General features: G+C 39.1%; 1 long non-coding RNA gene across 1 annotated transcript; it reads left to right on the top strand.

Annotated features, from left to right (window-relative positions):
• The first annotated feature begins 9,489 nt into the window (after window positions 1–9,489).
• On the top strand, window positions 9,490–39,478 carry LOC308435102. The gene is made up of 4 exons (XR_013975496.1): window positions 9,490–9,614; window positions 18,030–18,203; window positions 37,937–37,978; window positions 39,282–39,478. It is a non-coding gene; the product is annotated as an uncharacterized lncRNA (long non-coding RNA).
• Window positions 39,479–72,089: the final 32,611 nt, after the last annotated feature.

Raw genomic sequence — 72,089 nt, forward strand, 5'->3', positions numbered from 1 at the left:
TTAATCTGAGACTCAGGAGATGAATTGGAGTCATTCAAATTTGGAGATGGGAAGGTGGGACAAGGTGGGGGACAGATTCCTTTCCAAGGAAATAGCTTATGAAAAAAAATCCCAGATCTCATAAGGAAGGTACAGAAGGGATTGAAAAATACTGTAAAGCCACCGGCAAACATGTATTGAGTGAGTGAATTTGGGAATCTGAGTCTATCTACAGTTTTTGAATTGTGAAACAAACTTTCCAAATCAGCTTGGGATTCTTTTAAGCATGTAAACACAAGCAACTGCCTTTCACTTCTACTTGACAGATCCAGCTAATGCACAATAATGCCAGTTGGTGATCCAGTGCCACTGTCATTACTCACTGCCTGTGGACACATGCACCCTACGTTGCTCTCTGCGTTAAAAAATTATATATATATATATATATATATATATATATATATATATATATATATATATATTTTCAACATGCTTTGTGCTAGGCAATGAATTTGATTGTTCTAAAGTCATGATATCCAATTATGAAATGTGACAAACCCCTAATCATATGTGACCAGTGAACATACAGCCTAAGGCAAGTCCAGATTAATATGCTTTAAGTATAAAATGTATGATAGATTTTGCAAACAAAGTATGAAAAGCAAAATGCCACATTAATAAATTTATATAGATTACATATTGAAATAATTATGTTTCAATATATGGTTAAATGTGTTAATATAATTAATTAACTTATTTATTTACTTTAAAATTATATATATACATTAAATATAATTGGAAAGCACTGGTGTAGGCTATTCAAAACAACTCTCTTTCTTTCCTTCCTTTCTTCCTTCCTTCCTTCTTTCTTTCTTATTTTCTTCCTTCCTTCCTTCCTTCCTTCCTTCCTTCCTTCCTTTCTTTCTTTCTTTCTTTCTTTCTTTCTTTCTTTCTTTCTTTCTCAGCTTCCCCTAAAGGCAAGGATGCCATGACACTCTGTTCTATTTAACAATATCTGAGTAGATACCTGCTGGGGGATTTCTAGAAGTTTTTGTAAACTTTTATTTCATCAGATGGAAGGATGAGAGCTATACCCAAGCTGTGCAAATACACAGCTTTAACTGAACCCAGAACATTTCTTTCTCTGTTCTAACTACGTCTAGAAGCTTCTTCTCTGTACAACCCAATCTTCCAACTAACTGATTCAAACTGGCTTCTCTCAGCTTCTGACTGAATTGCTTTGCTCCAAACTGAACTGAACTGAGCTCTGCTGCATTGCTTAAATTCAGCGGACAAGAATGGAACCGAAATGCATGAACTTCATGAACTAAACTCCATTACACTCATTGAACTGCCCGCCTCCCCCACAAGTAGCCTTGCTTTCCTGTCTGTCCTAGAGTTGGGCGCATCCTATCTCTAACTCATTCTGTCACATCTTTCTCTGACTCATCACTTTGCCCCTCAGTTAGACGTCACTTTCAAACATGGCTGCTTCCTTCTACAAACTAACTTTACCTTCATTGTTAGGGATTAAGGGTATGTTCTAAGGGTATGTCTGCATTCCAGCCAAATTATATAGACTTAGAAGGTATTTAGATATGATCCCTTTTCAGAGCACCCATGTTGCTAGATTAAATTTCTCTGTAAGCTTTATTTTCAAAAATTATTTTAAAAACCCTGTTAAGAAGAGTTTATTTGATACTATCCCATTGAAGCTTCCATTTTCTACATTGAATTATGGACATGATGGCTTTATCTTATATAGTCCTTTGTTGCTTCTTTGTCTCTCATTTAATATTTAAAAGTAAACTCTACATCACTTTTCACCTTCTGTTCCCTCCCTCCAGTCCTTCCCCTGTGTCCCTTACTTGCCCTCTTTGTTGTTTTTATGTATATGAGTACACTGTGGCTATCTTTCAGACACACCATATTCCATTATAGATAGTTTCAAGCCACCATGCAATTGCTGGGATTTGAACTCAGGACCTCTGGAAGAGCAGTCAGAGCTCTTAACCACTGAGCCATCTCTCCAGCCCCCTTACTTGCTCTCAAATTTATGGCCTTTCCAATTGTTGTTATCCACATAGAAACAGGTATATATATATTTCTAAGTATATAAACACTATCTGCTCAGTCCACATGTTACTGATTGTACATGGTTTCAGGGTTTACTACTTGTACTGTATAGCTAATAGTTTAAAAATCATTTGTTTGTGGCTCAATATTCATAAGGAAAAAAAGCTCGGCAATATCCTAGAAACAATTTTCTTTAAAAATATTGATTCATTGCTACAACAACACAAATGGCATCTCTTTATTTAAAGTAATGTTGTATCTACATTCTGCTCCTTGTAGTCAGATGACTTATAATCTAATACCCTTATATCCAGAGTTGTCCCAAGGATGAATTGTGGAGAGCTGTCACTCCTGCCCTGAGCATTCCAGCTCTGCCATAGTGGTCTACATCATTAAGGTAAATTAAAAAAATTAGTTTATTTTAAATGTAAATGTCATTAGGTCAAATTCATTGATGCTGTTGATATAGTTTTTCACTGCGCTGGTATTTTTATCTTTTTTTTATGTTCAGTTGTTTAAAAAGGGGGCTGGTCATTGCGATTTGACTGTTTCTCCTTTCCAGTTGTGTTTGGTGTTTCAGTGCTGAGAGTGAAACCCAGGGTGGTGCTGAACTAAGACCAAGATGCTGCCACTGGTCTAGCCATGCTACATAATGCAGTTAGCCACTGAATTTGCAGCCCTCCTGCCTCAGTTTCTTGAGTGTGAGGACTGCAGACATGCACTACAGAACTGCTATAGCAGTTTTGTGTATTCATAAAAGTCTACTAGGTACATAAAAGTTTGGGAATTACCAAAGTGCACGATGGAATCTTCCATTGAACTTCATAAACTTCAGTCACCGTAATAGCTCCAAACTTCAATCTCTTTATCCTCTATCTAGTAAAAGGCCATAGTGGGACTCTGCTTTACCATGCTTGGCTGAAAATGTGCCCTTAAGGAACTTCACAGTTCCTCTACTCTAGGGTCACAGCCATGCACTCTCAGTTGGTCACTGCCTTAAAGTATTGCTTGGTTTATTTTATCCAGTTTTGTAGTTTGTATATGGCTGGAACTCGAGGCTAATGCTTAATGTTTTCATCATCCTAGGAACTAAAGGCTTAGAGGACTATTTTGTAACAAAAAAAAAAAAAAAAAAGCCTCATGTTCTGTGTTTGGCTCTAAATTTTCTTAGACTAAACTAAAGTGAACTGACCCCCTACTACATGTTTGATTCTGTCTCTCTCACCTTGCTGTAGTCACTGTGGCCTGTTTGCAGTGAATTTTGTTTCCTCTGACTGTAATTCCTTTTCTCAGATCCATCTCTGACAGCCTCACTCACCCCATCCATGCTTCAGCCCAGAGGTTCCTTCGCAAAGAGACCTGCCCACATCGCTCCCCACAATTCCTGCATCCATTTCACACTCCTGACTCTTTATCATGCTCTATGTGTGGTCATACTTCTTAGTACTCACTGAACTTATGTTCTATATTGTAAATGTTATTTTGATCCTCAACACACCCATCCATGTGGGCAGAAATCTCCTCATCTTGTTAGTTTGTTTGTTTATGGTACCTATAATATTTTACACACAATACCTGCTGAGTAAACAACAAAAACAAAAACAACAACAAAACCCCAAATACTTGATGGAGATTTGTGTTAAGTTGATATATGTTTGGGCAGTGGAGATGTAGGCAGGGAAATGGCAAGTAAAACAGAAGAGTTGGAGATTCCAGAAGGAAGAAATCAAGATGGCACTGGAGAAAGCAGACATAGATCCTGGTGGCTGTAATTGGCGATAGGTAGATATGAATGTTCTTAAGGGTTCTACAGGTCTTTTTATCTATATAGAAGGGCAGCTTGTGTCTTTGTCCATCAGATTTAATCTTATTATGTAGAGGGTTTGTGGATTGAGAATTTAATATATAAACCTAACGTCAAAAGTTATCAGGCTTTGGAGTAATATTTGTGCTGGGTGGTAGTGGAAGGGAACTTGCCAGGACGGTCATATCGACGCAGGACAGAAACAGCAGGATGACTGAAGTGAACCAACTGCCTGGAAAAGAAATAGTGTGGAGAGTAAGGCCTGTGGACCGTGTGTGTGGTAGAGTCTGTGTGCTTGGCTTTACACTAAAGCAACATCCGTGGAGTGAGACTTTAGGGGCCAATAAAAGATAAGCCATCATTTTTAATATTTACAGCAACAACGTGATATTTAAAATGTAAGAGAAACATAGACATCACCTTCATTAGTCACTTTCAAAATGTGTGTTTTACAACTAAATGTTTCTCTTATGCTGACAGCCATTTGTTTCTTAAAGTACAAAGGTATGGGGTTCATCATTTACGAAGCTGGGAAACATTGGCTTCCAAAACACATAATTAATGTGTTTTCTGATATGTTACTATTTTTAGTGTACGTTGTGTGTGTTTATATTTAATTTTCTATGAAATCTTGCTGTGACTCCTACTGCCATCTTCTAAGGGAGCTCTTTCATTAGAACAATGTGGTAAATTCTAGATTAGTTTGTTCAGTGTTCAAGAAGTTTCCTGTCTTGTGCAAGAGTTAAATACTTTTAGTCACAAAATTATATCTTACATCTAGGTGTCTGTCTCTTTTATTGTAAGTATTTCATTGGATTCAGATTTTTATGTTGGTCTCTGTTGTTTTCTTTAGTATTTTCCCTCTCTGTCTTAATGAACCTTTTTTTTTTAAATTTCTGTTACATCAACAAATAATTCTACCCCAAATAAGAGTATGTAGGTTCTTACTGAGGATCTTGGGCCTTCTTTCCTGATTAAGGTACTTGAACCCAACCGTATGACTGTTGAGACACTTACAAGTTATTTTCTTGGATTACTTCTAGGGTCTTTGTTCTGCTCTAAACAGAGGAGTTTAGAGTGGATTCAGGCTTAGCTGTTGAAGAGAATACAAGGAAGGATAGATAATAAGAGAGACATAGAAAGTCATTCAGTACTAGCAAAATTTGTTGTACCTCTATTTCAAAGACAAATGTTTGGGAATGAAAATAAAACACTGTGGACAGATTTTACTGGAACAGAATGCGTTCTTGTAAAGAAATGCAAGCCACTGAAAGCTCAGAAAGCCTGCTCATTAAAATACATTTTAAAAAGCTCAAAAGTACTAGAAGCATTTGGCTTGTAACATCTGATGATTATTCTTTATGATATATGTAATGAGTCTTGACTCTGCCTTAAGTGTTTACAAGACTGCGCAAGGCTTTAGGCCGTTGTTCTTCTATCTGGAGCATGAAGAGACTGACTGAATAATCTCCAAATCTCAGGACTAGGTGGGAGTAATTGTAACTGTAGTCTGGACTATATGGTTGCAGTTCCTGTGTACGTTGTTGCCATTTCTCAATTTGTCCTTTGTATCTCAAAACAAACAAAGAAAACACAGTCCTGTCTTCTTATCTGTGTTGGATATGTTCTAAGACAAGTAGTAGATGTCCCAACCATGGCTAGTAATGAATTATACACACACACACACACACACACACACACACACACACACACACACACATACACACACACACAGAGAGAGAGAGAGAGAGAGAGAGAGAGAGAGAGAGAGAGAGAGAGAGAGAGAGAGAGAAAGAGATTTCCTATATATTCATACCCTTGATAAAATTTAATTTATAAGTTAAGCACAGTAAGACATTTAAAAATACAGTGACTTACAGAGGAAGGAAAAATACCAAAAGGCAATCACAACAATAGTGTGACTGTGTGGCTATTCTTTGATAACTGAGAGCACTAAGTGACTAAGAGGCAGACAGCATTATTTGTGTTCTGGGAACGATGGCTAGGATGGTGTAGGATCCCATTATATTAATCAGAACGGCAAGGACTTTAACACTTATGAACTGCTCACTTCTGGCAGTTTCCACTTCTTTCCATCCTACAGAGGCCAGCGACCATAACTGCAGAAAGCAAAACAGTCAATAACTGGACCATACTGTATTTAAGAACATGGGTATAAAAGCATTTACATATCATTTTATTAGATAAAAGTGGGCTGTGATTGGCCAGGTCCAAGCCTAGTCCATCATTATTTTGTACCTTCCTTGTACATATACACCTCATGTTATCTCACATGTGAAAGTAATTGCTTTTACAGGCATGGTGACTCCTCCACAGTGCCCATAGCCAATGGTAGTGTAATCAGAAAAGCTTCTCTAGCATTGACAATGGAGATCCTGTACATGTTGTTCCTAGTCTTTGTGTTCCTTAGTCAAGAGTTCACATCCCAATCATATGGCAGAAAACAATTCAAATCTTGCAGAAAGCTTTAATGCTCATGTTACAATCACTTCATTCACATACCAGGCCTTTTGTGGCTATGCCAGATAGGCATATCCTTGCTTTTCTCTTCAAGGAACAAAACCAGAGCAGCCGTGACTCAGCCACCAGGATTGTTACTGTTTTCTTAAGAAACCCAGAGATAGGTAGACGTGTAGTGAGTCAGTACTGAGCAGATCCTGGATCTTTTCATATTGCCTTCCTTTCCCTCAGTGCATTAGTTTTTGTCTTCCAACGTAATGTCTCAAAGGCCGAGATGACTACCACCCCTTCAAGCTGGATGTCCTTGAACAAGTATCCAAAACAGAAAGGAAGCAGGGGGGGGGGGCAATAAAACAACCTCCTCTTATAGCTCCTTTTCTTTTATCATCAAATAGAATCTTTATCAGAAACCTCCTAGCAGAATTTCCCTTCTTGCTCTGTAGAACTAGGTCACCTACCTCTGCTTAGATCAATCAAAAGGAAGTGAAGTTTCTGTCATGGTCTTAGACCAAATGTTGACAAACTGTGGATAGTGGAAAAACCCAGCTGGGGCCTGTTTTGGAAATAAAGTTTTATTGGGACACAGGCATACATGTTCATGTTTATATCACTTATGACTGTTTCTGTACAAGAACAGGAAAGTTGGTCAGTTGTGACAGAAACCATCTGCCTTGCAAAGTGTAACATATTTACTACCTGGCTCTGCACAGAAAGTTTTTCCTTCTCTGATTTAGACTGTCGCTCATCCTGTGACACTACAAAACCAAGAACCTTTAAACAAAAAGAAATAAGAATAACTTCAGATGACAACCAGAATCGAGATTCCTTTGGTACTTATATGATAACTTGTTAAGTTAATGAAAATGTCTACAATTGGCCAAGAACGTTTCCTACACCCTCAGTTTAGAGCCTTCCCCTTGTCTTTACACCAGACTACCCAAATCTTGGCAATATCTTTCCTCTATGTATTATTTTCTTTCTCAATACTTCTTTTGGACTATAAGAATTTAGGAATTCTTCAGACTCCAAGGCTCTGGAGGGAATATAACATAGGATTTAATAATTGAGTAAAACTGAATGTGTGTGTGCACATGTGTGTGTTCATGTGTGTGTGAATGTTCATGTGTGGATGGGTGCACGTCGGTGTTTATGCACAAAGAGGACAAGTCAACCAAGGCATTACTCTTCAGACAGCATCTACCTTGTTTTTGAGACAGTGTATGTCTGTCATGGTATTACTGACCTGGAACTTGCCAGGTGGATTAGACTGACTAATCAGCAAGTCCAGGAATCCTCCTGTCTCTGTGTCCTCAGCACTCACATTACAAATGTGCAACACTGTGCCTTGCTCTATCACGTGTGGTCTGGGAAGGCTGACCTAAGGTTCTTATGGTTGAGCAGCAAATACTTTATTGACTGATCCCTCTCCCAAACCCCATACTTACTTGGGACAAGGTCTCATGTACCCTATTCTAGCCTCAAATTTCACATTCACTCGGGACTGACATTCACTTCCTGATCCTCCCTGCTCTACCTTCACATTCTTAGGATTACAAATGTGTGCTACAGTAACTGGTTGAACATCATTAAAAAATATTCCGTAACGTGTGCTAAGGATGCTCCTGGCTTTACATTGTTCATGCATCTGGCTTCCTTCTCCCACAGGCCTGGCTAGTCTAAGAAAGATGCAGGAGGAATTTTCTTGTAAACTGCTTGTGTATTTGCCTCATGGCAAGTTAAGGGGCATAAGAGAGTAGACAAGGTTTTAGATATGGATTTGTTGTTATTATTATTTTATCACCATACAATCTCCTACTTCTTCGTCCTCTAAAATGCTACAGATTTTCATCTAGGTGCCAGCATAGAGGGCTTTAAAAATAGAGGAACAAGGGTCCGGGTTATAAAGGGGGCCATCTCTTTTTGTTGAACAGCTATTAGAAGCTAGTTCCAACTTTTCAGATCTAAGGTTATGGGGCTGTTTAGCTACCAGTTTGAGAAAAATTCAGCTTCAGTGAAATTTTGGAATACAGAAACGTAGGAGTTAGGGCCTTCTGTGACCCATTTTGTAGCTGACAAATCCAAAGAAGAAATAATTCATCTGAGTTGATCGAATTGTACCTCTTTCCTTGGAACAAAACCGTAGCACAAGGAGCAGGGAAAGAAGAGCTTCAAGGGTCTAATTATAAACTGACCTGTGCAAGCCCCTAAACCCTTCCACTTGCTGGCTGTAGCAGCTGTTGCTCGTCTCTGCTGGGTCTCTACCCAGTTGGCTCTGGGGCACCTTCCCCTGCAGCTGCCACCCCTCTACTCTTACAGAGGAGAGGAAGGGTTTCTTTCTCACTGCTGCTTGCAGCTTTGTTTCCGGATCCCAGTGTTATCCTGCCCCCTGGTCTACAGGCACGTCTGCCAGAGATTCTGGAACCTTTCCTACCAGCTGCATGCAAGTAAATTTGACTGACACACTCATATGTCTTCCTAAAACGTTTGCTTCCTCGCTGCTAATAATAGGCTTCCCAGGATGGACTCTAGACACCGTGACCTTCTTCTGCTTTAGGTGGGGTGGGAGAGTGACAATTGTGGTCTCCCAAGTTTTCCACCTCAATATTTCCCTCAAGGAAAGCAGCAGTCTCACCAGCAGCTCAGTCTCCTGGGAACCTGTCATTCTATACTTCGTTTTCAAAGTGAGTGAGTATTTTGAATTGTTTCTTTTGTACTTCCAGGATCTTCTCCATCACTGGGTCTCAACACACACACACACACACACACCTACATACATTTGTATGTATATATAATATTGATATATTAAGGATATTAAGAATACTAAGCTTTGATTTTTATAACACTAAAGCAATAGTTTTATGCATTTCTACCCATTCTCTTCCTATTCAGAGTACCTCAGCCTTAACATATGTTGGCTGGCTTGGAAAAATGGAGTAAGTACTAAGACTTGTGGGTCAAGGGGAAGCCAAATCTCATAATCCTGATATTGTCATTTATTCATTTTCTGGGATCTTAGCAAAGGTGTGCTATACTTAAGATGACCTGTTTGTGATAATGGAGACCACAGAGATGCAAGCCAATACTTGAAATAATATAAATGCTACAGATGCTTCACACAGTGTGCTTCTGATGGCAGCAAGGGGGCATAATCTAGATAAAGCTGGAAGACTTTGACCTAGAATCTGAAAAATATTCCCCATAGAGATGGATGACCTCTGAAGTTCTGCGTGAAGTATTTTATTCACTTAATCAACAACAACAACAAAAAACCATGGTAAGCATCCGTGTGGCAGAAACGCTTCTAGGTTCTTACGAAATGTGAAGACATGAGAATGGGGAAATCGTTAATGTCGATGGTTTCAGTTCTGCAAGAAGGAAAGCAGAGGGATGGTGCTGATGCTTACACAACATGAATGTTTGATACATACTGCTGAAGTCCAGATTCAGATACTAAACACATGTTGGCTGTCTCGGAACAATGCTGCCGATTGTTCAGACACTGTAAACGTGATTCAGATACTATATTTCATTATGGTGCTGCTAAGACAAGATCTTGCCATGTACCCCAGGCTGACTTCAAGGTCGTGATCTTTCCTTAGCCTCTTGTTGGGATTAAAGTTGTATGCTACTATATGGGTTTACCGTACACCCTTTGTGTGCTAGTACATATACATTAGAAACCAACACGATTAACTATCAGTGAAGCCAACTATGGCAGTACTGGATGGAAATCAGTAATCACAGCAGTGAAGAGGGTCAGGAATTCAAGGTCTTCCCTAGTTACACAGTGAGATAGAGTCTAGTATGGGCAAGCAATACCCTGCCTCAAAACAACATGCAGTAACAAAAACAAAGAAATCATTTTTTGAAGCATATGAACTATCATGTAGCACACATCTAATCTAGTGATAGACAACATATACTTTGCTTATATTTTGGAAGATGACAAGTACTACAGAGGAAAATAGAAAGGAATAAGGGAGATTAGGAATAGCAAGTCGGTTAGTATTTGGTTCTTAAGAGGCTTGCCAGAACATGCATAAGGATTGCCCAGAGGCAGAGAGATGATGAGTGTAGCCTTCTGAGGGAAGCATTTTAAAGCAGTGGGAATCACTAGTTTAAAGCCCTAAAGTGAGAACACGTTGGCGTGCTCAGGGGACTATAAGGAAGTGAGTGTGGCTGGAACAGCATGCAAAGCAGAGACGGGAGTTGAGGTCACAGGGGTAAGGGGAAGTCGTTTGTACTTATCACATATGCAGATACATAGTCTTAAGATCATTTTAGGACTTTGACTTTTACTCTGAAGAAAAATGGGAATCATTACAAGATATGAACTAGAGAAAAGGATACCGTGGCATTTCTTAAAAGGATAATTATACGTAGAGGGCATATAATTAAGTAGGAAGAGAAGAGGGGAGGCAGGAAGGCCTTCTGGAAGGGTGTATTGATCTTCCCTGAGAGGTGGAAATAGCTTGTGTTTGAGTAGTGGAGGTAGACATGGTGAGAAATAGTCAGAACATGTACACATACACAAACACATACATACTAAAAGAGCCAACGACATTTCTTTCTAAATGACCAGAGGTAGCTAATAGAAAAGAGGAATCAAGGATGCAGCCAAAGTCTTGTCCTGGGTGTCAGAGATTTTGGCATGCCACCGTGTTGTAAGGCACCTGGTGAACTGCTTTGTGGCTGTGGTGATTGAGAGTTGAGTGTGGAACATTCTGCGTTAGTTTTGTTATCATGATGTGTTTATGTAAGTTGCACAAGTGAGGGCCATGGAAAGCATGAGTCAGTGAGAAAGTATCTCTGCAGTATTGGGTCAGAGTAGGGCGTGTCTTTGAGATGTAGAAGGGAAAAAAGATAGGGGAGTATCAGTGGCTCTGTTGCTGATTCATGCTCTTTGTGACTGTACTTTATCCAGGTGAAGAAAACTAACTGCAGTAACAATAGAGCCAGAACTATTGAGCTCTTCTTGCACCGGAGATGCATGGCACACTAGCCCACGCCTACCTTCGTAGTCAAAGGAGATGTTAAATTGCAGTTAGAGGCTACTGAGTTTCCTAGTTCCTGCCCACAGCTGAGACCCCGGGAGGATTTTGTAGTTCACAAAGACTCCCTAGCCAAAATATCATTATTCATCTTCTAAACAGTTTTGTTGAGCAAGTCGGTGAGGTTACCCTTTGTGTGCTCTGAGGGAAGGAGGTGGTGCTAAGTGTCAAACTGTTCAGATTCTCTGACTTACAAGCCAAGAACTTCCCAATAGCTCCTTGTCACTCAACTCTTTATTTACAACATTTAAAAACTCTAAAAAAATGTTTAATAGTATATCTGAACACTTATATATCTCTTTTTTTGTATTTCACTAATTGTTATTTTGGCAGATTTGATTTATATCATTTACACACACACACACACACACACACACACATACAGAAAATCATACATGTTTTTGATGGCCTATTTGAAAGTAACTTGCAAGCATTCTGTCATATCCAAGCATATTTAACCTATATTTTTTAAGAATTAGGCTATTAGCCTACCAAATAAATCTCACATACAAGACACCTAATAATCATTTTAAAACCTATTATCTCATATGCCATCTATATTTAAAATGTGGGACTGGCACAAAATATCATTTTTAGCTATATTTTTTTTTCTTTGTAGCTACTGATCTAGAATCCTGTGTGATATTTGAGTACAGTATCTTCCATCTCTTTGAATAGAACTATTTTCCATTTTAAAAAAGAATACTGTTTTTGAAAAGCCCAGGTCACTTGTCATAGAGAGTCCTAAATTCTGTTTGTCTGATTGCTTCTTCAGAATTAGATTTAGGTTAAAGTCTTTTCAGTGTTGTGGGCAGTAATAGCACACAGCTGAGTGTCAGGTTATGATCCTGTGCTGGGGGCCTCAACAGTCCATCAAAGGGGAACTTCAAGAGTCTTCATCTTGAGGTCATCTTTTCTCATCTTAGATTAACATATTCTGTGGAGTGTTTCTTGAACCTAGAGCATCAGTATCCAGAGAGGATTTTTAACCTGGGTTTGTTGTACCAAGGATGGGTACCAAATCCCCGCTATCTCTCCTTGTTTCTGGTGTGCTGGGATCGTACACTCCTGGAGCTCTGCATTGGTAGAAGATGCAGGAAGCAAGCAATGGAGTTAGATGCAGGGGCTGTAATGGTTCAGGCAATGCCAGGGTCCAGCAGTGGAAGTCAGGGCATGTCACTGTGAAGCAGCTCTGTGACTCCGGTGACAGTGAGTTTCAATTCTGTAATTTTGGGGTGGAGACAGTTTCCATAACTTAGTTTTCTTTCTTTCTGTTTTCTTTCTTTCTTTTTTTTAAAGTGTTTTTAGGAGAAGAATAAAAGAATTAAACCAGCGCAACCCCTTTAGCACAGTTTTCTCTTCTTTTTGCCCCTACTCCTCCCATTTCCTGATCTTTTTTATTTTTCCCTTCAAAGTCACTAAGTATATGTTTGAATATTTTCTCCGAGTTTCCCACTCTCCAGTCTATCTCTTCTAAGGGACCAGTTCCTATATTTTCTCTTCTAGAAGAATTGTCCTGCTGGCTTTTCTTGGTAGAACAAGGACTTAAGAAAGTTGGAAGCAACTTTTAGTTATGACATACACTATCCCGGCTCAGCTCTTCACATCAGAAAAAATAAAGAACAGTTTTAGGAAAAAAAATGCATTTTTAAAGATGTCACAGTTCTTTCCTCTGGTAACTCAGTTTCCCAGCTGCACTCTGGTTTTTTTTAAAAAGGCATCATTCTGCCAGCCACACCCTTTCTTTTTCTAAAGCTGAAAAATAGAGAGCTCTTGCTTTTTCTTTTTTTTTTTCTTGGTGGTGTCTTACCACATTTTTGGAGGCAGGTTTCGCAGAAGCAGGTTGTGATACTCATTGTTATGTACAAAGTCACACTGCAGGGTTATGGAAATGAGGGGGAGGAACTTCGAGAAGGTGTCTACTTAACGCTCCAGTCATCTAGTTTCTATGGTAACAATGACAAACAACTGGGTGTAGTGGAACACACTGTAAACCAGAACTGGGGAGGCTGAGACAAGATGATTACAAATTTGAGGCCAGCCCAGGATTACATAAGCTCCAGGCTAGCCTGAGCTACATGGTAAGACCGTATTAAAAACAAACAAACAAACAACAACTAGACAAGCAGATTCTCTCTCTCTCTCTCTCTCTCTCTCACACACACACACACACAACACACACACACACACACACAAACACATACACCAATAAATGTGAAAAAATTAAAATTTACAAAGTGAACCTTGGCAATGATCTAAAGTGTGTGTGTGTGTGTGTGTGTGTGTGTGTGTGTGTGTGTAAGTCAGTATATGTACGTATGTGTGGAGGTCAGAAGGTCACATCCAGCTGGTCAGATTTGGTGACAGTCATCTTTGCCTGTTGAACCATCTCCCTGATGCATTCACTTTATTGTTTAAAGAAAGAGTTTTTGTCCCTCAGTGTAACATGTTTACAAAACAGTCTTTAAAAAAAATCCCACAACTTCCAAACAATCTCCTAGCAGTTATTTCTAAATAGTTTATAACTCAAAATAATAATAGCAATGCTATAGAACATGATATAGTTTTACACTGAAAGGTGGACTTTTGTTAGCTGATTAAATTTTCAATCAGATTCTCTGCACAAAACTTAGAGAACGCAGCAGTGCGGAAGGATAGGAGAAGGTCTCCATTGGTACAGCCCGTGGCATTGCTTGCCAGTGAGTTTCAAGGCTTGGGAAGGAAAAGAGCTGAGGGAGATGAGCCCTTTCTCAGAGATGCACTTGTCCCTATGTCTGCCTTGTTTTTCCAAGTAAAAGATATTAACTTAATTCCTATAATCCTACTGAGGCTTAACACAGAGCATGTCATACGGAGCAGATGAGATTTAGAAGAGTAAATGTTTGAGGATACTTTATAAACTTATTTAATGTTAACCAAGAGTTTTATAAGCTTAATTGTTTGTAAACATTATTTTTCTATGTAATAAGGCAATGCAAAGTGAAGCATGTATTTAAACAACAAAACTCATTGAAATCGGTGACACCGGCTTTATAGAGGTCCTTTTGAAGCTAAAATTTCGTGACTCTATGCTGGATGTTAAGGCCTACATCAAATAATTTTTAAAGGTGGTTCCACATTTAAAATAATTAAAGGCTGCCTGTTAGTAAAATCTAATTTTCAGCATTAAATATCATAGCATGCTGTAAATACTCTTATGTAAGTAAAAATAAGCAGTTTACTAATCTGAATGTAATATTAAGAGTAATTAAAATGAATTCTAGCTACATGATATTTTATTTAATAGTGAAAAATAACATTTAGAACAGAAAACTTACTATTTTATTATACTCAAAGATATTTAATGGATTTATGATTTAGATTTTTTACTATAATTTATGAGAACTTACTTATAGTGTTTTGAAGTTCATACAAGAGCTTAGCCTGCTGGTACATGTCTAATTCTGGCCTTCAGGACACTGAGGCAGAAAGACCTTGGGTTTAAGGTTAATGTGGTTACATATTGAGAATCTGCCTCAAGAAAGTTTTCTAGTTTTATTTAAAGGGGCTGGGGATGGTACCCAGTGGTAGAACTATTGCTTAATTTGTACAATGCCTTGGGTTCAGATTCCAGCACCAAAGAAGAAAGAGACAAAATAAACAAAAGAAAACAACAACAAATGTAAGACAACAACAACAAATACCAAAATTTGTCACTGAAGAGTTTCTCATGCCTCGTTTTTAGTCTTTGAAACGTATATTCAGACAAAACTTTACAAACCATGATTGAAGTTTAAGAATAATGAAATTCGCTGCTCCAACACCCGGGTGTCAAGAAAGAGTTGGTGTTGAACAGGACTGGCACAGCTGACAGGAAATAAAGCAGGCTCTGAGGATTTTTAAATCTTTGCCAGAGCCTCTTGTAGACCTGTCGGGTCCACACATCATAGAGGGAAAGTTCAGTGATTTTTGCCTCTGCCTGAGCTGAATACCTACATAGGCAGAGGTGGTGGGTTCCAATTCCTTTACGTCCCCCAGCCCTAACGGTCAAGGTCATCTGTACCCTAGGCTAGCCATCAACTCAATATATAGCAGAAGGTGACCTTGAACTACCCCTGAGCCTCCTGCCTCCATGTCCTAAGAGCTGATAACAGAGCTGTACCACATAGCTCATTTTTTCAAGAGATTTTTTTTTCCTTTTTAGTTTTGTTTTCTGATACAGGATCTTACTCTGTAGCCCAGGAACCTGGAGTGCCCCTCGTTTCTCAGCCTCCCTGGGCTAGAAATTCACTTTACACCTAGTGATTATTCTGTTTTGTTTTGTTTCTTTTCTTTTTTTTCTTTTCTTTTCTTTCTTTTTTTTTTTTTTGCTGTTACTCTGTCTACTAGTGCTTTTCAAATTTCTCCTTAGAGACTTTTGAAATAAAATTCTTCATAGATAGTAAAAGTAATTTCGATATAGTTAATCACAATATAACTATAAGGGAAATATAAAACTACAAATAGTAGAAAATAATTGAAAATGCATAAAAGTTGTCCTCACTGTTCTTTCAAAATATTAAGTTTTAGCTAAGAATGTTGTCATAGCTTTCTAATGTTAGCACTGGGGATGCTGAAGCAAAGGATAGCCCAGGTTTCATAGAGAGAGCATCTCAAAAGAATGAATGTCCTTTTTTTGGGCTGAGTCAAAACAGAAAAGAAAGTCAGGTTATAATAAGAGCCACAAACAGGACTAGTCCATTTTTAATTTTGTCTTTTGTGTAGGCTGTAAAAATCTTAATATATTCTCTGAAATAATTTGGAACATTCCTGGGAAGTAGTTTTGTATACACTTCCAGACTAGTTTTAATTACCATATGGTATGTGCATTTCATTTTTCCCCTGATGCTTTTTATGGTGACGACACTAAAAGTTTTGAGACTCTTTTTTTTTTTTAATTGAACAACTTTATTTTAAAAAACAAAGATAAATGTACAGATTTTAAGCATTTTTGCACAAAAGTATACAAATACATTTTTGTCAGTGCTTGGTTTTTTTTTTAAAGGTTTGATAGTGTGCATTAAGATCTTACTAGTTACAATGAGCATAAAGTACATGTAAAACAAGATGTAACCTGGAAATAGTCAAAGTTTTCTTGGTGTGTAAAGATTAAGCATAATGGTTTTTCATTTCTTTTTTTCTTGAACTTCATATAGTCTGTGAGTTGTTTCTGGGGTGTTCAGAACTTTCTGGGGTCAGTATCCAATTATCAGTAACTGCATGCTATGTCTGTTCTTTTGTGACTGGGTTATCTCACTCAGGATGATATTCTTTAGATACATCCATTTTCTTAAGAATTTCATAAAGTCATTGTTTCTGATAGCTGAGTAATACTCCATTGTGTAAATATACCACAATTTTTGTATCCATTCATCTAATGAAGGACATCTGGGTTCTTTCCTGCTTCTGGCTATTATAAATAGGGCTGCTATGAACATTGTGGTACATATGTGTCTTTGTTGTATGTTGGAGCTTCTCTGGGGTATATGACCAGAAGTAGAATTAACTGGGTCTTCAGGTAGTACTATGTCCAATTTTCTGAGGAACCACCAGACTGATTTCCAGAGTGATTGTACCAGTTTACAACCCCACCAACAGTCTAGAAGTGTTCCTCTTTCTCCACATCCTCGCCAGCATCTGTTGTCATCTGAATTTTTGATCTTGGCCAATCTGACTGGTGTGAGGTGAAATCTCAGGGTTTTTTTGATCTGCATTTCCTTGATGGCTAATGATGTCGAGCGCTTCCTTAGATGCTTCTCAGTCATTCGATATTCCCCAATTCAGAACCTTTTGTTTAGCTCTGTACCCCATTTTTAAAATAGGGTTGTTTGATTCTCTGGTGTCTAGCTTCTTGAGTTCTTTGTATACCTTGGATATTAGGCTTCTATCTGATGTGGGGTTGGTAACCATTGGTATTAATGTTGCTAGTACCATTCACCTTTGGTTGGTCAATGACATTGGTAAACATGAATAGCAGGCTGCAGTATCATTGTACTGTTGCCAAGAAATATACAATGATAATGGGGTTGACCAGAACTCTCAATGATTCATGGAGACTTAAGGGAATAAACTTGCCTTTTCCCAGTTTTCATGCTCCATCAGGCAGAGCTTGTGTAAAATTGTTAGTGGCCACCACTTTCTGATTAGCCTTTGGTTTTTACTGCCCTTGAGATGGATATTTTCCCTTTTAGCTTTTACACTCTGAGTAAATAATGATCCCCTAGAATTCCTGTTTTACTGGTTCTTTACATCACTCAAGATCATAGACACTTGCCAAATATATAAAGAAGTATGTATCAAGTCTATGAAAAGACAAGGTACATCCAACAGAGAATGGTTACCTAACTCTCTCTCGTGAAAAAAGTAAGCTTCTCCTGTAGAAGTCTAAATGCAGGGCAACCTCTATCCAAACATCAAAGTCCCAACTGATGATTTTGTTTTTATTATTAGCATTCCTAAAGTTTCTGGATGATTTTTTATTTCCTGTAGACCAGAACATTTATTATTTAATAGCCTGTTGGGTAGCTTACTATCCTTTGTTTGGTGGTATATATTTCTATAATAAAATTTAACAGTATGAAGAATTCCTAATAATCACATCATGTATGCATTCTCCTAAGTGAATACAATGGAGGACAAATAATTGAAGACCAAAAGAAGCAAAAATATTCATATTAATGTCAAAAATTTGGAAGAACACTGAGATGTAAGGAAACCTTGGGATGGGCACAGCAGCTGGAGGCTCTTCCGTGAAACATCTGGAGCTGGTGACTCAGATGCTGTCACATCCACAGGTGATGTTTTGCTTTCTGTATGTTTTAGCAATTTAAAAATATTTCATCTCTTATGTATATTAACTTTCTTATTACTGCAGCTGGAATTTCTATACATGGCAAAATCATGTTTACTAAGTGCTCTTGAGATTAATATAGCACCACATTAGTTATCTGGCAGAGATATCTCAATTGTCTTTCTAAAAATCCCCAGAAAGTCTCTTATCAGCCTTGCTTGGGAGCCTTAGAAATGTTATGAGTTAAAAACTCATAAAAACTGCGTATTTCTACATGATTTTGAATTTTTGAGTCCTATTTGTGAATGTGACCTTACTTTTTTGTATATTATTAATTTGATGATTTTATTCAAGTGGGTCCTAATCCACTAAGATTGATGTCTTTGTAAAAATAAGATATTTGGGTGCAGAAACAGAACAGTACACGGAGAAGAATGTCATGTTAACGTGGAGACAGAGAGAGCATGATGCACCTACAAACAAAGGAATGCAGACTAAGGCCAGCAAACTACCAGGAGCTGGGTCAGAGGCCTGTAAGATCATCCCTCACATTCCTCAGGAGTCATTTTCTTCTCAAACATCTCTCCCCAGGAACTGGAAACAATACATTTCTGTCATGTATACAGTCCAGTGTATGATACTTTGTTATAGTAACCCAGAAAACTAATTTTTAAAAAAGCAGTTTAGTTATGGCTTGTGGGTGGAGTATATAGTTCCCTGGGAACCATGTAGGTGGTGAAAGTTGCTTCTGAGAAATCAGTCCTGGTGGTGTTTGATTCCCTTAGAATTTAGCTTCAACTCTGGATTCTGGTTTCTAGGATTTAAAACTCAGTGGGGATCAGTAAACTTGAAAGTTTGGTCATGAAGTATTTGTTGCTGTTTTTGGATGAATTCATTTAGTTAGGGATTAAGTAGAAGACAAAATCTTCTTAATGAATGAAGATGAGTTAAGTAGATGATAAAGTCTGGTATCATCTGCCACCTCTACCTTTTCTCAACGTATTCATCACTCCAAGTTATCACCATTAGAATTCATCAACACATAGTTTGCATCAGAATGAAGACTCTCACCCTGCTTGTTTTTCTGATCTGGCCATATGGTTCCTATACTTCTAGATATGGGGCCTCAGACAAACTACAACTCAGATTATGACTAGTCTAGTCTCCCTCCCTCCCCGCCCCCTCTCTCTTTCTCTCTCTGTGTCACTTTCTCTCTGTGTGTGTGTGTCTCTCTCTGTGTGTCTTTCTCTTTCTCCCTCCTTCTCTCTGTTTCTGTCCCTCCCTCCCTCCCTCCCTCCCTTCCTCCTTCCTTCCCTCCCCCCTCTGTGTGTGTATAATATCCCACTCTCAGTTCATTTACCAGTCCATGTCTGTTTTCATGTGACAGGAGCAGAAATTAATGCGATAAGAACCACAAGCCTGAATTATTTATTATCTGAACATTTACAAAAAAAAAAAAAAAAAAAAAAAAAAGAAACTGTTGACCCTTAATCACGGTAGCCGTGGTTGTGGGAGGAATTTTGTTTTGTGAACACATTTGTTCTGTGGATAGACTTTTTATACTTTAGAGTAAAACACAGCTCCTACGTTGCTGATGAGTCCATACTTGTGAAAAGGTCCACGTGATTTAAAATGCTTAATCAAGCTGATTTTTAAAAATTTATAGTTGGTTGTAATTAGCAGCTATTTACCTCATATGATTTTTTTTTTCTATTGGGAATTGTGAGTTACAAAACTGATAAGTGGAAGGGTTGGCCAAAACTATTATATGTTCTGAGTTTTTGACCCTGTGTTTTCTGAAATCAGGAAGTTATCTGTGTTCATCATCGGTGGCTTGTTTTGCTTACAGAAAGTCACACAGGGTTAAGGAGATCAAGCTCAGTATGTTCTTGCTGGTTAATTGATTAGGTGATTGATTCAAAAGAACATAAATATTAGAGCTGCTTCTATTTGTGAAAAATAATTCAAGATAATAGGATATGAGACAGGGACCTACCTCCTGTATGCTTACTGTAAAGTGGAGATTGTAAAAATAACAACTGGATGGGATTATGAAAAATAAATAGAATAGCTTATTTAAATGTGTTGAGTATATTGTTTATAGTTAGATATAATACAGTTAATTTCTGTTAATAATATTATTTCTTTAGCTTCATAACTTAATTTCTTTGATATATTTTAGATATAAGAAAAACTATTAATTTACCCATGCATTCAGTTAAAGTTTACAGCCAATAGAAGATTTAAATATATAGAGATTTATTCTAAAAATTATGTGAAATCTAAAGAGTCCTAAGGTCTGAAGTTGCCAACTTTTTTTTGAGAATATAATTACGACATGTGTCTCTTCCTTCTCCTTGTTCCAAATTCTCCCCTATACCCCTCCTTGTTCTCTTTCACATTTATGGTACACACACACACACACACACACACACACACACACACACACACACTCCTAAGTATAACCTGCTCAATCCGTATAATGCTGCTTGAATGTAACTAGTCAGTGTGTGCTTCCCAGGAAGACCACTTCTCCCTCTCTAGTGGTCCTTAGTTCCCTGTAGCTCTTGGTTTAGGCTTGAGACATTGTAGGCTTTTTCTTGTTCACTTTGGTGTGTCTATTGGTGTCATCCTTGTTCAGCTCATGCTTGGGTAGCTTTGTTGGGGAGCCTTTATGAATGTAGCTTTTAAGATGCCAACTTTTTAAGAACCAGAAATGCAGTTTCACTTCAAGTGTAGGGACTTGACAATGAAGAGAGCCGATGATCTACTTAATCTTTCATATATTTTTATTTACTCTTTGAGAACTTCACACACACACACACACACACACACACACACACACACACTCACACACAGACACATACACACAGACACAGTATCTATCTGTCTGTCTGTCTGTCTGTCTGTCTATCTATCTATCATATCCTCATCCTGATTCATCCCAGATCCACTCATATTACCTCATCTCCTGTTCCTTTCCATTTTGTTTTTGTAATTCACTGAGGTGAATTTGTGCTGTTCACGTACTCATGGGTGTGGGAGCTGATTAATAGTATAACCAAAGACCTGAGAACAGGGAGAAATGATGATGTAGTTTCCATTATGAGTTAGCGTTTAAAGGCAGAAGACAATGAGTTCCAGATCAATGGCAGGCAGGGACAATGGCTTCTTCTTTACCCTGCTTTATTCTGTTTAGATTTGTACCGGGCCCACCTGCAGTGAAAGAGGCCATATTCTTCAGTCTATCTACTGACTTGAAATGTTGATCTGATACAGAATGACCCTCCCAGGCTCACTCTGAATAATGTTTAATCAAACATTCTGTGGCCCAGTCAGGTTGACATGTAAGATTAAGAATAGCAACTCCATTCCACATTCCATGTCAACCTGACACCCTGTGAATCTCCTTAGAGCATATGTGTTTCCCAGACGGAGTCAGTTGTGTGAACTCCAACTGACACTGTGAAGTTATGCTGTGTATAAGGAAAAACCCTCTACTCCTTTCCCTAGAATAGAAACAACAATTTTGGAGGTGAAATATATAATTTTGTTCTTGATGTCTTCTACCCTTTAAACACTACAACACAAAAAATAACAACACTGAAATACTTGATGTAAAGTTAGTATGTATGACATTACATAAGTGAACAACAAAGAACAGAAAATAATGCTGTTTGTTAAGTATGTAAATACACATGCAAGCATATGCTTACATGTACATATGTATTTCGAATAAACACATATGCAAGCACAGGCCAAGCCAAACAAGGAGGAAATATTCATACAAACTCTTGTCTTTCTATAGCTGGCTCCAAGGTTATAGCTGTTGTTCACACCTACCTGATTAACTAATCAGTATGAATTTCCTTTGCTTTCAGAAAGCACTTGAGTTGGTCTGGTTCTTTACTTAGTGGAGAGACCTAACCCCCCATTCTTGAAAGGTCTAGCTAGCATCAGGTGTGCCCACCTTTTGATATCAAAATATGGCATTGTCAGCCTCATGTACAAAATTTATGTTTGGGAGCCACACAATCAAATGTTTAAAAATGGTAAAACTGTCCCGCGCTACCGTCTCACCAGCAAGAACGCACAGGGAACACCAGGATCCTTCTGCAGCAAAGCGTTTATTGCATCTTGAAGAGGAAGACCACGAGGCCCCGGGAGCTGTCCCTTATATAGTCCCCAAAGCTGCGTGTCCACGTCTAATTGGTCGCTTACTCATGATCTCACTGGCACGCCCCGGGGTGGGCAAGGACTGGTCTCGAACACACTCTTGCACATGCGCACACAGTTTGTTTACAGGGAGGGGCCAGGCTGCCACAACAGAAGTCAGCGCCATCTGGTGATGGCGAATGCTATGGTGGCTTTCCACATAAAACAACAACAGCAACAACAACAACACCCTCATTCTTTTAACTAAGTTTATAATTTTGCACTGGGCGACATTAATAGCTATCCATGGCCCGTGAAGCACATGTTAGATAATATCTTAGTCACTCTTGGTCCTTCATGGTTCTGCCTGGCTGAAGCTGTGTTTTTTGTTTTTATTTTTAATTTGGTCTAACTTATAAAACATCACAATACTATGTGATGCCTTGAAATTATATGGCCGTCCCTTTCTTTATTATGGAGAAACAGCCTAATTTCACCTTGATATCAGGATCATTCACCCCTGATGGGAGCATCTTTCTTTTTTTGCCTATAGATTCACAAGCATGGGGAGTCCAAAGTGGGCAGATGGCAGTCTTCACTTCCAGTCCAGTGGGATCGTTGCTGGGTCTTCTAATGTCAGATTTTTGTCTTATTTCTTTTTGAGTATAAACCTCTAGGAGAGCAAAGCATGTGGCTGTAGGAGCAGGAAGCACCAATGTTGATGATAGTTGACGAGGGTGTGTGGGAGAAAATCTAATGGCGCCACTCCATGGCCACACCTCTCTACCTATAGCGCCAGTGCTGAAGGCTGTATAACTGATAGCACCATGTGTGAGATGCTGACTCAGACCATATACAACCTTCTGGAAAATGCTTTCTTAATCCTGAAAGGCGTGTCAAGGCCTCATCCCTGATATCTCCATACAGCTTTAGGATTGTAGGAAATACACTGTCTAGAACTGTAGTCAGCAGCATCTTTTCCTGTCAAGTGATTAGAGTGAACTCCCCAACGGACCATAAATGCAGATACAGAAAGGAAAAGAGCAGTGCTGTGGGAACTGTGGACATTTGAAACACTTCTGCATGTTACTTACCTGTGCTTTCAATGCTGTTCACACCCGATTTATGGCTGGTGAGTGAGATAACACTCAGTAACTGATGTGTAGATTAGACTACTTGCTTACATGGTGGCCTGTAGTTATAAAGAAGCCTAGCACTATTTCTCAGAAGGAGATCATTACCCTAGAAAGATAAGAGAGCTTTGCTCCAACACCCTGAGCTTGCACTAAGGTTCATCTGCAAAGCCCTATCAAAGGCTTTAAACAGCCGCTCACTCATCAACGCTGAGCACGGTCATTATCTGTTATTGTCACATTGACATGGCTGCAGAGTAGTGTGGTCAGCAGCCTGGACCTATAGCAAAACCTTCTCTTGTTCTCGACTTTATTGAACTAACAAGGTTTTGTATGTTTGTTTGTTTTGGCATATGGGTTGAAAAACACACCAGAGGAGAAATATGTTACCTCCAAATTTAAAATAGACTTAAAAGGTATTGTACCAGGGTGAGTGTTAGGGTTAGAGGAACCAGATACAACCATTCATTCTTAATCTGAAAATGAGTATTCTGGGGGCTAGAGAGGCGATCCAGAGGTTAAGATCCAGGGGACCCGGATTCACTTTCCAGCAATCACATCCATGTGTTTAAAACTGTAACTCCAGCTCCAAGGTATCTGACATCCTTTTTTAGTTTCTGCAGGTACCTGTACACATGTAAGATACACACATAAACATAATTAAAAATGAATTAGATCTTTTAAGAAAAAAATAATTTAATAACAAGCGGGGGGGGAGGTTCTTCATACTGATATATTTCATACTGCCAATGCCCCACAATTTCACTGAAGTAGAAGATTCCAGATTCTTGTGGGACATACAGAAGTCCTAGAAATACATCTAGAGTAGCTATCCCCCTTTATTATGGACAATGGTGATAGCTTGTGGAAGCAAGGAAACAATCAAAATGCTTTTGAGCTGGATGGAGCAGCTCCCAGTTGGCTGGAAGGCTGCAAGTCATCCAAGGTTCATCATGGTCCCTGAGTAAGAAAATAACCTTTTGCAGTAAGTTATCATGTACTGTTAAGAACTGACACACCTCTGAAGTAGGAAAGTAAAGGCATATTGCTAGCCTTGACTAGCATTTCAGGTTGTCATCTGAAAGCAAGCTATGTTCTATGTACAATGATCTACCACACATGTTCCCAGATTTATTGTAAAGGATTATATCATGTAGTTGTGGAGGTTTGCATGATCTAATATCTAAAGTTAGTAAACTGGGTACCCAAGAGAGCCAAGAGTGCTTTAGTGTATTCCTAAGTCCAATGGCAAGAGAAGATATGTCCCCGTTTGGAATCAGTCAGGGGGAATAAATTCTTCCTCATTCTGCCTTTTTGTCTACAAGACTTCAGGAGAGCGGATGACGTCTGATCACATTGGAAAAGGCAACCATCCTTTTTCAACACTACTGATTTAAAGGTTAGTATCTAGAAAGATCCTCTCAGACACCCAGAATAATGTCCAACTGAATATCAAAGTACTCCTTGACCCAGTTAGTTGTTAACATAATTTACCACATCCCTCATTATGTGGCACACACAGAGACACGTAGTGATGAGCATGGCAGTTGCCTTTGCTGTCCTCATATGTTTCAGCAGCGATGATAAAGATGTTTCCTAGAACTATGAGGAAATGTAAAGCAGGGCAAAAGAACACAGCTAGAAGAGCTAGGTTGGGGTAGATGACACTCAGATAGAATGGTCTGAGAATGCCTCTTTAAGAAGTTGACATATAAACAAATGTTTGAGTAAATCAGAGTAGCTTGCCCTGTCAAGATCTGGGGGGAAAGTGTCCTAGCAAAAGACCATCAATTGCAAAAGAATAGAGAAAGTAATTTCCACCCCCAACCCCTGCCCTTGAGATCAGCAGAATTAGACAATATAGTCAATGCTGTTCTTCCGTTGTATTAGACTGTTAGTGCTTGGGTCTGTAGTAGATAGAGGATTGAGCCTCATCAGGGCTTTGATCCAATGAGGAAGAACAGGGTGTGGGGGTTAGGGGTGCATGCCATAACATGAGTGATGCAGACCAGAAGAGAGTGGAGAAGTGGTAGAGAACGTTAGTTGACTAGAGATCTAACCAGACTAATGGAGTTCTGAAGGTTTCTAAGACAACTACATGGCAATAGAAATGGAGTGGGGCCCTGTGCTCAGAGTGCCTAAAACATTAACTTTGCAGCTTCTAAGAGACATTGTACAGACATTGCCATGGGTGGAAGCCAGAGCTTGGGGTAATTGAGGAAACTGTTGGAAATAACGAGCTTAGAAGTCAGGAAACTGGGATGATAACTACAGCACTGTTGAAACTATCCAAAATGCTTGCAAGGGTGGAGCTGAACAGACCATCACATGGGCAAAGAATTCCACGTTGTTCTCACTCATTCTTGAATGTGCTATATCCCTCCCCCTCCCTGAGATTTGTATACAGATGTCATTTTCTGTGTAAGGTCTCCCATGACTCTTCCTGTAAAGATCTGTCTTCCTCTGTGATCCTATGGTACTTTGTAGTCACTTCTATCCTGACACCAAGTGGGAGGAGTCTTAGTACAGAGATTTGCTCCTTTGTGCAGTGATATCCGTACTGGCTAGTTTTATGTCAACTTGATACAAGCTAAAGTCAGCAGAGAAGAAGCCTCAATCGAGAACGTGTCTCTGTGAGATCAGGCTGTGGACAGGCCTATAAGACATTTTCTTAATTATTAATTTATGGGGGAGGGCCAAGCCCATTGTGAATGTTATTATACCTGGGCTGGTGGTCCTCAGTTTCTATGAGAAAGCAGGGTGAGCAAGCTTTGGGAGCAAGCCAGTAGGCAACATCCATCCATGTGAGCAAGCTTTGGGAGCAAGCCAGTAGGCAGCATCTCTCCATGTGAGCAAGCTTTGGGAGAAAGCCAGCATGACCTGTGCATCAGCTCCTGCCTCCAGGTTTCTGTTCTGCATGACATTCTACCTTCACTGCCTTTTATGAACAGTTTTATAAAACTGTGAGTGAAATAAACTCCTACCCAGTTTGCTTTTTGTTATGGGGTTTTATCACAACAATAGTAACTCCAAGTAAGACAGTATCTTTACACCAATACAATAAGCTAGATGAGTAAAGGCTTTCTATTAGAATGTGAGTAAATTAGGGTATGATTATATATCCCCAGCGTATACACAATGAGCTGCTGTCTCAATAGATATTCTGTATATTTATTCACCTATATTTACGAACCTATGTAAGTTCTGTTGTTAATTTTAAAGACCAAAATCCTCAAGGTTCTTTGACAATAAGATTATTCTCCGAGGTCGATAGGAGTCAGAGACTTAGCAGCATAAACAAGCCAGTTAGCATTTGATTACAACAAAACTTGAATCACATTTGAACTTTTCTACCTATAAATGTTTAAACCACACCTGCTGACTAATAATACAGGGCAAACGGAAAGTTGAACCGAAGTGAACATTTACAGTTAAACTTTAGGAGGGAGTTGGAGAGATTTAGATTCAAAGGTCAGGTCAGCTTGCGTTGGAAATATGCTTGGAATTTATCACTACTGCTGAAGTGGAATAGCCTGGAGGTGCACGGGTTGTGTAGCCACAGCAACTTCAGGGAGCAGTTAAATTAGTGCAACTCTTTTTAGCAGGCAGTTTCTTTTTATCAGAGAGGGCTTTTAAACAGTTTTGCGGGGTAATATCCTCACAGATTTCGTTCAAGGAAAACCCACTGCACTTCTTTTACATAGCCTGATTCGGAGCTCTCAGGCAGGGCTATGCCTGAGAACCAGTTGTGGAGCTCTTAGACGAGCAGGCCAGGCTGCATGCCCTGACTCAGTGTGTGTCATACAAAGCTCTGCCAGAGACAAGGATCTGCTTCCAAGGTGGAGGCTCTCTGGAATAGAACAGCCTATGGAAGGACTTCGTCAAAGGGTTTCTGACTGAGCTCTTCAGAGCTTACTAAGCTCTTTGAAAGTACATTAAGGTGCTTCCCTCCTTGGAGGGAAGGGTTCTATTGTGTTGTGATTCACCCATTAGAAAGAGCCGCACTGTTTTCCGTGGCGCTGTACAGGTTAATCATTCGTTTATATGGACAGTCTTGAACTGGATGACTAATCTGGGACGTAATGACAGCCCTGTACTGAGGTGAATGCCGAGGAACAATGTGCTTCTGAGGAAGAGACACAGCAAGACATTTGACACTCTCCGATAAAAGAAGTGTTCAATTTCTAAATAATATGAAGAACTCAGTATAAAACGACAGATTTAAGGCATTGTATCACCCATTTTAATCTTTTATTTTTAACCTCAGGAAGTTTCTCTTCATGTTCTTGTAGACAATTTTTGGGTTCTGTTGACACATAATACACTAAAAACAAGTTTATGAGACTCTGGAGAACCTTTTGTCCATATCTTTAAACAATCTATTGTTTTATCTTAAATACTTTCCAAATTTCCACTTTTCTGTTTAAACACTGGGGATAGTGGTATCTTTTTCTAGTGTGTTCATTTTTATTACTTTTATTTTTTCTTTCTTTCTTTCTTTCTTTCTTTCTTCCTTCCTTCCTTCCTTCCTTTCCTTCTTTCTTCCTTTCTTCCTTTCCTTCTTTCTTCCTTTCTTTTTTCTTTCTTTCTTTCTTTCTTTCTTTCTTTCTTTCCTTAAATGTTCACATCTTCTGGCTTTGCCTCTCAAGTACTGGGACTGTCAGTATGCCCCATGACAGGGTGTTCATTTTCTCTCTTGTGAGTACAGTAGGCAGAAATGTTCCTCTTTTGTGTATGTCATTTAGAGATGAGAACTCCTCCCTTTGGCAGAATGCTACCTTCTCAGGAGACACAGTCTTATCCTCATCAAAGTCCTACTTCCACCTACAATGTCAGATGCTTTATTGTTGATGATTACAATAAGGGTCCCCCAGAGCAACAGGACGAAAGATGCAAAGGCCTCTCATACCAAATAGTCCTTGGTATTTGTGAGTTTCTTCCTTGCTTTCTGTTCATAAAGGATCTTTCTTTGTTTCTTTGTTTGTTTCTTTCTTTCTGGTAAAATAAATCATCATTTATTTTTATTTTATGCATATTGATGTTTTGCCTGCATATATACATATATGTCTATATGAGGGTGTTAGATTCCTTGGAACTGGATTTGCAGACACTTATGAGCTGCCATGTGGTTGCTGGGAATTGAACCCAGGTCCTCTGGAAGAGCAGCCAGTGCTCTTAACCACAGAGAACCATCTCTCCAGTCATAGAGGAGTCTGCAAACTACAATCCTGTTCAGAGAACATCTGATCTTGTTCCTATAAGCTTCCTAACCACTGTCAGCTGCCTTCCTTTCATTTCTTCAAGTACGTACGGGCATTTTTCCTTAAAGCTAGCAAAATCTCTTGCATTTAACACATACTGGTCTCCATGCACAAAACAGTCTTTTAGATTTTTACCTTTACTCCAACTGTCTGTGGTTCCCCAATGCTCCCTGCGTCCACACAGCCAAATATCTTGACACAAAGATCTCTATCATTTTATCATCTGCTTTGTCTTCTGGCATTTGCGACTGTGCGCGGTGAGATATTGTTTCCCCACCCACCCCAAGATGGTCAGTAGCTTATGACCCCCAGGCAGATGGCTGCTGCTAATCTTATCTACAATGGCCAGAAACAGGGTCCAGGCTTTTCCTCACTTGCTTCTGTGCATTTTAAGTTTCAGCTGTTTGGGGAAAGATTTTCTTTGTCACCAAGAAAAGGAGTCCAAGGACCTTTCTTGTCTCTTATTCTGAGAGTTATATAGCCTTTCCTCGTCTTTTGGGCCACCACATGTTATTTATTATCTGTCTCATTTCAAGACTCTACTATATTTCGGGTATATTTTGTCACAGTCAAAAATCTGAGATCTTGGGGCCCAGCCCTATAATTTCCTAGGTCTAACCTTAGGCAAAGTAGTTTGAAGTGTTTTTTTGTTCTTAAGCTGCAAAAATGAGGACAATAATACTGTCCCCAACTACCCTGCAGTAGGGATTAATGATGACAAATCAAACAGTGTTGCTGGAAACCGTCTCAGAAGCCCAATGTCTTGGCACATTCCTGTAATCCCAGCATTTAGGAATCTAAGGTAGGAAGACTGTGAGTTCAAGGCCACCCAGCAAGAACCTATCTCAAAGCAAAGGAGAGCAAAGCAAAGCAAAGCAAAGCAAAGCAAAGCAAAGCAAAGCAAAACAAAAAGCTAGGCTTTTGCATTTCCTGAGGTGTTGGCATGTGAGGAGGAGGGCTTACTGTCTGTCAACTGCATACACTTGAATTAAAGTAATACTAGTTGATATCTTTAATGCACAAGCAACACACATCCCATTATAGTCCTGACTCCTACTGAGTTTATTTTGGTTGCAGAGATGGAAAAGAGTGACTATTAGATATTATTAAACATTCACAGAAGCATTCATAACAGTGTGGTTTCCGTACACTTGCTTTGTATTGTGAGTAGACATTCAGGTTCCTGGTACTCTTAAAAAAACGAGGCTGCTTATTCGGATTGAGGTTGGCAGCCTGGGCTCCTCTCGCTTCTCATGTACCAGCTGTTGGAGGGAAGGTGGAAGGAGATCCATCTCCACTCTGATGATTCAGTCTTCCCTGACTCTCACCTCTTTGCCTGACACAGTTATTTCACAACGAATCATTGAGAACTCATAAACTTCATTCTGTGTTTGCATCCAGGCTCTACAGGGGCCAGAGGAAATCCTACTAGAAGTTTCCGATGGCATCTCAGCCTTTGATCATACCACAGAGACTTTAATTTTAGACGAGTGATTTGATAGCAAGGACTTTAAAGTTTCAGTAAGAGACATGGAACACAGTTGAAAACTATCACCAAGTCTGCTATTTGGGCAGAATATCATCCTTTGAGTCAGGAAGCAGTGAAGAGTTTGAATGCTAAATAAAGAAGTTGCAATTCAAATCACAAAAAATAATAATGTATATTTAAAATGCTGTCAGACATGCTGTGAACTTTATTAGGCACCAGATCCTGAGGAAAATAGTGAAAAATGTAAGCCCTAGATTTAGAGAGGTCCCATATTAATGCCACATAATTTTTTTTCATGCTTACCATATTTAACTTTAAATTTAAAAAATAAAAGCAGAAGAGATGGCTATGTAGGTAAAACTCTTGCTGTTCATAGATGAGGACCTGAACTTGACCCCAGAGTCTACATTTTAAAGAATCTAAACAACAAAGAAACAACTTGGTGTGGTGGTGGGGGCTTGTAATCTTTAGGGACAGGAGGATCCCCAGGGACTTGCTGGCCACACACCTTAGTCCACTCTTTGAGTTTCAGGCCAGTGAGAAAATCCGATTTCAGTTCTAAGGCAAGAAGGATGGCTCCTGAAGAGTAATACTTGGGCCTGACCTTTGGCCTCCACATACATACCTACCTTCCTGTATACATAGAGCTGCTCCAGCATGCACGCATTCTGGCAAAATTGAGTGTGTTTACTTACCTTTCAAGATTCTACTATTGTTCCCAAGTTAAAAGACATTTTTTTTCTCACCAAACAAGCATTCTGGAAGGGCTAGGGGCCAGCAGAAAGACAGTCGGTTCTAAACTAAGGTGAGCTGAAGCAATGATCAAGTCAACGAACGGCAAGACAAGAACATGGCATCAAATACATTCAGGACAGTTGTTGAGCAATATTTTAATGCAGAAACACTGAGCTGCCTTCTTTTGATTCCAGCCTTTCCTGGGCTTTAGGACTCCCTTATACCCCATCCCTGACCCTATAGTGCTCCTCCACATCCAACAGAGGAGCAGGGTATCCTGTCATCCTCATTTCCCTGGGTGCTCCAATGGACGGCCAGTTGAAGGTTGTTAGACTCTAAAACAGGACAGCTGGACTAGTGCGTTGCTTTTACACTGTTATATTTTCAGCATGCGCCTTTACTGCTAATTTGATATCGCCTTCTACACTACATAAATATAATATTTCCAAATTATATTTCTATATCCTAATTATTCCTCTATTACACTTTCTTATCTTTATATCAATATTAGGTTATATATTTGTATTAACTGTGTTCCACTATCATGGAACTAGAAGTCTAAAGCCAGTTAAGTTCCACAGATCCTATTACAAACCATTAGGATGTCCTGCCAAAACTCGAGAGAAGATCTGCAGGGCCTAATGGGAAATCCTGGACACACGTTCAAGTCTCACTTCCCCCGCTCCCTCCTACATGGCTTGGGCATAATGTTTAATTTCTCTGACACAATATAACTCACATTCAGATTTTGCTGTAACAAAGATACACTGACACATATAAGGCCCCATCACCCAAGTGTAGAACTTTCTTTTCACGCTTGACTGGCTGTGTGGCAGAAGGGAAGGCGTTTTTGTGTAGCGGGCATTGCACAGCTGCTTAGTGTGAGGACACTTGCAGTTCGAAGCAGCCCCAGACACACCGGCCCACGGACAACAGTCAGAGTTAGCAGGTGCTTGAGAATAATATGAAATAAAAAAAGCAAAGGTACCTTTCATTGTCCCGCAGAGGTACCGCAAGCACAGCATACAGAGGTTTCTCAGATTTACAGCCTTTTGTGGGAGGCAACTTGGAGAATGAGAAGTCAAAGTTAGGTAGGTAGAAGTTCAGGGCTGGAAGCTGTGTCCTGACACGTGACAGAGTATGCTATATACTCACTTCCCATGTACCTGTAACTTATAAAGACCTTAGAAACCCCCACAGAGGATTTTTATCTTCTACATGTCGGGTAAAAATGAGTTCTGATAACTATTTCCTTTAGATGTTCCTCAAAATGTGAATTTTGACCTTTGTTTTGTCTTTGTGTGGGCAATTCTTTTTAACTCTACATAAAATAAAAGTCGTGTTTGACAGCCCTATTTATTTTCTTCTTCTAATTTTGTAAACACCTGGAAACATGTTACATTGAACACTGTCACAAATGAGGGATCACATCAAGAAATTCTCATCTGTTCACTGGCCCACTGAGAGGAAACAGTTATATTTCCAAGTATTGACTACTGAATTAGCAATACCTCAAACATTTGTCTTTCCAATGCTATTGGACAAAATGAACTTTTTTACTTTGGAAGATTATTTATAGAGAAGGTATTAATACGATTAATATTACTAAATAATTTAAAAATAGGCAATAACTAAGTAAGATACATCATCGTATCTGAGATTGCTTAGCCATAAATTCATCATAATAACATTCAGCATATGAAAAATAATGACTCTCAATAGACAGTGGTTGGTGGCTTCTCTCAATTCATAAGCACGAAAATGGAATTGGTGTGAAATTGCAGTAGGAAGGGCTTAGCTAGATATCGGAGAAAACTTGCTAATTGTGAATTTTGCTGGTCACTTTTTAAAGAGGTACATAGAAATGTCTAAGAATGGGATCTAAATATTTTCCTTGGGGAATGAAAATTATTCTGTCCAGTTTTATGCCAACTTGACATAAGGAAGAGTCATCAGAAAGGACGGACTCAATTGAGACAATGCCTCCATAGAAGGTACACAGCTGCAGACCATATTCTTAATAGGTGATTGATAGGGAGGGCCCAGCCCATTGTGGACAGTGCTATTTATTCCTGCACTCATGGACCTGAGTTCTGTAAGAAACCAGGCTGAGCAAGCCAGGGGAAAGCAAGCCAGTAAGTAGCACCCCTCCATGACCTCTGTGTCAGCTCCTGACTCCAGGTTTCTGCCGTGCTTGAGTTCCTGTCCTGACTCCCTCTGGTGATGAAGAGCAATGTGGAATTGTAAGCAGAATAAATCCTTCCCTCCATAGGCTGCTTTGGGTCCTTATGTTTAATCACAGCAGTTAGTAAGCCTGTCCAGTCTCATTGACATTCACAAGATTAGATTCTGAGGATTTTTCTCTAGATTCATCAGCGAGACAGTTGACACATCTGTCTGCTGATCTATCTTTATTTATCTGTCTGTCTGTCTGTCTACAAACACACATGCGTGTTTGTGCATATACAAATATGTACACAGTATGTATTTGAAAGCTGGATAGATATGACCTCTGATAACAAATAAACCAATGGCTTCCATGGCATACTTGGCAAATCGATTTTGGAAAGTAAGATTTAAGATACCTTGTGAATATGCAAAGTGATAAAGACATCCTTAGGTCATAAAAATAAGATTCTGTCTCTTAGTGATGAGGAGACCGCTAAGACCGGCCCTGTGGAAGACAGCAGACAGCGTGGACTTCTCCATTCTTTCCCCACACCTCTGAATAAAGTGTCTTTTACAACAGCAACAACAACAAAAATTAAATACTGACTTTGAGGCTAAGTGAAGCGTGTGTAAATCAGAAAAAAAAAAGTATCTCTATGAACCCCCTCTTTCTTATATTGAAAAATATCATCTGAAAAATTATAAATTTATAGAAGAGGAAATTAGAATAACAAGTAAAAAGCAATCAATGGGAATTCAGCTCTCTGCCCTTGCATCCAGATGAGCAATAGAAGGCTTAGGGAGGCAGGATGGGGTGTTCAGGGAACCTCTGGTGGTTGTTGGGCTCCCGTTGCTTACAGGCCTTCCGTGCACCCACTGCTAACTTTTCTGTGTGAGAAGCTCATTCCAGCTGTCAACAGCTGGGATTGTTGGTTCCTGAGGCAAGCAGCTGATTTCCTTTCCAGGAATCACCCTCTTTCTCTGGGCATTGTCCTTTGCCAAAGGCTGTCTCCTTGTGTAAGTCGGTGTTTCCTCCCCAAAGACAGCTTGTGTTCAGAGACCAATGGCTGTTAGTACTGAGGAAAACTCAAAGAACCAAACTTCTGGCCTAAATACAGAGTTCCTTAGGGGCTGTGCCAGCTCCAGTGTTCTCTAGGAATCCATGGAGGCTTTTGTTTCCATTGCTTCATGGTTGGATTTTGACATCTGACCAGCTTCGCTTTCTTAGCCCTTCGCAGGCAGGTATTTGTCTGGTTACTTCCCTAAAAGGTTACTGCGAGCAATCGGCATTTGAATTCACTTCTTGGGGACGTGGAATATGGTAGTTAGGCCACCAGTGATCTGCAGAAGACAGTTCTAAGTGGAAGTGGGTTATTCATTGGCCAGCTGTCTGTGACAACCTCGTTATGGGTAGTTGTCCTTAATATATCAACAACCTGTTATTGGTTCAGCTATTAATAGGGAGTTTCCTTGACTTTCAATGGAGTTACATAGAATGAATTCATCTTAAATTAAAATATTATAATTCAAATGAATATCATTTTACTACCTGATGAACATTATGTCCAGGTTAACACAAACCCATCTTTATCTCTGTGCTTGCATGGGTGACTGAGACCTCTAGCCTACTGCTTGATGCTGGCAACACAAGAGTTTATTGGTAGGCTGTTGCTGGCCTGGGATATGATTAAAAATTTAAAACTGTAGTATAGTTTTACTGAGCATCTACTACTTCTGAACCATTGTAAAGTTGTACAGAAATATTATATTGACTATACTAAGTCAGAGGCTATGTGCCCTTTCACTTCTTATTTACCATGAGTTTTCTGGCTCTACACATGACTGTTGGCTATTTATCTGTCCTTCAAATATAATTCGAAAGGCCATAATTAGCACTCACTAAATTAGAACTCAGTGCCTTTTGTTTGTAGATGAGACCATTGCAAAGGGAATATCCAAGTTGAAGATTCTGATACACAGTGCTAGGTGAATTTAAAAAATTATATGCTAGGGATTTAAAATTGAATTCTATCTCATTTGTACCTATTTTTATCTTATTCCCCCAAATAAAATAATACAAACACATAGGAACACACTCACACAAACTGGTTTCAACCTGGCCAAGTCAGCCAAGTTGTAGCTTCAGTTATGGGTGGTATATGGGGGGGGGGTGTCATTCTTTGTTAGAATTCATTAACCCAAACTCAAATTTGTGGGATATAGCCATTGACTTGATTGGGTCACTTTTATCCCTACCAAAAGGAGGATTAAACATCCTTTGTCACATGGAATGATGGCATACACCTGTAATTTCAGCAGTGATGAGACCCAAGCAGATTATTAATTCAAATCCAGCTATAGAGTAGGATCTTGTTATCAAACCAAATCAAACCAAACCAAACCAAACCAATCCAACAATGCTGCTTCTTTGTTTGAGGTGGCAGTACATTCTTAGAGTTTGTATAAATGCAAAATCAATTATTTAGTGATCAGTTATGATATAGTCTGATGAGAACTGAACTGTGTGGGTATTCTGCTCAATACACATCAGAAAAACATGGCTGACACCCTGTTAATCAGAGTGATGGCATTATATTAAGAATCTTTATAAGACAGACAAGCTCTAGAATTACAATATTCAATCTTGTAGCCTGTCGCCTCAATTAAAATGACGATTTAAATCAAAATTCCTTAAGATTGGAAACCTTTTTAAAGTTCAGTCAGATCTAGCACATTTCAGTTGCACAATAACCATGAGTAGTTCATGGTATTCTATTGGAAAGAACAGAGGCAGAACATTTCTGACATCAGAGAAACTCCTTGCGATGATCTGGGTAGGGGAAGGCCCAGTGCAAGTTTAGAGGACTTCTGAGTGAAGTTTTTGAGGGCTCAGTCATTGAGGAGATGCAAGAATATATTCTCCCAAATTCAAAGAAAATTGAACATATTGTGTTGCCTACCCCCAAGGAGAAAACACGTCTTGGTGGGGGTGGGTGGGTGGGGGGCTTCTTTGAGTTCTAGAAGCAGGATATTTCACATTAGGGAATGGTGCTCATTTTCAATGGCAAATTGACACTCGCGTCTCAATGTTTGAAAAGAGCTTTGTCCTGGGAGCTCAGGTCTCTCAGAGGCAAAGGTGTGAATCAACTGTCAACTCAACAGATTGCTATGTAGGACAGCAGAAGCATTGTCTGTTAATGAGGAAAATCTAAATGGGCAGGTCAAGGAGACAGTGCGTATTGTTTATGGCTCTGAGGATAACCAAGATGTCAGAAGTAAGCCCTCTGACTTACAAGATTATTTTAGGAATAAATATAAAACATCCTGAATCTGGAGTGCCTTATTCCTGTCTGGGAAGTGAACATTACATATATAAAGCAAGTTGATCCAAACAGCAAAACCAGTACAGTGACGCTCCACCCTGATCAAGGTGTTTCAACTGTTGTGAGCGTTGGATGCTGTGTGCGCCCGTGTGCCAATTCTGGGGATCTCCTTCATCTAAATTTGCACCTCTTCCTTCTATGAAGCCAAGAGTTTGTAACTGGCCCATGTGGCAGTTAAAAGGTGTAATCTTATTCTGATGAATATAACAGGTCAACCATCTGTGAGATCTACCAAAACATTTATATTAACATGTAGATCTTTATCTTTACTTAACAAGATTGCCTCCCCATTCCTGCCTCTCCACCCCCCCCCATACTTGTCAGTTCCCAGTGAATATGGCATCTTGTCAATTTCCCTGCATACCAATATATACTTAAGATCTCTTGTCAGTAAACTCGACTTCAGGCAGGATAAAAACTAACTAATGTTTAGTCTAACTAATGTTCAACTATATTTAACACATGAAGCAGCATAAATATTAGTATGCCAAGTATGGGATATCACATGATCCATCATATGTATGGGATGATTTTCTTTTTGATTTCTAAAAAGTGTAACCATATCTCCTAAGATTGGTATTATCATTTTGATTCCTTTTTTTTTTTCATCCAGTAAAACATTCCTGATTCTAAGTGTTATTGCTTTCTGGGACTTTGGGGTACCTTATGGTCGTATGGCTTATTGTTATGGTCTACCTATTTAAGAGACTTTGTAGACAATAACCTGCAAGCATAGGTCAGTTTTCCTTTGCAGATTTTGACACCAGCAAGTATGATAAGTGAATTAATAATGAATGAATGCTACTAGGCACTTTTATGCTGAGAGATGGAATTGTTCTGGATATCTAGTCTTCCTTGAAAGAAGGTTCCAAGCACAGAGGCATTTGGCTGTCTCCACCCTGATAATATTGGCCTGATTTGTGTGGGTGCAGCTTCCTGATACAAAGGGCATGGTTGCTGTAATTGTTACCCTGGAGCACTGTGATTCATTTGGGAAAGAAAGAAATGTGATTATAGAAATAGCATTGAATAGCAACTTTTCCTGACAGTCTTGCATGATCCTAGATAGTGAACTGTATTTCTCGGTTTCATCCTCTTTGTAAAATAAAATAGGTAACTGGGAGAAATAGTGTCTAAGACTTCCCACTTATTTCTGAAACTGTATGTTTATGTTATCAGCTGAACAACCAGTCATCTCTTGGTTCTAGAAAATTTTTGTTATGTAGGACACAAGGCAATAAAAGCTAACATTTATTATTACTTGTTTATATTAAATCATTTTAAGCTTTATTTTATCATTGAACTATTTAACTTTTAATTTAAAAAATGTACTTTAGTTTAAAGCTGAATACTGATTGTATTATGTAAAAAATCCGGAGGTTATTTAACATTTGTGTTTTTATCACATACAGGCAGAAAGAGGATAGCTTCCAGAACATTTCCAGGACAACAAGGTTTTTATAAATATAAATTCCTTTGGGTGGGTGGGTGAACAAAAATTTGAGTGTTTAGCTAAAGGTAAATCTATGTCTTTGTTTGACAAATTTAACCTCTCTCTCTCTTTCTCATATGTATCATTTTGAAGTGAACACGGCATCAAAAAATGTCTGCTTTTGCAATTTTCCCTGCATGCAAACACATACTCGAGCGTCACTTACCGGGAAACTCAACTTAAGATGGAATAAAAATGAACTAATGCTTAGTCTTGGGCTTATTTCTCACACATCAAAGACTATGAGGATTTGATTAGATCTAGGAGGAGGGGGGAGAAATGGAGCTGTAAGCATGACTAGAATACAGCCATAGCTCACAATACAGAGGCAAACGGACTTCTAGAACATCCAGACCACTCCCTCTGTTATCAGTACTGCAGAAGAAGACAGGTGATGATGAAGTTAGTAGTTGGTCTTCAGTCTCTCTCGCCTGTTTTCATCCTGCCTAGAATATTTGCTTCATTTATCTCTCAGAGTTAAATAAACTACAGAACAGTGGAAGTATGCTTTATAAATAGCTCCACAGAGGGAGAAGCCAGGCCCTCTAACACTAAAATGATTGTGCTGCTGTTCTAATCTATCTTTGGAGAATCTCTACACACATCCTCAGTTCTCACTGTCTCCAGTGATATGTAGTATGTATACATCTTAGGTCCCTTGGCATCCTAGACACTGTCAATCTTGGATGTAACTTGCTGTTTAAGGTCATGATTACAAGCCACAGGAAACTATTCAGACTCCATTAGAGTCAAATGTAAAGCAACCAACTTAATAAAATACATTTTCTAAGTAGAAATAAACATCGATTCCTCAGTGGTACTCAGCAGCTATGACCTCTGGTTACTGGACAGCTCAGTCAAGGAGCATAAGTACCAGAGCAGGTAGCTTGAATGGACAATATTTTTAAATCTGAAGGCTCCAGAGCTTGGCTCTAATTAGACTCTGCCCTTAGTGGACTATAGGACATACACACATTGGAGAGAGGTTTAGATCACATGTTTTTATGTTATATCCCCTTTTAAAACAACACAGCTTGGGTGATCATAAGAAAGACTGGAGCCATTAACAATCCCCTAATGATTTTTTTTCCCTATAACTTAGTTTTTCTTTTTACTTTCTACATCGATGGCCACTGTTCTCAATAATAATAATAACAATAAGGAGAAGCCAAGTGTTGCCAGTGTGTCAGATACTATGTGCTTTTTATATTACAATTAAATCTCACAATTCTAGCATGTGGATAATGTTTCCTTTCTCATTTTAGGAGGAAACTGAACAGCAAGTGACGTGCCTAAAGTGGCTAGCTGATAAGTACAAGAATGAGGATTTAAAACAATGTTTATTCAATCCAGAGTCAACCAAGCATTAGGGTGGATTGTCTTCAGCATCACAAGCCAAGAGGGCGGAGAGACTTCTCTTTCTCTTTAAGTTTTTCCACTTTGTTCAGACTAGATACTGATGTCAGGCTATTTTTTCTTTAACTTTCATTTTCAGTTTTTAATGAACAGTTTTAATGTCTTAAACAGGTTTAAATGTCTCTGTTTGTTCAAAACTCTAGTATTTGAGTTTTAAAACCAAGTCTTGGTGAGGGGTTTACTTTTGCAATACAGAATTGAGTGATTTATTTAAAAATAGACTGTATGATAAAAACTTAATCCTTAGAACAATTAATTAGCTCATAAGGGCTCTTCTCTCAAGAAGTGCGTGATAAATTTGTGATTCTGTGTTGGCTTCTATGAGTGTGGGTTGCCATAAAAGTGAGGTCTACCCTACTTTCCCTCCCCTCTGCTTCCCTTCCCCTTCCCTTTTGTCCTTCCCCTTTTTCCTCCCTCCCTCCCTTTCTTCCTCCCTCCCTCCCTCCCTCCCTCCCTCCCTCCCTCCCTTCCTCCCTCCCTCCCTCCCTCCCTCCCTCCCTCCCTCCCTGCCTCCCTCCCTTCCTCCCTTCCTCCCTCCAGTCCTTCCGTTCCACTCTGTAGCCTTGCCTGGCCTAATGCATGCTGTGTAAACTAGGCTGACCTTGAACTAGAGATCTGAATGCCTTACCCTGTGAGTGGTAGGATTGAAGTTATGTGCCACCCCTCCACCTCAGCATACACTCATCTTGCTCTTTGTGTTCTGTTTTCTTTCATCTATTCTTTAGACTCTAAAGGCTCCAGAACTGTAGACAATACTTTATTTTTCTCTATAAAGTTCATGACATACTGCTACAGCAAGATAAAGTATATTAAGACTTGGAACTCAATAAAAAAACAACTCTTAAAATTATTATTATATTTTAAAATGGTCTTATGGGACATGGTGGTCCACCACACCTTTAATCCTAGCATTTAGGAAGCAGAGGCAGGCAGATCTCGGTGAGTACAAATGAGGCCAGTCAGATAGACATAGTGAGTTCCAGAACAGACAGATCTACATAGTAAGACATTGTCTCAGAAAAACAAACCAACAAACAACAAAAACCAGGATCTCACTGGGTATCCCAAGCTGATCAGGGACACTGTGTAGACTAGCCTTGAAGTCATAGAGATTAGCCTGCTTCTGCCATTTCAATGCCAAGATTAAAGGCATGTACCATCATTCCTAGTCAGTAAAATCACTTAAATGCTGGACTTGTAAGCAACTGGTCATGGCGAGGCAGTGGGCATGCCCTAAGATCTCTGTGTATGACCACCTTATAGTTACTGCCTGTCCTTCATTTAATAAAAAGCACTTTTTGCTTTTAACCAGGAGTCTCACGTATTTCAGGAGCAAGACTATTTTCAGAGTATAAACAGGGATTCACAATGTGCCTTTTAATAACATACTTCTCTGAATTGCCAAGAGACAGTTCCAACTTAATAATTACCAGTAGACATCTACTGGATGTCTCTTATGTTAAGATAAATTTAAATTGTGTTTTTAAATCCTACCGACAAGATCAAGTTTAGAAATGTTGTATCTTCTAGACAGTAGCACGTGATCAATCTTGTCTCAAATGAATAGTATTCATATCCAGATCAGATTGTTAATGTATCTTCAGTGGAAAATTATTTGGGGAGATAACAAGTTTAATATAACAAACCTGCACCCCTCTATTGTCAGCGATTTGATTCCCCGGACTTCTTGACAGATCCTAGATATGCCATTTAGCTACTCTCAAACTCCCCTTGAACTTTGACCTTCCTGGCTCAGTCTTCTGAGTGCTGAGGACTCAAGGCATGTGCTTCCACACCCAGTTTAGGAAATAGGTATTTTCCTTTAAACAAATTGAGCCAAAAAGATGTCTACTTTCAGGAAAAGGTAACATTTATGATACTATGCTTTAGGAGAAATTAGAACAAAATTAGTTCAAGTGCAGCTAAACTTTATCTTCTGTAATGAAAGCAATGAAGAATTGTATTTATTCCTTAAAAGTATCACCCTTTCCCCTCTTTTATATATTTTTTTTTTATAAATCTACATTCTCTAGTTTGCCTCCTATTGCTTATGACCAAACTTGAGGAGGAAAGAGATTGTTTCTTGTATTTCTCAACTCAGAGTCCGTCACTGAGGGAAGCTAGAAACTCAAGGCAGAAATCTGGAGGCATGAACGAAAACAGAACTCTAGACAAACACGGGTTATTGGCTTGCTCAACTTACTTTCTTATATGACCAAGGACTACCTGCCCTAGGTGATACTGCCTCCAGTAAGCTGAGCTCCCAAATCAATCACAATCAAGATGTGTCCCACACACTTGCCAGTCTGGGGGAGGCACTTCTCCTTTATTGAAGTTCTTTCTCCCAGATGACCCTGGCATGTGTAAAGTTCACAAAATGCTAACCAGGTTTGTGGGAGGGAACCATAGCTTCGGGGAGTTTCCTTAGCCCTCCCAGATCTTTGTCCTTTACAACATTCCATCCTATTCTTTCAAGATGGTTACTGTGCCTTGGGAAAGGATATGATACAGATGTCCCCTGTGTGGTTGAGTCCTCCTCAATTACTTGTCCTTTGCACTTGCATCAATTGTGAGTTTCTGTGTAAACCACCTTCTACTGCACAAGGAAACTTCTCTGATAAGCTCTGAGAGCTATACTAATTTATGGGTAGACATATACTACTGATTCAGAAGGCAATTTGATACTGTGGAGATTTAGCAATATAATAGTAGTAGGTTCATTCCTGGTGCCTATGAGCTTTTCAGCTATGGGTTTTTAGTTAGATTTATAGGGCCAGGTATGTTTGTCTGTCTGTGCAGCAGGCCTTACATCCAAGCAGTTGGCTCATCCCACTTGATCTCTCTTCCATGAACATATTTTGCTATGTGAGTCATTGTTGGAGCTTACAGCTGGGTAAGCTGGTTGATGACTTCTCTGCCCACCAGCAGCCCTCTTACAAAATCCAGTTCTATGAAAGATAGCTAGCAGAGAGAAAGCTTCCTGGTCAGTAGTGACTTGATTTTTCCATATCCTGTGATGAGTATGTTGTATCAGCAATAGGCTTTTACCATCTAGTTCTGGTAGGCAAGCAAGAGCAATGATAGTAGCCCATATGGTTTTAGAGGTTTGTATGACATCACTGATCAAACCACTTCATGGGACATATGCCATACCTGGTACTGAATTTGGAGGCATGGGTTTAAATGCAGGTAGGGACTAGGGGCAAATAAGCAACAGAATAATTCTGGATTTTTTTTTGGAGGGGAGGGATAAAACAAAGTTCACTAGAAGAATGCTGACTTGGGATTAAAATAAAATGATTTAGAGACTTAAGCTCATTCTCTGCTGTTTAGTTAATGTTCATCATAATTCCTTATTTTTTTGGTTTTTATTGATTACATATATAAAATGGGGAAAGTGGTTACTGATAAATGGTGAACATTCTCCATGTCAATCTCATGTGACTTGTGTCTATCTTTTTGGAGCTTGAGAATGGGTTATGTTACTTGATAAAAGAAATCTTCAGATATAGTATGTAATTTGCAGATTTCAATGGGGAGATTGTTATGGATTATTTAACTAGTCCTAATTTTTATTTGTGTAGACTCCCAAAAGAGGGGCCTCTTCCTGATCAAAATCAACCTTCATTGGTAACATGGCTGGATTTCCAGTCACCTATGCATTCCTCTGGATGTGTCTGTAAAGACTGTTCTAACAAGGATTATCTGAAAGGAGAAGATGAATCCCCAGATAGAGGAGGCAACTGAAAGAAAAAAAAAAAAGCAATAAAATAGAAAATGCTGGCATTCATCTTTGCTCTGTTTCCTGGATCACCACAATGGGAACTACATTATTCCTTCCTCTTTTCCTTACCATGATGGACTTGAACCCTCTGAATCCGTTTACAGAAGGAATCTACCCTCCTGAAGTTGGTCTGTCAGATATCTAGTCATAGCAACAAGAAAAGTTAAAATACAAATCAGGCAGGAGATATCTGAACACAATGGGGAACCACCTTAATGATATTGGCTTTAAGGAAAGGAGAGTCCAAGACTCAAGGACTGTAACAGCCTAGGAACCACAATGACCCAGTTGGTCACAGCAAGGAAATGAGAAGCTCAGTCCTAGAACTGCTAGCTACAAAATACCACCATTTCCTTCCATGAGCAACAAACATTCTCCCTTATAACTCTAGCAAAGTAAACAGCCCAGGAACACCATAGCTTTAGCCTGCTGAGATCTCTATTGTGTTTCTGACTCACAGATTGGTAAGAAAATACATATATGTTGGTCACCCATCTAAATTTGTAGTAAGTTGTCATGGAAGCACCATGAAAAGGCCAATATAAAAGTATTACTATATCTGCCATGGAATTGATGGGTGAAAGCACAGGAAATACACACTATAAATGATGGCATCAGGCTAACTGTTGGCAATGTAGTCTCAACATCATCAGGCTCTACTCTGCTTTTGAACTGAAAACTTTGTAAATGGCAGTCTTAGAAAACTAAAAACTACTACTTACTGAGCACGCGTTTGACATACAGTATCATTTGTGTCAACAGAGACAGAAAGCATTATTATGCTATTTTACATATGGACTCTGTCTTAGTCTTAGTGACTTTTCTACTGCCATGAAGAGACAGCATGGCCAAGATAACTTTTAAAAGAAGCACTTAATTTGAGGGCTCACAGATCCAGAGAGTTAGAGACCATGAGCATTATGACAGGGAGCATACAAGGCAGCAGACAGGCAGGCATGGAGTTGGAGCAGTAGCTGAGAGCTTACTCATAAGCCTGAAGCAAAGAGAGAGAAGTGGGAAGGGAGAAGCAGAGGAGACCGAGAGGGAGAAGGAACATTAGGAACATTACAGGCTTTTGAAACCTCAAAACCCATCCCCAGTGACACACTCCCTCTAACAAGGCTACATCTTTGCACTCTTCTCAAATAGTTACACTAACCAGGGACAAAGCATTCAAATATGTGAGCCTCTGGAGGCCATTCTCCTTCAAACCACCATAGACACTTCAAGAAATTTGATACTATTGGATTTTTATAGTATTTATAAAAATTTCTTGAACACACATAGATATACATCACATATGTTTTTCTGTCTCCACTGACACAGATGGTATTGTTTATCAAACATGTGCTCAGTAATGGTGTGCCTATGTGTTTTATTCACATGTATGCACAGATACATGTGAAAGACTCAGGTTGACATCAGGTGTCTTCCTTTTTCACTCTCCTTGTAAACTGAGGCAGCAACTCTTTATAAACTCAGAACTTGTAGTCAGCTTGCTGGGGGATTCCTTGTCTTTTATGTGCTGGGATTATACAAGGGCAGTCTCCCTGCCATTCACACATTATTAAAGGGAGATTTATTAGGTTATGTTACAGGATGTGGCCTGTATAGTCTAACAATGGCCTGTTTCACACCGAAGAAGCCAGGAAGAATTTATCGTTTTAAGAACTTAATCTATCTTTAGGAAAACTAGTCAGCATGGGAAAGTTATGTGTAGCTCCAGTTGCAAAATACTTAAGGGAAGTTCTCATGAATATGTTTTATTTGCTCTTTTATTCTTGAATGCTACAGAAGAAAATTAAAGTAGAAACTATCAGAAAATAAGATACAGGGCTTAAAGTTATTAAATATGAATGGCATTCATGAATTGTACAGTTTACTTTATGATCTTGACTTGAAAAATGCTCCCTGCTGAACTGTAAGCAGTGATGAGACAAGGCCTCAGTGAGCTGCATTCTACTGTGCGTATGTTCTGTGTGATAAAAAAACAAAACAAAACAAAACAAAACAAAACAAAAAAACTAAAGAAACACACTTGATTTAAAATTAAAGCTTAAAGTACAGCATGCTGTCCCGAAATTCTAAGCATAGCTCCCATAAATTAAAAAAAAAAATTCTCTGAAAATTAATTGAAGACGTCTAGCCTCATGCTTGGAGGTATGTTTTTACTCAGCTGCAGCCTTCGGTGCTGCTCTTTTGTGCAGTCAGAACCGTTCTTGTTTTGGGCAAAGAAAATGCTAGCTGTAGCCCCCAAGTAGAAAGGTGGGCCAACAAGGAGTACAGTAGTATTTAATGGTCTTGAGGTTACTTTCTCCAGCTGAAGCATGATGACACTAGGGCACGTGATCTAAATTGTCTAGTATTCTTGTTGAATGACCAGAGTCTCATTCCTTAATTTACTTTCAAAGACAATGCATATTACGGCTTAGGTCTTACATAGCCCGTTGAGGCCCATGTGCCTAAGGTATGGTTTCTGTGGTTCTATAGACAGTCAATAGAACCTTTAGAAGGTGGGCGCTATGGAAGGAATCTGGGGAATTAAGGGTGTATTCTTGAAGGAAATATAGGGTGGTTGGCCCCGTATTCTTCTCTTGTTGCTTCCTGGCTGTCATGTGGGTGACAATTTCCCCTGCCACATGCTTCTCTCTGGCTTACTGCTGCACTGTCGACCCCAAACCTCTGACACCATGACCCAAGGCCAAACATTCATTCCTTGAGTTGTCGTATGTCATTATTTTGTTATAGTGATGGAAATGTAAGTCAGTAGGCTTGTCCAAGTTTGAGGATGCTATGACCTTGGAAGGAAGAAAATGTTTTGGCTGGACAGAGTTAAAGAAAACACTTCTTTCTCCATTATGACCTTAATTTCAGGACTGACCTTTGCCAAAGCTGTGGCAGTAGGCAGATTTTCTTTTCTTCTGGGAATTTGTACTTCCTTTTTTTTTTTTTTTTTTAATCTTTCATTTTCAGGGACATTTCATTTTTGTTGACCATGCTTTTATGTCATTTAATGGTCTGCTTTCTTCCTCAGTGATTGCCTTTTGTAGGGAAGTTGGAAAATACAACTGTTTCAAAGGAAACAATGTCAGATGTAAATATAGAATTTATAGATGAAGAGATCCAGAAGGCATCAACTAATATTTTTCTTTTTTTTATTGGAATGTCCTTTCCTTCTTGGACTGCATGCTAAGTTTCCTGGGTACTAGTTAGCCATTTCAGTTAGAACCAATTTTTTTCTAGACTGTGTGTAATAAAAGCAGATAAGATATATCTTATGCTCACTGAGCATTTGTAACCTCATCTGCAATCAGTCCCATGATACATTGTTATAAGAAGTATGGCAGAAATGCAGTCTTAAGGCCTTTAGGGTACCATTTACTGTAAAGTATATGTTATACTTACCCATCACTCTGACACTGATTATAAGGCGGAGGCTAATGCTTAGTACAGGACCCAAGCTCATAGAATATGTACACATTAAGCTACTCAGCTCTACCCTAGAATAAGCCATGTGGGAGGTCCAAGGAAGATGCTAATTTCTCACATCAAGAGTTACCCATGACCAACAGAGGCCTGACGTATACTACTTCATTTTTATACTTTGTGCTGGATAGAAGAGAATTTCACACAAGCTCAGAAGAGTGTGAATGCTCTCTTATTCTCTGCCTCAGATACTCTCAGCTTCACAGGCCTGAGTTACTTTTGTATTCTAAATGTCTTCTTGATGCTTTGAAAGATCTCTGACTATCCTTTCAAAGAAGTGTTCTGCTAGAAGTTTTTTTTTTCTTCTCATGTTGGGTGGATCTACAACTGCCTGATGTTTCCTAAAGGAAAGGATTGAATTTTCGTTATTACTGATGAGGTAGAAATTTAGCATATTGTTTAAGATCCACTTATATTTAATTGACTGAGTCACCCTGGAGTCAATGCAATAAAATACAATAAGCAAGTTAGAGAGCCCATACAATCTTTGGATCCTTCATAAGGAGTACATTGAAAATAGTTCCCAAGTACATTAGTGATTCTCACTAAGTCTTTTCAGAATGATTACTTCTGTACTATCTGGTGTCCAACTTCTAAGTGCTATGGCCTCTATGGATCCTTCTTATGATATACCTTTAATCTAATACCATTTTTATGTGTGTGGTTTTAAAATAAGGACTTTTTATTCTGTAACTTCTGTATAACAGTCAAAGCCACCGAGAAATTGGTGAGGCTAAGAAGATCTCTATGAGGAATAGGACCGAGACTCTCCAGTGTTTTCACATTCTTGTTACTATCAGAGGAAGAATCCAGAGATGAGGCAAAATAACTAGGAGAGAGTTTTCCTCACCAAGGCAAACATTAACACCCAAGTGAAGCGTGCCAGGATTTCCAAGTGAGTCTTATGAGTCTGGGATGTCACGAATGATCGGTGAGCAGAATAGAGAGGAGGAGCTCATGAGCTAAGCTATAGGAGACAGTGGAGGGTTTCTGGACTAAGATAGGAGTTTCCTCCAGAATTGGGTTTGCTCTTTATTTTTGTCTTCATATAAGGTTTTTAGATACATCAGGACATCAGACAAATGTGGGAGCAAAAAATTCTGCAAGACTAATGATCTGGGGGAAGCCATTAAAATGAAGCAAAATGCAACAGTCATCACTCTTGGTCAAGTTGGTCACAGCTAGTTTCATTCAGGTCTTGATTTTCACCAGAAGAACAGATGCTGGACATCATAGCATGACCCAACCCTGCTGCTACACAGGCATTTAACTGTCATGTATGTGCCTGCCTCTTTTATGATGGTATCTGGCCAGCCTCCAAATGAACACTGAGACATGATGTTCCCTAACATAAAGACTTTATGGGGATGTCCTCAGTTTACCCTATAAAGTCCTTGAATCAGAAGAAGATTCTGGGTCAAATTCTACATTCAGGTGTCACACCTCTACATCGCTTTCCTGTGTTTTTGTCTTCAGTGACCTTGCCACTATTTTTTTTTTTAAGTGACCAGGTCACCATTGTGTAGACCATCCCTACATCTGTGTTTATGTGGTGATTCCTCTCAGAATGGTTTTGCCTAGGTACAAGCAGCCTTTCTGTCAGGAATGATTAGCAGGTGGGGTGTTCTTTTGAATGTATCAGAGGCATATGATGTCCCTTTGTCCTGTCACTGGCATTGTCACCTTGATCACTTACTCTGGATGTCTATTCATATCTATGTGGTCAAGTTACTGTTTCTCTATGGAAATTAGGATCCCGTGGGGAAGCATCCATGGCTTTTTATCAGGACCACATGATAGCCTCTGTTTTCAATATGTCTCCAGCCTCACCATATACTCTTGCCCTCCTGTCTGCATTTCTCTTGGGCTTTTGTAGTTGAATTAGACAATGAGAAAACCTGGGGAAACTGCGAAAGGTGGAGTGAGGTGTAGGGATAGATTACTTCAGTCTCCTCTCTGTAGTCTCTTCCCTATGGCATGCTTCAGTAGAAGGCCAGTTAGTTCGTCTCTCAGGTTGAAGCTCAAGACGCTGTAATGGCCCACTCTTCTGTGTTGCTTTAAGCCTAGGTGGGAAGAATGCAGGCCTTGTAATTTATTTACATTTCCCCTTTACAAACTGCCCATATGCCACCCACTTCCAATGTGTCATCTTTTCCCTGCCCTCATGTGTACAATACAAACTCCTGTTGCATCATTAGCTTCTTCTTTCCTTTTTTTTTCCCCAGATGCACGTAGTGCTTGCTGATTTTCCAGTGTTCTGAACAACGACTTGCTTTTTACATCAACCCTGACCAACCTTCTGTGCCAAAGGCATCAGGGAATTGGATCTACCTTGTCTGCTCTGTAGCCAGCTCCCCAACATGTCTGGGGGCTTTCCCTTAGTCTCATATCCCTTGAGTAAATTGTACCTGAAGATTACTGCCTCATCTTCTAACTTTCGGTGATGGTCTAAACCCCAAGTAATATTTACTTTCCTGACAGAGGCTCTAATATCATGCTGTACTGACCTATGTGTAATTGGTACCAGAATAAGACCAGGATGCCCAGTTTTCAAAGGCCAGTGCTTGCAAAATGAGATCTATAGCAAACTATTCAAGGGCTAGCCCTGAAGAAGATAGAAGGGTTATTTCTTCCAAGTCTCTTTGGAAAGAGGGGATCAGGAGGCACGCAGTTGTTTTATACTCGAGGTGAATAAGAAGACAGGGCAAGAAAGCTATGTGTGTAGTGGGATCACCTTCACTGGATTGTGTGTCACCTTCTATTGTCTCTGGATAGATCATTGTAGTGCACTTTGAACTCCTGGGGCTACTTCTGGTTAAAATTCATGGCAATTCACACAGGACAAAATTCAAGGAAGAACACTGCAAAGGTCACACTGCAAAGGTGCATCTAAAGAAAGATTTCAGCAGTTAACATCCAAATTGAGGGGGAGCTTCTAAACGCTCTTTGTAATGAAGTCTTCCAAGTGTATTATAAGCTCTGCAAACAGATCAGAAAGTGGCAGAAGGGAGAGGACAGTAACAGGATAGGAAGCGAAGTTGGAAGTAAGTCTGGCTAGGACTGCCCAGTTCCAAGCTTATGGAGGTGTATTGTGGGTTCCGAAGCCAAATGAGGGATGGTAGAATGCAGGCCATGCCCCTTCTCCCCCCCAACCCAAGCTCTGAGTGAGTACAGCAGGAGAGGGGCTGTTCCCTACCCAAATCAGGCTTGGGCCTACTCAACCCCATAGAGACAAAGGCCTTAAAAAACCTTTAGAACCATTTAGGCTTCTGTCATCTTCCATCCCCATCTCCCCACCTCCCATCAGTCAGAGAATTAGCTTCTCAGAGATCATGTGACTGGAAGTCTGCTAATCTAACTGATATGCTAGGAAAGTCCCTGCCTCCTCCCAAATGATTTGGCATCACTAAAGTTTGCCAGTTTTCTGTCAGGCCTGCATATGCAAATTAGGCACTCTCTCTCTCTCTGTCTCTGTCTCTTTCTCTCTCCCCCTTCTTCCTGACTTGAGCCCTATAAACAAGCCTGCCATTTCAACAAAGCTGTCCGCTGACCTCTTCTCTACTCAGCACTGCCCGGGAGACTACTCCCAGGCTAGTCTGCACCCTGAGACCGCAGGTTCACAACAGCTCATGGTGGGGAGGCGGGGGTCAGGGGACCCTGAGTCTGTCTGCTTGCTTCCAACTGGGGTTGACCATCAGGAACTCTTGCTAGAGATTCTAGGAAGAGACTGAGTGATGGATGAGTCTCCATAACTACTCTTTTCCCCTCTTGGAGCTACCTTGAGCTTCTTTTCCCTCCCCCACCCCCTGCAGCCCCGGTAGGTCCGAGTTTTTCTCCAGGCGATCCTCAGCTTCCAGATTCCAGGCATGCGTTTTCACCTTCTCACCTTCTGGCCCAAACGGTAGTGAACTTTCTTGCCTCTTAATGCAGTATGTGAATCAATGAAACGATGGGTCTTACTAAAGGGAGAACATCTAATGAAGTGGCCATCTGCGAGGATCGGAAAACAAGTCTCAGTACTACCTTCCTAAGGATAGCATTTAGGGATAATTATGAGGTTGGAGAAGCGGGATGGTCTGAGGTGTGGGGAAAGGTGATTGGGAGGCAAGGAAAGTAAGGTAATTCAGGGTCTGCAGACACATAATCAGACTTCATGGCTCTCCAAAGGATGCTTGCTCAGAAAATGGCAGCTTAGTGTGTTCTGAAGGTGGAAATTTAGCTCAGGGACATAAATAGGTCACCACTAGGTACTTACCTCTTCAGGCCCAGATGAGTGGCTAATGGTTTGAACCAGTTTGAGCTGCATCAAAGTTACTGGAAAAGCAGCCCAATTGTTACCATTGTCACCCATTGTCAGAACTGTTATCTATCACAATGTTAAATAAGGGAGTTACTTTATTCTCTATTGAACTCTAAACTTGGTGATGAAAGAGAAAAACCGAAGCCTTAGTGAAGGTGAGAGCTTTCGGGATCTCCCTTGATTTTCTAAAGGATGACAACAGCCTAGGTGGGTACCAGATTACCACACTTTGCTTTGAAGTTTAATTCCACATCTTGTAAAGTCCTGTGTCCCTTTTGTCAACCCTCCTAGGATTACTCCAGCCTGGGTGTGGCAGGTTGCCTTCTGGGACCCAGCCAGATACAGCTTTTACAGATCACCTTTTCTGTGTTGGGGGGTTTTCATTTTGCTAGATTCCCTGGGTCTGAGACTCAGATGCCTGTTGCGATCCAACTTGAGACTGTTGTGCTGTGAGGAACCCGCTGCTCAGCTGTAGGTTATTGTCTTGGGCATCTGTCCTGTGGCTGGATCAGTTTCTCCCGGTGTTGTTCCTGCCCAGTCCTGGCTCCAGTCACCTTGTTGCTTAGAGTATCAGCATGCCTTCCAGCAGAAGCAGTACTTGCTCAGGGGAGAACCTGACTCTTTGAAAGCTACATGAGACAGACTTTGAATTTAGACCTATCCCTTATGAGGCTAAGAGGAACCTCAGAACCATCTAACCCCACAGTAGTACGGTTGCAGAAATATGTCCCCTTTTGCTCTCTCTTGCTCTCTTTCCTTCCTCTCTCTTGCTCTTGTCCCCTTGCTTCCCACCCTTCCATTGCCCCTCTCTTTCCATGTGCTCATGGCCGGCCTCTACTTCTCTACTCCTCTCTCTCTCTCTCTCTCTCTCTCTCTCTCTCTCTCTCTCTCTCTCTCTCTGCCTCTACTACCCTCTTAACTCCCCCATGACCTGAACAAACTCTATTCTGTCCTAAAAAAAAAATTAAAAAGAAAGAAATATGTCCACATTGGCAGACAGACCACCACAATGTTCTTGTCACTAACACTGTGTGCCAATTTAAATTTGCATTGTTTTTGATACTGAAAAATACGTATAAGTGAGCTTCAATCTGATATATCTGATATGTTTTACTTGTAGGAATGTCTTCTGCCCTCTTGATAACCTGGTAAGGCCTTCCCCATAGACGGAGATATTCAAAAGTGTGTTGAAGACCAGGCTAGTAGAGTCCTAGTCACATTATTAATATTTCTAGCTTGTTGTTGTCTTCTGGATCACAGAAGTTTTCTATAACTCGGAAAAGTATCTTTGTGAATATCTTCAATTGTACCAGGTACAAAGGCTAATTCAAAGTGAAGTTCCCTAAATTGAAACAAATTACTTACATTTGGAGTTTTCTAATACTGTTTGTTATGTTAGAAATATATCTGTTCTGTTAGAGATAAGTTTGAACTCTGTTTGGGGGTGAACTATTATCCAGTCTGATGTTTTAGAATTGCTGTTTACACTCCCTTTGGAGTTGGAAAGTTCAGGATGTAGACTTTGCTACTGCTTATCTCCTGTCAAAAGACTGATGGTCTTGGTCCGGTTCCTAGTGTGGCCTGTGTGTTCATTTCTGTAGAGGTTGGCGTTAATAGATCTTACCAGCACAGATGCCAAAGAGAGACCTGGAGTAGACTTTGAATTACTTCTCAACACTGAAGATACTCCTTCTAGGTCAGAATTAAGGCCAACTAGTAGCACAAAGGAGTAGAGCAGAGTTGCCAATGGCTGCCTTCTCCCTCTTCCATGAGCTGAATATTTATCAAAGTTACCCAGTCTGAGATGTGAAATGCATTCATCAGTAAGAAAACAAGCGACATAGAATCCCTCAAGACAATGTTCTAAGGTTTAAAACATCTGTTTGAAAACAGGCATGGAATAATTTTTAACCATCTTATGAACAGGGCTCCTGATTACATTCCGTGTTACTTAGCTGAGACTTTTTGTCCAATGTCATCTAATTGAGTCCTTTTCACTCCCCAGACAGGCAATCACTAAACAATAAGTAAAATCAAGAGAAATCATTAAGGAGATGAAGAGCTAAAAATAAAGTGATAAAATTAGGTTTTTGTATGCTCAATTACATGACATGAGGTATGCTGATTTTATCCCGATCAACTCAAGAGCTTTTTTCCTTTTCTTTCTTTTTCTTTTATCTTTCTTTTTTCTTTCTTCCTTTCTTCCTTTCTTTCTTTCTTTCTTTCTTCTTTTTCTTTCTTTCTTTCTTTCTTTCTTTCTTTCTTTCTTTCTTTCTTTCTTTCTTCTTTTTCTTTTTGCTTCCTTCAGTTATCTGAAATAAAAGCACAGGGCACTGGGCACTTGTAGAGGTGCTAAAAAGGATTGTCTCAACTCCGAATTTTATATTGAGTAGGAAAATTCTTGGATAAGCCAGAGCTACAGGAGGCCTCTGCTAACAAGATTATCGAATTGTGGATGTGATGGCTGTGTGGAAGTATACAGCGACTCTGCTTTTGCCAATGTGTGTAGCTCTGAGAGAGGCGGTCAAACAGAGGGCACACAATAATGGGGTGAAGGATAAAGGGACAGATGGCAGGAACACACAAGGACACTAAAGATACAATTTCCTCCCCCTCCTCATCGTTTGCTTTTATTACAATTTCTGCCTCTCTGCTATTTGCTTCTTGTAGATTTGTTCTAATTTATTTTTGTTCTAATTTATTGCTAGCCTTTGATCTGGGAAATCTATGCTATTTAACTGTCGTGTTACACAGTATAGAAGCCAAGTGGAAAAATACAAAGGAGCCTTGTGGGACATGAGATCTGGACTCCCCCAGACATCTTTATCTATATGTTTAACCAAGCTGTTAAGGGAAACACGGAAAGTTCTGTACCCATATCTTAGCTTCCAGATATATTGTGGCTGCAACGTGGCAGGGGCAGGGAAAAGTATCAGGTCATTCATAGAAACCTGCCTTGCAGCTTTGACTCCTGGCATTCAAAAAGCTGAAATTTTAACTCTTTGACGATGAGATTGCTATCATGACACATTCTCAAGCAGGTTCCTTTCTTCAGAATCCCTTTGCATAAATAATGCCATAGCTAGGCTGTCCACCCTTGTACACTTAACGTGGGAAGCATTCAGTGTTACTCTGGGAAATAATTTCTGTCTCTGTTGAACACCCAGGGGACAGCTGAGAGTATATTCATTTAAAGCTTGAGTCCAAGGTGTGTGCTTTCAGTGACTGACCTCAGAGACTTTACTGATACTTTATGTTAGTGTCCCTGAAGTTGTTTCACAGATTATTTGAAGGTTAGCATCAATTTTAATACACCTCAAGAACTGTGGCTGAGAACTTCTAACCGTCTTACCCCCACTAAAGTGTCAGCTCCCTAGGTGTTCAGATCCTGTCTCATTTTTCTTATTGACCAACTTCCCAGACTTTCCACATGTGACAGTTGAAACTGTAATATTGAGGTCAGAGAAAAACTAGTCCATTTCTGAAGCAGAATATCATTAGCATGCTGCTGATACTATCCTGAGGCTCCAAATGACCGACCTCAGCTCTAGAAGGCATTGAATAATTTTCAGGCCTAAGGACAGGGTGCATGTTTGTGGCTTTGAACTTGAAGCTTTTATGTCAGATTTAGCTTTGGGGTATATCTCAACAGCCATGACTAATTGCCTTAGTTTCTGAAAATGTGGGTTTAAATCAGGAGAATATCAACTACCATTTAAGAAAAAAAAATGTATTACTAATGTTTTTGTATCTCCAAATGCTTTCAAATGCACCATGTCCTCGAATTCTCTTGACAATCCAGCAGGGCAGGCCAGAAGATATTTTTATTCTATTTTACAGATGAAAAAACTGAGAGTTGAAAAAGGCTGAAAGTTTTTCCCAGGGATGCTGCAGAGCTGATGTCTGATCTTCTGGCTCCTGGACCAGTGCCTTACCATTGTGCAGCCCTGGCTGTCAGCAAGAGAAGGATTTAGTCAGTCAGCTGAGCACATGAACACCTAGGTTATCCAGAGCAAGGTGCTAATGATGGGTCCAAGGTGTTCTTATTTTTTTCTTTGTAACTCTACAATGATTAGCTGAATAATTTTCTTTGTTAATTACTTAATTAAATAGTATTGAATGATTGATTCATCAATTTTCTTGGAAAAATTTGGGTAAAATTATATTTAGTGTTGTGTTGATGATCAGTGTAAATTTTTTGAAATATCTTTGTTACAATTGTCAGAAGGTTGTTGTTTTAGTTGCTTTTTTATATAAATAGCATAGGGAATTTTTGCTGTGCTTTCTGAATATATATATATATATATATATATATATATATATATATATATATATATACACATATATACTCAATGAGATATGGTTTACATACTGCATTTATTTAAAAAGCCTATGTACTGATCATAAAGGTATTTCATTTGCTATAAAGAAAATGAACAGATATAGAATGAATAAATAAATATTTGAAATTAAGAGTTGTGCCAACTACTAATTTTATAGTTAGATGGTCCATTATATAAAGACCTTAGATTCATTATCAAAGGTGTCCGAGGCATATCCCAGTTCTTATCCTGTACCCAGGTGCTTTTATTCTTTGCACATCTGTGCTGTTTCACAACTAGGGCAGTGTTAGTATTATTTCCACCATTTCAGCCCACCAGATGGTCTACAATGTCCACATGTAAGATATCCAATAGTCTAAAGTGCGGCCCATTGCTTTTTCTGAAGAAAACACTAATTTTAAAGATCAGATAGCTCAGTTTTAGAGATGGAGAAATAAACATAGACCTCTCTTGAGTAATTCTTCTTCCTTCATATACTCACCACTCAAATAATCAATATATGGATATATAAATAGAACTATGGAAGACATTATGGTGCCTAGACATACTTCTTTCTACTGGCTATGTGTTTTTGGAGTTCTTTAAATTTTAATAATATTAAATTATACTATTTATTTATTTATTTATTTGTATGTGTGTGTTTGCATATGTGCCCATGCACATGTGTGTGCAATGCTACATGAAATTTAGCAGAAGGAAACTTAGGAAAGTTTATATATTGCCTACTTAGTGTTCATTCCACAAGAAAGTCAGATAGAGTAGATGAAGTCTGAGTCTAAGGCATTTTTATTCATATAGTTTTTAAATCTATCTTTCCACTGTAGCAAAGGAAGATGTGTAATTAGCTCTTCAGGCAGACATTCTGAATGTTAAGATATGATAGTATTAATACCATAGTTCAGGGTTATAATCCATTAAGCCGATTTTTCTAGGAGGCCCCGAGGACTTAACTGTCAGGTCAAACACTGACAGATCACGAAAGGGAAAGGTTGACCATTTCTCATGGGCACAATGGTGTCAGAAACATAAGGACTGTGGCGCTGAGGTAATGAAAAACTGATCTGTAGTGTTCTGGAATTTAGGTGAAAGTCATCGATAATGAGATGGAGAAGGAATTAGACCAAAACAATAGGTTTGAGTCCAAGTTTCAGAGCAGTACAGAAATCCAGACACATTGGTGTTCTAGGCATGCCACAGGGTGCCCAAGAAACATGTGCCTCTGTGACATGATGTAGGAACAGTAAGCATCAAGAATGCCAATAGATTAGGGAGGATGCACCAGCAATATGACAGCAGTCCAAACTGCATTCCCATTTATTTGCTTACTCATCCAGGCAAGTTTTGTGATATATATATCTTGTCTCTTTAGTGGTGTGCTAGATTTTGCTAAAAGTTTTCTTATGCATTTATTAAAATGATAATGTGATTTTTGTCTTTCAGTCTATTATTCATTGACTTATGTATGTTGAACTATGACTGCATCTCTAGAATAAAGCCAACTTGATCCTGGTAGAGGATATTTTTGGGAGATGCCTGGATTTCTTCAGTACTCCTTGTAATTTCTGATCTGTTATATGAGTTGTTGTTCTTTTGATAGCTGGGCCAAGGATCTGTTGATTTTATTTATCTTCTCTTGTATTTTTGGTTGTGATCCTAGGCTTTAATGGTTGAGCCATCTCTCCAGCCATTGTTTACCTTCTCAAAGAACCAGCTCTTAGATTTCATTCTGCTAGGCACAAGAACCCTTTTGCTTTATTGGGCAGGCGAATCCAAGAGACTCTTAAAACAAAGTAGGCTATTACCTTTGCCCTTGGAGTCTCCCTTGGTTGAAAGCAAGTCTATATTGTTGAAGATACATACATCTTGCTTTGGTGTTGACTTGTTGGTTCACAGTGCAGAGACTAAAGGGACTTGTAGTATAAAGAAGTAAAAACATCCTGCTGAGTGTAAGGGCTTAATCACCTTGTCTTTCACTACAAAGTTCCCACCTTCGGTCTTTCCTGGAAGGATCCCCCTAGATTCCTGTCAGGCCAGAGTAGAATTGATGTTTCCCAGAATCTTTTTTTCTCTCTATTTCAAACACTCACTAATGACTGATGTGATCTCATCAAGTCTCTCACAAATTAATGTGATAAAGAAGTAATTTTAAAAGAGGAACAAAAATGATTTTGTTCTTTTGAAAATTTTTAATATATATTTTTTAACAGTTTGCTCCTCTCCTCACAGTCCTCCTCCCCCCGCCTCACCTCTGCCAGCCCTGCTCCTACTCCTCCGTTTCTTTTCTGAACAGGGCAGGCCTGCCTCGGATATCAACCAAACATGACATATCAAGTTTAAGTACATTTTGGAACCTCCCTTATTAAGGCTGGACTAAGCAAGGTGGTATGAGAAAAAGGGTTTCAAAAGCCAGCAGAAGAACCAGAGATAACCCTGCTCCCACTGTTAGGAGTCCCACAAACAGAACAACTTATACAACTGTAACGTATACACACAGAGCCTAGGTTAGCCCCACACAAGCTTTCTGGTTGTCAATTTAGTAAGAGGAACAAAATTTTGAGATCAGTGTATCTTTAATAATTGCATTATAAATTTTAATCCCCCCTTCCTCTTTGTCTTTCTTATTAACAAGGCTTCATGTAGCCCAGGCTGGTCTGGATGTTACTTACTGAGGATGACCGTTAACCTTTGAACTCTACCTCTTTGCTGGGAGGTATAACAAGCTCTTTTATTTTTGTATTTTATATTTATTCCCTACTGTGGAGTTAAAGGTATATTTTGGCTTTAAAAATATTTACATTTTCCTGAATTTTATTATATCAGAAAAAGCATAACTTGCTGAAGAATCAGTTAGTCAATATAGGGTTAAATAGATATTAAATACACAGTAAATTCAATTCTCTGTAAAGCATCAAGCCTTGACAGAAAGCTGCTTTTGTTCCTATACTTAGAATTCTTACAATTGCTCTAAAAAATCTAGCTTATTTTTGTAATTCTTTTCTTTTGTTCCTAAATGGTTGGGTACCAGAGGACTCAAGCTGATATTTCCAAGTAGTTATCCACAAATAAAATACTGAGTGTTAAAAAGTCTATACGGCTAACAAGTTCTAAGTCAAATTGGATAAAATGCTACTATAATTTTCAATTAAATACTAGTTTTTAAATGACTAGGAACATACTGACAAAATTGCTAAATGTTTTGATCATATACATATAATTTATAAAATTAATGTGACTCATCACACAAAAAATGTGTGAGAACTATTTTAGAGATTTAAAAAGTTTAAAATATTTTTGAAGTGTGTGTGTGTGTGTGTGTGTGTGTGTGTGTGAAGCTCAGTTGTTCCCATGCCACAATGCAGATATTGAGGTCAAAGGACAACGTTCCAGAGGTGGTTCTCTGCTTCCACTGTGGTTTTCTGAAATCAAGCTCAAATCAGGCTTTGGTGGCAAAGGGCTTTTAGCTGCTGAGCTGTCCCCACAGCCCCATATATTGCCCCATATATTCTTGTCAGATTGTGTGCTACAGACACTTGGAGATTATTCTTTTATTAAAAATTGACAAGAATGCTTTGGATGGCTATCATGTAAAGAAAGGAAGCTCTGGAGTAGGTTTCAGGAAGGAGTAGAACCCGGCGTGTTGTAGGATCTTGTTAGCTGAGTTGGAGATGGTTAGCTAAAGTGTTCAGCACATACATATGTCATTCTCTGTTATCTGTTGATATCTGTGATAACTCAGGTAAGACTTATAATTACAGGAAGGGATGGGTCATATGGTCACTGCTTGGCTCTAGGATAAGTCCTATACTGGACTGACAGGGTCATAACCCAGGAAGAGGAACGAAAAAGTGCTGTCTTTAGAAAGTGTTGAATGAATAGGCATTAACACATCTTAACACATAGGCTTTCTCAGTTCCCAATTAGTCATTCATTATTAGAGTTAGATTATATAATATATGACTAAGAATGAAATTATGTAAAGCTGAACAATAAGCAGAACATTTGACTTGTAGGATTAACCTGGGTCAAAGTGAGTGAGTCATGTGAACATCTCTCTGGTCACCGTTGACTGGTATGAACATTTATTTGATAAACTCTTGGTGACTCAAACATGCTCCTCATTTAAAGACTAATGCACAAACAGTTCTTTGATTTCCAAATTTAACATGTTCATTCTTTCTACCAAAGCAGATATTTTGCTTCTTGGCAATATGTTGCCACTTTTCCATGGCAGCAGTATTTCAAATTTCTGTTTGTCTCAAGAGAAAAGAGCTTCATCCATAGCTATAGAATTAGGTCAAAAGGCTGAGATCTCAAGGAACAACCTGGACCAAAGAAAAACTGGGGTCTATGAGGACAATAAATCCAAGGAAAATGAAGTTGAACCTCACAAGGACAAACTACGCTTGAAACCACCACTGCTTGTATTCTATTGATTGCTTGTATATATTGTATATGAACCAATATTCTTTTGAACATTTATGCTAGGACAAATGGATGCTATTTGATTCAGAGACCACCTTAACTGCTGAGTTGCTGGAAGAACCTTTGTCATCCCTAGGGGCTCATGAGATGATGTAAGTTCATCTTGATGAATAACCGCTTTATTATTTATCAAGAATAATCAAAGCAAGACTTGAAGAAAAGGTGGAGACATGTTTGGTATACGACTGGTTATGCATTCTTCAGGGAATCGTAGCCCTGTTGTTGAAGTACATTGACTATCTAGGTAGTAACTTTCAATTCAAAAAGAATGTTTTCTTGCTTTTTTAAATACATAGTCTTCTTCCTATGTTTCTGTGACTGGCCTTGATCTTGTATGTGTCCTACAGTGATCTTGTCCTCTGGAGTGTTGAGATTATAGATATGTGCCAAATCTGGCAGAAGTGAATTTCCTTGTTTTTGTCTTCTGAATACATTTTTATGTCTTTTCCAGTCTTTAGATTTTTAGTGCATCATTCTTCTATTAGTACTCTCAAATTTTGTTTATTTTTTTGTCGGACAAAAGGAAATTACAAAGTGTTTTAAGCATTTAACAACCCTATGTTGAAGTTAGACGCTGGTTTTGTGAATAGTCTACTTCCAATTTTTTCTAATTGGACTGTGCATTAGTTTCACCTCAGTAGTTTTAAAATAGTGGTTCTCAAACTTCAGTGTGCATTGTTTCACTTGGTAAAACTTTAAAAGATTCTTAGGCCAACCCCAAGTTTCTGACTCAGTAATTCTAGGGTGGGGCCCCCAATTTTGCATTTATAACTAGTTCCAGGCCATACTGATACTATTGTTCTCCGGACCACTGCTTAAACATTTTTTTCATCCTTTATGAGTTAAATCCGATTCTTCTGAGGAAGGGAGGATTTAAGGCTCCCCAGATGATTTTAATGGAGAACCGGGCTGAGAACTGTTGTCCTAGATGGCTGGGTTTTACTTCCTGCTTAAGAAACTTCCAGAGGTTCCTAGTTCCAATAAAACATTCCCCTTCACCTCGCACACGAACCCCTTGACCTACACATTCTATCTAACTAGAAAAAGTCAATAAACTTAAATGAAAAAGAAATCAAAAGTTGATTACCCAGGAGAATCACTGGCTGAGTATCAACTCTCTGGTCTCAAGAACTATAGTTTAAGAGAATTTATGGAATTTTATTACTGGGGTTCAATCAGCTAAGGTAGTTTAGTGAGGGGTGTTAGATGCAAAGATTATGGAGGAGACTGGAAGCTGGAGGAAGACCCAAAAGAGCTGTTGAAGCTACTGAATCCAGGAGCCTGGGTTTCAGGAAGGAAGCTAGAACCAAGGTGAACTTAATCAGTGGTAGCTATGATATAGGGAGGATTCAGTGAGCACTTGCTGCGAGTTCTAATTTTTGTGTCTTTGAATGAACAGTTGAAGAGATACACACAGATGGTAACCAGCAAAGTGAGAATTTATTAAGACAGGATATATTTTCCAGGGAGGAAGCAATCTAAAGCAAAGAATAAATTCAGTAGCTTGAATGCCCTGCCGTACAAGGAATTTGGGCTTTAAAAACTTATCATCCTTCTTCTCTGTCTATATATGTTGTTTATATGTGTATCACAAGGTGCATGTGGAGGAAAATTCTAAGGAGTCTGTTTTTGTTTATTTACCATATAGATCTTGGGATCAAACTCAAGTTGTTAGGCTTGATGGGACTGAACTCACATCAAGCTTGGCAGTGAACCCTTTTTATCTGCAGAACCATCTTTCACGCTCAGAGTTTCGGTTTCTGTTGTTACTTTAGTGTGGATTTAGGGCTTATTTGCAGTGTGGGCTTTTTTGTGTGTGCTTTTATACATGTAGTTCTATTGTACAATTTCATGCATGACATGTATTATTAGCATCTTGCATCAGTCACCTTTCTATTTCTTTGAACAAACAGCATGACCAACACAACATATAACAAACAAATAAAATGTTTAATTGGACTCATGGTTCCATAGGGTTACACATAATGACAGAGCAAAGGTTTGGCAGCAGGAACAGCAGAGAGCTCACATCTTATCCTAAACAGGAGGCTTAGAAAAGACTGAGAATGGTAGGAGAGGTTTGAAGCCTCAAAGCTTCCCCTTTAGCATACCTTCTTTCACAAGGCCACACCTCTTAATCCTTCCCAAACAGTTTCACCAACAAGAAACCAACTATTTAAATATATGATTCTATGGGATCTCAGAATATATTCAAATCACCTCATATCTTAACTATACACCCAAAGCTATGCTGTTTATTTCTATAGTGAGCCTTAAGTCACCGTTAGTCACTCTACAGTACTTCTGCATCTATAGTGGCACTGACTAGTTTAAGCCAGCTTCAGGAAGGGTAAGCCCTGTTATTTGCTTAATTGTAAGACTTTGCTCAAGATATTTCAGATCCTTCTCTTTGTGGTATTTTCCCACTTCAGCAGGAGTCACTGAGGAGAAGTATCTGCTGCCAGGAATAGTCCTGAAGCAGAGAGCAGAGATGTGTGTGTGTGTGTGTGTGTGTGTGTGTGTGTGTGTGTGATTGTGTGTGTGTGTTAGAGGAAGTGAAAAGCTGGGAGTAGGAAGGTAGGAAGCAGGGGAGTCAGATTAGGGGGCTGAGGGATACTTTTCTTTTTTCCCCAGTGTGAAAAGTAAATGTTATTTTTATAAATTATGTATAAATAGCCTAGGACTAAAATCAGTAAAATAATCAAGAATTTCATAACATACTGTGGCTTTGATGATATAATTTCCAAATTGTCTTCCTTCTTTTGCCTTTCTCTAAGCTCTCTGATGCAGTTGCCTCAGAATATACTCCAAAGTGTTACTTCTCTGATTAAAATACTTGGCAGCAAGGACTTGAATATGATAACTACTATCTCTTTTTTCAATGTTACCTAGAATTCTCAGTTTGTGTCAAATTTACTGATTCATAAATAAGACAAATAATTTATGAGTTTATGAAGACACATGCTCCTAATCCCCAGTTTGCTGACCAGATTCTCATTTTTCTGGTCTCATTGTGAAACATTCTTTTTTTGTATAATTTTTAAAAAAATTTTTCTGACCACACAATTGGAAGTAACCCTTCTTTCTCATGGCTTTTTATTATCTTCAGATTTGTCCTGCCTGCTTTTCTTCTGCTTTAACTCAGAATTGCTCATCATCCAGGCCCACCAAAATGACAGTTGACACCAGAGTCTGAGAAACAAGCCCCAGGAGCAGATAGTTTAGCCGACACATAAAGCCAAGACATAGCTCTGAGGGCAAAGGTCAAGGATCAGCCAGCATGCTGTTCTTAGACAGAATAGTTTTCACTGATGAAACTATGAGAAGGATGGTTCATTCTAATGAGTTTTGGGGGGAGGATTTTAATCTAATCTTAAAATGTGCTTGTGCATGTGATGTGTATGTTTTTGGTGCACATGTGTACTATAGTCTTTGACTAACTAATAACCTACTTCAAACACTGTCTAGCAATCTCCTTTCATGTGCAGTTTCAGTTACCCACAGTCAACCACAGTCTGAAAATTCTAAATGGAAAATTCTAGAACAATTCAAAATGTTAAATTGTATGTTCTTTTGGGTTGTGTGATGATGGCTTAAGCTATCAGCTCTCTCCCATGTTAGAGTGAGAATCATCTTGTGTCCAGCATATTCACTATTCTCCTATCAGTCAGAGTTACTGTCACAAGATAGCAGTAGTTGTATGTAACATTCAGTGGTGATTTGAAGTATCTATTTCTGTCTGGGAATGTCACCATGAACCATAAAACAAGAAGACCACTGAGGTTAAGTTTTATAGTAAATCTCAAAAAGATTCTTTTAGTATCTAATGTTAATTTAGTTGATTTTTTTTCACCAAATGAGTTGTCTAAGACTGTGATAATGCATTTACAGACTTTAGAACATGGATAGTTATTTCTTTGATTTTTCTTTTAAATCCAGGAATGGTTTAATATGCTTCCTGACTTGGCAAGGCTTAGACTCCCACACTGCCTATAAACAAGACCTTTGTTTCACTTACTGACACACCAAGCTCTCATTTTGTGTTAGCTACAAGTATCCTAGGATCTATCTTAAGTCGTTCTCTTGAATTCCACTGTGAAGAGAGTAGAGAGGGCTCCCTAGGCCCTTCCTGTTATTATGGGGGTCTGGGATAGAAATTATGTGGAATTTCAGTGTTGTGGGTGGGGATTCTTCAGCAACTGAGGGTGTCTCTTTTGCTCTCTGTGTTCTTGCTGGAGGGTGGTTGGTCCAGGGTTTCTTACTCCTTGGAGGCCATGTAGGGTATAAGGTCCACCATTCTGTTGCTGTAGCCGTATTCATTGTCATACCAGGGAATGAGCTTCACAAAGTTGTCATTGAGAGTGATGCCAGCACCACCATCAAAGGTGAAAGAGTGGGAGTTGCTGTTGAAGTCACCGGAGACAACCTGGTGGTACTCAGTGTAACCCAGGATGCCCTTTAGTGGGCCTTTGGCTGTCTGCTTCACCACTTTCTTGATGTCATCATTCTTGGCAGGCTTCTCTAGGCATCATGTCAGATTCATAACAGATACTCTGGGGTTAGGAACACAGAAGATCGTGCCATTGAGCTTCCCATTCAGAAAGGGTGACCTTTCCCACAGCCTTGGCAGCACCAGTGGATATAGGATGATGTTCTGGGATGTGCCACGACCACCACACCACAGCTTTCCAGAGGGGCCATCTACAGTCTTCTGAGTGGCAGTGATGGCATGAACTGTGGTCATGAGCCCTTCCACAATGCCAGAGTTGTCATGGATGACCTTAGCCAGGGAGGCTAAGCAGTTGGTGGTGCAGGATGCATTGCTGACAATCTTGAGTGAGATTTCATATTTCTCATGGTTCACACCCATCACAAACATGGACGCACCAGCTGAAGGGGTTGAAATGATAACCCTTTTGGCCCCAACCTTTATTTGGGTCCCAGCCTTCTCCATGGTGGTGAAGACACCACTAGACTCCACAACATACTCAGCACTAGCATCACTCCATTTGATGTAAGCAGGATCTTGCTCCTGGAAGATGGTGATGGGCTTCCCATTGACGACTAGCTTCCCATTCTCAGCCTTGACTGTGCCATTGAATTTGCCATGGGTAGAGTCATACTGGAACATGTAGACCATGTAGTTGAGGTCAATGAAAGGGTTGTTGATGGCAACAATTTCCACTTTGACAGATCCAGAACTGATGGTAGCCCTGGTAACCAGGTGCCCAATATGGCCAAATCCATTCACACCAACCTTCACCATCTTGTCTAAGGGATAAGGCTGGCACTGTATGAGAGATGCGGCTGTCTCTGGAACAGGAAGGAACAAAGAGCCCACTGTGAACTTCATTAATGAATTCCTTATTTGAATGGTATATGGAGTTGATTTTCTAGTTAATTTATCTTTCTACCACATTTTCATAGGACCATCAGAGATTCATTTATTCCTCTCCAGATTGTCTGATAGTTTTCTCAATGAATCAGTCTCTAGGACAATAGTCATCATAATATAGTATGATATATATGATATATATCATAATATGTATGTTCTCTTCATTATCATTTATTAATAACACTTCATAAAATTCTGTCCTTTTAAATAAAGTCATTTTTAGAAACCTTTCTAACAGTTCCATAATAAGGATTAACTGCCCTAGCCTCAGTCCAGACCTGAGTGGGTGGTCAACACCATCTGGGGTCTATTAGTAAATTGGCAGCTTTAGCAACATATACTGATATTAAAACATGCTGTTCTTTGGCTCACTCAACTCCTCTACAAACAGAGGGTCTTGTCTTATTAAAGAAAAGAGGATGAGAAGTATTCACTATGGGGCTCATGGGTCAGACTTAAAAGTCAGATGTGAGGTGGAGTGGTGCCATTGTTGTTGTTCTGGAAAAGTTGATCCCTGGGTGTTTGGGTTTCTGCAGTAGGGTGCTATGTGGCTGTACTTTGAACAACTGTTGTGCAGGTATGGATTGTAGCTAGAGTGAGATAGGCAATTACATTTTCCCCTTTTCCTAATTCCCATTGCTGATAGGGGTAGAAGCTCACACGTAAGTCCATTGTTGTAGAGAAGATTCACTTCTTGACAATGTCTATGACTAAGTCTTACCTGCCAGCCCATCATACGTTCTTCTATAAGGTTTCTTTGTATTAATCACTCTTCTGATTAGATAGACCAAAGTGCGTGCATCTGTCTTCTCAACTTAATTCTAGTAAATCTGAAAGACAATGTTTCCCTTGATTTCAAGAAACACACTTCACAGTCATTAAAAACCTTGCCCAGAAAAATGGCAGAAAAGTGAGCTGGACTCAAAGACCTTTGAACTAGTAAATTTGTTTATGAGCTTCAGTCCATGATTTATTATTTATTTTTATCAATGGTATATACGTTTTGAGGTTTAAAACGTAAATCTTCTTTCTTTCTTTCATCATAGCCTCCTGAGTGCTGAGATTTGGGATCTTTTAACTCTTGGGAACCATTGTCCTTGTAGAGAAGTTTTCCATTTCTTTTGGTCCTCATATTTTTTATTTCTCATAGCATTTTGATGTTGTTATTTCTTGGTCTTTTCCACTTTGCTTTATTACTTCTTCACTTACTTTGAAAAAACACGGAATAGCTCTTCTCTGATGTCTCTGGAATCACCTTCCCACCTTCCCTATCTCACCCCCTTTAACACGGATACAGATTTTTTTATTGGTCTTTCATATTTACAATTGCTCTCATATGTTTTCTGTTCTTGAAGCAGAAGAGCAGAGATGGCAAGTGAGTGCTTGCACACAGACAAAGCACAAAGGCCAACTCACTGTAACTCCTTGTGTCATGGATGTTAACTTACTACTGTGCAAATCATCTTGAAGCTCTACCCCATGACTCACACCTCTCAGTAGACCTCAGTTTGCAATACTATCTCAATAGGCACTGACGTTTCAATGCAGTAACTCTGGTAGACACATTCAAACTTACCAAGTGGGAGAATATGATTGACAGTTGACTAGTGGGACTTGTCTCTTCCTTTCTCATACATTATAATTGTTTTCCCCTCAAGCCATCAACTATCTCACATTCTTTGGCTTACTCTTCTGTGTACCTTTGCTGATTTTTTTCCCACTAGTTCTCTGGCAGTGGTATTAAAACATAGCAACTACCATTTAATTCCATTTTTTCCCTCTGTCCTTACCATAGAGATATCCCTGTCAGGAACCCTTCTAGATGGGCCTTTCTGCTTGGTTGCCTGATAACTGTTGTGATAAAGTGTCTTTGTTTCTAGAATCTTCTGTTTTCAGGATCATGGTTTATCACCTCATTTCCCATCACTAGCTTTCTGTGTTTGACGATTATTTTTAGGGGAGTCCCCCCTCTCCCTCCCTCCTTCCCTCTCTTCCTTTTTCCCTCCCTCCCTCCCCCCCATTCTTCTCCCTCTCTCTCACGAGTGTGCATGCACACTTCTGCACTCCATGTGAACTCTCGTTTAGCTGTGTGTTGATTTTATTTTCACATTTGGTAAATCCATCCGTACTTATTTCCGATTTACCTTGAGATTGCAGTCCCAAGATGCATCTAGTGTCTTTCCAGATTGTCTTCTAGGGAGTGCAAAACTGTAGTTCTTTCCTGTGGTTAGAGAGAGAAGCTCTGTGGATGTTCATACTTGAGGGAGCTATACTCACACAGATTTCCAAATGTGTTCTTGCTTCACAGGCACCCAAACCCTCTTTTGCAGAGATACCAGGTGTCCCCAGTTTCTTAGTTCTTCTGGGGTCTTGTGGTTTATACCGCTGCATTTTTCTAGTTGTTAAGTCAGCAGCCACTTATCCAGCTTCCGAGCTTGTGTAATTCTGCTGTTACCATCTGCGCCTTGTTCTCCTATGCTTTTGCTCTTTGAATTTTTTTATTATTATTATAGTGTGCAGGAACACGGGGAGGGAGGATGTAACTGCATGTGTTCAGTTTGTCATACTTACTTGAAAGTCTGATCGTTCGTTTTTATTACATCTTTGTACAGGACACTTTGTATAATTGTTAAATAATCCATCTTTTATGTTTAAGGACTTTGACCCTTTTAACAAACTCAGAAACTTAATCATTGACATCTGTTATATGTGAAGATCCAAGCAGTTTGCAAAAATTTAGGGATTTCACTGGCCTGTTTCCCCAGATTCCTAGAATACCCCTTAATTGTTTTATTTTTTATTTGAATCCACCTAAATAGTGAGATTAGTTTGCATCATAATATACTGTTTTACCTCCACACTCTTTAACGTGGGATGTGCACAGGATTTGGATGTCTGATTTTGTTTTGTTAGGGCTTTGGTATTGTATTTTAGGTGCTTATTAAATCACAAAGGCATCTCAGGGCATTTTTATGTTAAAATGAGCACTATTTTAGCTCAGCTCGCATTGGAGAAAAAACTAAATTTAGCAGGTGACTTTTTCTCCAAGGGATTCCTTCAGGGATGTGGACTGAATTTGAGAAGAAATGTAGCTACCTATAATAAAGTTCGGGTAATTGCCAGGCAAAGCAGCATCTGGAGGAATAGACAAGATTTTAAAGAAACCCCTAAATAAGACACCAGTATTTATTGTTTAAAGTCTTGTGAGTGTAGAAGGGACTTGTGATATTTACACAAAATCGACTTTAATTAATAACAACTTAACTCAGATTATTTACCGTGAATTTTCAGGTTGTTTTACATTTATTTATTTACTTACTGTCTTTATGTGTATATGCCATGTGTGTGTGTGTGTGTGTGTGTGTGTGTGTGTGTGTGTGTGTATGTGTGTATGTTGGGCATACTCATGCTATGGTGTTCTTGTGGTGGCCAGAAGATAGATAACTTGTGGGAGTCAGTTTTCTCCTTTCATCCTGTAAGATTCAGAGATTCACTTTCATATATAAATGTTCAATTAAAAATATTTTTATTATAGAAAACATGCACAAAAGTAGATGGAGGAGTCTAATGGACCTCCGCTTTCCTGTTGTCTGCCACAGTTACCAACATTCTTACACTCATATTTCTTTTCTCTTTCATGCCCTGACAGTTCACCTTATCCTCAATCTTCTGGATACAATAACCCAAATATTGTATACATTCATTTGTAAATGCATCAGTTTATATGGTGAAGCATAAGGTGTATATATATATATATATATATATATATATATATATATGTATATGTATATGTATAACCAAGTTAGCAGTTGCTTGACATTTATTATGAATATCTGTTTCTTTCAAATACTAATTTCACATTTCAATGTTAATAAGGATTCAAAGTCTGTAGGTTACATTTGATTGATACCATTGGAGTTTTTTTCTGGTCCACCATAATTTCTTTTCCTTTTTAGAAACTGCCATTGTCTCCCATAAGAACATTACTTTATTTAGGTTGTTACTGTTATTGTTACAGTTTGTATAAATTTGTAGACAAATGTCTTTATTTGTTTACTTATTTGGGTGCTTTGCACTTATACATTTCTAGTTGACTTGTGACTTGTACACCAGAATATGCTCACACTCATCCTCTTCCTGCTTCTACCTCCCAAGTGGTGAGCACATCTGACTGCCAAATATGATGACATTAGAATAAATCTAATAAGGAGGCATAGTATCAAGCATTGTATGTCTCTGCATCATAGTAGCAGCACCAATATTATTATCTATAATAATAGAGCACAATCTTTGATGCTCTTCTTTCTTGAGGTGGCAAAGTTAGCAGCTGATGGTCACTTTGTGCCTCCATTTTCTATTCTCTGACATAGATGTGACTGATTCCCATTCTACCTAGAGCTGCGGTTGGATCCTGGGATTAAGAAAGCTGAGGTAGCAGGGGGGCTTTCCTAAAGAGAGACTTTCTATGGAAGTGCTGCTTCTCAGGGAAATATCTAGACAGAAAAACTGTGCTAAAGAAACCATAGCCAGAAGTCCTACTGGGCTCACAGTTTGCTGAAACTATTCATCATTTCTGTCTGCAGAGACCACCAGGAAGGCAGTAAAGACTAGTATGCAAAATAATACTCTAAGCAACACTCAGATTACTTAGATCACTGATTTTTTTCCCCCTTCCAAAACAGAAGTTTGTATGTTTTGTTTTATTCTCTTGGCTAGAACATATATTGAGGTTCACTTTGCATACCGTGAAATGTATCTGCTTTACATGAAGCATACTCCATATTTGTTTTATGTATTTGTGTACCTTTTATTATGTGTTTTTTGTATGATGAGATTGTGAACCATAACCAAAATATTGATTCAGAGCACTGATGCTGTTTAATCATGAAAAGCAAAAACAAAACAAAAATAGTAAATCTCAGTCATAGCCTGGGTTTGATGCAAAAATTGAAGAACTGGAACATGGTCCTATGAGACCAAATTGTAGTATAGCAGAAATTTTGGATGCATCAATATTTATTGATGACTTCTGATAACTGTATAAACTTGTAGAGGAATTTTAACTCAGCAACATGGCTGCTTTAGTAAGTGCAAAACATCCAAAAGACTTCTTGGCCTATGTGATCAGGCTGGAAGGACACACCTTTAATCCCTCTGGGTGGAGTAAAGATACACCCAAAGGATATATCTTTAAATCTCAAGGTAAAGTTAGTTTGTAGAAAGAAACAGCCATGTTTGCAAGTGATTCCTAACTGAGGGTCAGACAAGGTGACAAATCAGAGAAAGATTGGACAGGATACACCCAACTCTCATGAAATAGGGCAGTAAAAAGCGGCAACTTAAAGAAGCATCACAGGGAGAGAGTCAGTCAATAGGGAGTCAGTGTAGTGACTGAGGTACAGTGGAGCTGAGTTCACACAGTTCACACATGTCACCAGAGGCAGTTAAATCCAGAGAATAAGGAGCCAGAAAATTAGAATGGATTGCCAGAGTTGGTTTGAGGCCAAGAAGAGCAATTCAGTGAGAAGCTGAGATAAACCAAGTTGAGTCAGTCAGCTTGGAAAGAAGTTTGAGGTAGAACATCTGAGTTGAAATAAGCCATCCAGAGTAAAGACAGAACTAGAAATGGTGAATTTGTACAACAGTATACATACAACAGTATGTCTCTGAGATGGCAGGTACATAAACTGATAGTTCTGCTGTGAGACTTTCCCTAGTTTCACAAAATGGAATGGGTTCAGAGACTCAATCTCCTTGGGCTCTCTCAATCTGTCCTAAAATATTTTCTCTTCCTTCTTCTGATAGTTCCACACTAACTTAGGCTGGCTATGGTATTTATATTTGTCTACAAGTTATCCTCTTTGTTATTTATAGGAAAATGACTAGTATAGATTATTAAAAGCATATTACACAATTAAAATTCTCAACATCGCATAATCTTTGACTAATAATTTATTATTTGTATAATTTTGCCTATAAGAAATTAGTTTTTTGTGTTTCTAAATTTTGAAATTTGGATATATTCTTTAAAGTCTTTTTTAATTTCTATATTGCTCTAAGATTTTTAAATTGATATTTAGCTACTATCATTCTTTACTAAATAAACTACACTATTTATGACTCTATTTGGCATCTTGAGAAACCTACATTTTAACATGACTTCTTCAGTTCTTGTTATTGGTGTCTTAAAAAAACTTTTACTTAAAAACTTTATTCTTTAATAATTTTCACATGCAAATTAAAAAAATATATAATAACATACATATACACACATTTTTCTCCCTTATTGAGTATTTATGGTATAAAAGAAAACTACAGAAGCCAGAGTTTTTAGAGTATTCATAAAATTTCTCTCAACTTTAGACTTTATTTTCCATACCTATATTTTAAAATTTTAATTTGCCTCTAATTTGTTAATAAGTACAATGAAGCTTAGGTAACTGTATGTATGTACGTACGTATGTATGTATGTATGTATGTATGTATGTATGTATGTGTGTGTGTATATATGTATGCATGTATGTTTGTATGTCTGGAAGGGGGAACAGAAGTGGAGTCAGTAATGAAAGTAGAACTATGAAACTGTGAGAGAGGGAAGGAGGTCTTTGTGGCAGAGGAGAGGAAGACAGGCTAGAAGTCATGACAGTCAGTGTGTACTACTCAGAGGAAGAAGACTAATGGGGCTGACAGATAGCAGTGGGAGAAAATGACAACAAAAGATGAAACGCCACCGTGAAATTCATTACCTTTTCTGCAGACTTTTAAAGGCCCTGGAAACCTGCAGCTGCCGGACCTGCAGAACACGCAGTAGTGAAATAGAAAACCCAAGGCTTGTAACCAGAGACAGCTTCACCACTGAGCTGGGTC

This window comes from Micromys minutus, assembly GCF_963924665.1.
Source record: "Micromys minutus genome assembly, chromosome: 22".
In the NCBI taxonomy this organism is placed as follows: Eukaryota; Metazoa; Chordata; class Mammalia; order Rodentia; family Muridae; genus Micromys; species Micromys minutus.